The following is a 71665-nucleotide window of genomic DNA, read 5'->3' on the forward strand; positions in this document are numbered from 1 at the left end:
GTTCCCGCGTTGCTCGGGCATTGAACACATTCTTGCAATCAGAAGATTTGTATTCCAAGGCCATGGAAACCAAGAGTCATATTAACTTTTGAGCGTTCCTTGCTCTACAAGACAATGGATGCCTCCATTGAGAGGGCAGGCGCGCATGAGAAAAAGCAAAGTGACTAGCCTTTCGGGCATGATCCTGTTCACAACTCCACGAAGACTGGACTGGGGTCCAGTCTTGCTCACTCTTGATCTCTGGCGCCTGGCCCTCAAAAGTGCTCAGTAGATGGTGGGTTTATGAATGAGGCTAAGGGAACAACTCTAGGTCTCCATGAAGACAAATTCTACAGGCAGTTGGAAGCAGTGATGGGTAGTAAACTTCATAGGCTGGCTTCAGAGTTTGCCCTTGCTGTTTCTTTTAGCCCTTAATTTACCTCCAGGTAGATTATCTCCCAGAATGGATCCTATTTTTACATAAGTCATAATATTGAAATTTTTGGTCAAAATACTAGTGAGCTATGCATCCTCTCTCAGATTGTATTATGAGGAGGAAACTAGCCCTGGGGACCCGCACCACGGTTTCTCCATCTGGGGTATGGGTGTTCATGAGAAACCAGCTTCCTAAGCCCACCTAACCAAATTCGCTGCATTTTTCCAGGCTCTTCAGATGAATCTAGCAGACACTAGCATTTAAGAACCCACCTTGACTTTGTCAAGCAGTGTAGCCATTCCCCCAATGGGGGCTCCCTCTGTGTACCCGGGACACAGCCACCTTTCCCAGGGCCTCCCTGCCACTCCTTTGATCTCTTTTAGTAATAGAAGCCCCCAGCTACCAACAAATCCACTGCCCCCAAAACAAATAAACCAGGAAAAGGGACACAGACAAGACCATGTATGCAATGGATGACGACTTTCCTTGCAATAAAAATCTCCAAAAACACCTCTCATTTATGTCTACAGTGAGCAGAGCTGACCCCACAGTCTCTGTCACAGTGAGTAAGCAGGTTTACAAGCTCTATAAATAAATTTGAGCAATGTTATGATGTAATTATTTTTCCAAAACTACATCGCATAGCCCGGAGGTTGACCTTCATCAAGGCCATCACCATGGCACCACCATCCATCCATGGGCAGTGGGCAGTGGGCTCAGATAATCCCTCGCCAACCTTTGCAACCAGCTCTTTATTCTGTCCTATGTGTCCCTGCGTACCATATTCCTCCAGCTAATTGTGATCGTGTGTCCTTAACCTTGGCAATTAGCCATCATAAAAATAAATGTTTTACCTCCTGAAAGAAGCCTTCTTAAGTTACAAGAGAACCTATCCCTCCAATGTCCCACCATCATTCTACCTTCCCAGCAAACTGGACAAACATTTGCAGATCCCTAAACTTACTGAAGCCACACAGGAAGGATGCAAGACAGTTAAAGAAGAATCTAGAATCAGAGTCCAAAGCCAGTCCCACTGGTTCCTGATGAGCTAAGCGGAACTTCTCTGCAAGTGCGTAGACACAAGGAGACCTGTGTCTCTTCCTGGTAGATTAGATGAGCGGGTCCCAGGGCCAGCTCTGGACATAGCACAGGGGGCTATGTGAGAGCAAGACACGGATGGGAAAGGGTATGCAGGCTTTGTGCAAGAGCACTGAGGGGCACCTCTGCCTGCTGTCCATGTGTCTGGATGACAGAAGGCACCTTGTGCCTGGAGGACACCCTGCTGGATGCATTTGGCCCCATGGGGCTGCTGGAGTGTGAACTGTCTGCCTTGATTTCTTATTTATTTCTTATTTATTTTCACTAGGGCCATCATAAAAAAACAGACCAATGTTCAATGTTCAAGAAATCCCCCAACTGCAAGAAAATGAAGTGGAGGGTCTTATAGCCGGTAGGTCCCCTTTCTTCAATCTTGAACTCAGTGAAGCTCAATCAAGTGGAACGCACCCAAAAATGAGGAGTTTAAGTTCATTTACATCTAGTTTGAGGACACCATGGAAATCTCTGGACATCAGTGGAGAAAGCCCAGTCTACCTCTTGCCTTAGTCGGTGTAGTGGAGGGATGATCAACTCATGTGTTTCTGAGTGAGGAAGTCTGTGCCCTGAGGTTGTGTCTCCGCAATGGCCCAACGGACCCACCGTGCATCCACTCTGACATCTCCCGGAATGCGGTTGAATTTCTGAAATCTCTCTTCCACTTGTCTGCCTCTCATGTGCTTCTTTCTCCACAGTATTTGTTGGGAAAATGTCCAGTTAGCTGAGGATTCTGGTTGTTACGCAATTAATGTAGGTATTATTATTAAATCAAAATAAATATCATTCTAGAGCAGGACTGCCCAAAAAACCTTCTGTGTTGACGGAAAGTTCCCATGACTTTGTTGTCCAATATGGTAGCCACTCACCATCGCTGCAGTGGAGGAACAAGATTCTAAGTTCTACTCAATTTTGATTAGTTTACATTTAAATAGCCACATATCATTGAGCGACTGGTGTCCTGGGTGGCACAGGAAGGCCATGAGGGGCAGCCAATGGACAAGACTGGATTGAAGCTTTCTGGATGGAAGCCTTTACTCCAGCACTGATCTGTGGATTCAAGCAGGTAAATTTAACCTCTCTGCACCTCGATGTGCTCATCTGTGAAATGGGAATCCAATAGCCCTAACTCACTGTGTGGTTGTGAGGACTTAGTGAGACACCAGACAGGGAGCCCCAGCGTGGGGCCTGGCAGGGGGGTGTAGGCACTCCCACCAAGCCCTGCGGGTGCTTCTCCTGCAGCTGGCCTGGGGCGGCTAGATTAGGGGAGCTTTTCCATCTAATGCTTTCCTCTCTCCATCACTCCGAGACTCATCCTGACTCAGTGTTTTCGTGGGTTCAGTTGTGTCCACAAAAGGTACACGAGAGAAAGCCACATGACGATGGAGACAGAGGGTAGGTGAGGCCAAAAGCTAGGGACCACCTGGCTGGAGCTGGAGAGGCAGGAAGGACCCTCCTCGGAGCTTACAGAGGGAGCACAGCCCTGCCAAAACATCAGCCTGGGCCCCTGGAAATGTAGGAAAATCAATTTCTGCTGGTTTAGGTGCTTCCCTATGGCCACCCCAAGACAGGCTTACAGGTGCCATCGGTTGACCTTGATGGAAACCAGGCTTCTTTATTCAGTGTCTTGCTTCTTTGGAAAAACCATGTAGAATGGAGTGGACCCATCATGTGGGCTCAGGCCCTTATACAAGAAACCAGTGCAGCTTGCCTTGCCACCTTGAAGGCGGTTACATTTCTGGCCTCATCATGAGGACGAAGCTCTACGGGGATTGCTTAGGGAAGGTGAGACAGGGCTCAGGAATGGCAGGATGCCAAGGGCCATGGAGCTGCCAGGCCAAGTGTGATGTGCTGGCAGGATGGCTGGGGCAGGGCATCACCAACCTGGGCCTAGAGCCGCCACCCCTGGGGACAGAACATGGGAGGTCCCCCTGGGTTAGAAGCTTGGCAGCCTGTGAACTTGGATGGAAAAGAATTCCATCTTATCTTCGCTGATGTGACAGAACACTAACTAGCACTTCCTTTTATTAGGAGCACGGGTGTTCACCTTACCTGTGACGGTCAAAGTCACAGATGTCTCCGTTTTGCACTGCAGTTTCTGCAAATATCTTAAATATCTCCCGTGCTGATCTCTATTTTGAAATTACGGTAGTTTTTAGACAGGCCGCTCGATCTTATTTTTAATGCATTAGTTACAGAAGCACATGGGTTACCACGTCACAGCTCTGGGTTTTGGTAATATTTTGTTAGCTGTGTTTCAGGATAATGGCTTTCTTTGTAATCCTGTATAATTTATTTCACGCACTTTAAGTCGTTATTTGAAGGGGGGCTCCGCAAGGCCGTCAAAGGGATCGGTGGCACAACTCAGGTTAAGAACTCCTGATTCTTACGTTAGAAACCGACACAGGTCCTGTTACGTCTATTTCAGCACAAGTTTTGGGCAGCTAGAATTTTTTAAAGAGGCACCGTCACATGAAGAAGAGAGGTGACTGTCCTTAGGCACCTCCCAGAAGCAAACAGATTTGTCTCCATCTTTGTAGAATAATGCAATTGACAAAGAGCCAGTAACCTCCACCAAATCGGCATTGGTCCACTGCCCAAAGGGAACAGGCATGTTCATCTTGGTAAATTGTTTTACTATGACGCTCTTGTTTCCAGGAATCAGATGGTAAAAATGATATATTTTTGTGGTTTGGCATTTGGAGCTTTGCTCTGGCTTCACTGGTCACTGCCAACATCTGCAAACTATTATGTACTTTAAAAAAATCAACCACCACCGCAGGCTGCACCCACGGTCCCTGGCTGGGCTCGGCCTCCTGCCGGGCACCAGGCAAGTTGCGGGACCAGGAGGCAACTGGGCCAGGACCCCAAGGATTCCTAGTCAACCCTAAAGACATTTGTGAACGGAGCTGGGTACGCCATCCATGTGTGACCGTCTCTTGGCTCACAGGTCCTCCTTCTCACTGCCCTTTGCTCATCTGTTTGAGGAAAGAAAAAACAAAGCTAGGGCTGCCCCAAATAAAATTTATTCATCAGGTTCATGGCAGTGTCAAGAGACACGCGTTTCTAGACCTATTCAGTTTCTATGGGTTCTATTGATATCTAGACCCATTCAGTTTCTAGACCCGAGGGTCTGCCAATCACAGAAGGCAGTTCGGATAGATGGAGAGGCTCCGGCCCAGGACTCAGATCCTCAGCAGCAGTGAGCGCCTCACCCAGGAATCCGTCCTCTACCAGTCTGGGCCGGCTGGCTCTCGTGACTGACTGGGAACAGCAGCACGGATGTCTGTGTGGGAAGCCAGCCGCACCAGACATCTGTCCTGCGGTGGGAGGCGTGTGTGTTCGAAGATGGTGCTGGGGTTCCCTGGGGGGTGGGGCGGGCAATTAGCGGCCAGCGTCACCAGGAATCTAATTACAGGGGAAATGGGGTAAAGCCCCGTGTGATAAGCAGGGCCGCTGCTCTGGGTGGCTCTGTCATTTTTCCTTCGTTAATTTGCCCCGTAACTCACGTGAATGTCATACAGATTATTTAAAGAGTCCCCGCAGACTCATGTCACGTGGAACTGGACAAAAAGTGTTGCCTGCCTGTCTGTGTGTCTGGAAGGGAAGAGGGAGGAACAGGCCATGAGTGCTGAGGGGCATCAAGGACTCTGGAAGGAAACTACAAAGGGTTTGGGCAAAAATCAGCACATGCTGTAACGGAGTAGATCAGTATGAACCCAATGATCATATACTCAGATGGATTATAGAGACAGTGAGGGTGGAAGGCAAAGGAATGACTCCAGGAAGGCTTCCTGGAGGAGGTGAACTCTTTAAAGAGATGACGTGCATTGCGGGGGGAGAGGGCATGTGTGGAAAAAAAGAAAGGGCACTAAAGCCAAGGAAAAAGTAGGAACAGAATCAAAGGGACAAGAATCCAAACCACATGGCTAGAACTTCAAGACGAGGAAGGCTACTCAAAGGAAAGGTCTCTTTCAGAGATGGCACCTGGTCGAGGAAGGGGGGGAGAGGGTAGAGGATTTCCAATCCCAGCTGATAACAGACACCCAATGCTTGTGTGTAACCCATGTCAAAGCAGCAGAGCGTTCCATTAATGTCACCCGGAGTCCCAGACACCATATGTACAGACACCTGCATGCCTGGTACACCTACGCTTGGTAACACCTACGTTTTGTACACAGTAGGCAATGAATAGACCACGGTTGTCTACCCTAAGAACTTTGGCCTCAAACTTACCACGTCTATTGCTCATGGATGGGCTGGATGAAACAGAGCCCATTGATTAACCACGGTAGAGGTCAGGCATGACTCTAAACAACAGAGAACAAAACTGGAGTTTTTAATTTGTATGCATATTAGATCACGTTACAATTACTCTGTGTTTTCAGAACACACACAACGGATGGAGTTGAAGTGTGAAATGCAACATAGGTCACCCCCGAGCAGGAGGCGTGGATGTGAAAGCCGCATTGTCAAAGAGGGTGGAGAAGTCTTCATACCTAGATATTAGATGGACAATGGCAGCTTGAGTCCCCTGATCTAGTCACCTTGCTGACAACATCTCAAGCAATTATTTTAATCTGAGACTTCACAATAACAATCAAAAGATTACTTGAGCACGAGCCCAGCAGAGAAGCCATTATACAGAGTGCAGTAAATAGATAATGAGGTAACATAGGTTTATCCACACACGCGAATAAGTTAGGAATATCTGACAATGTATTTCTGGTGTTGCCAAGCCTGTGGTGGGCATGAGAAATCGCTTCCCACTAGGTCTGGCCAGGCCATGTCCTTATTTTTTGTATCTGCATTCACTAATCCTGGCAGACTTTCTACCCCCTGAGTGTTGGAAGAGCCTCTTCCTTGAATTCAGAACTTGAGATTAATGCAGAGGATGCTCTGTCTTCTCATCTGCAATCAAGTGAAGATCGCTCTGTAGTTTCCCCCGGGGCTGCTAGAGGAAAGCACCGCCAACTGGGTGGCTTAACCAACAGAAATGTTCTGTCTCATGGTCCTAGAAACCAGAAGTCCAAAACCAAGGCGCAGAAGGGTTGGTTCCCTCCAAGGACTGTGAGGGAGAGTCTGTTCCCTGCCTCTCTGTTAGCATCTGCTGTTGCCAGCAGTGCCTGGCGGTCCTTGGCTTCTAGACACATCAATCCCATCTCTGTCTCCGCCATCATGGCCGTCTCCCTGTGTCTGCCTCTTTTCTTATGAAAGCACCGTCATATTGGATTAGGATCCACCCTAACACAGCATGACCTCGTCTTAACTAATTAGATCCACAAAGACCCCATCTCTAAATAAGGACACCGTTCTGAGGTACCAGAGGTTAAGACGTCAAACATATCAACACATCAGTTTACCGGACAAGATGTCACCCAGAGCAGTCACTTAGATGGACAGTCCTCACCAGCTGCATACACAGACCCACTTTCTGTGGTTCCCAGTGGAGGCACTGTTCTGTCTGAGGCTGAAAACTAAGGAGACTCCCTCTCTGGAAAGGTACCCCACCCACAAGCTACCAGCACAGCTGTGTGTCGCTAGACATTGTCGCCTTTCACAGCATACGGTCCCGTGACAATAGGCTGCCTTTTGCGTTCTCACACATACCCATAGACAGACACTAAGGCTTTGGCAGGACGAGAATGAAGTCGAGGTTGAGTGTGTTCGAAAGAGTCTTCCCGCAGAAGTGTGGCCACACGTAACAGATAAAAATACAGGACTCCCAGTTAAATTTCACTTCCAGATAAACCATGAGCAACGTTTCACTATACGTATGTTCCAAATAATATTCGGAGCATATTCTACATTAAAAATTGTGAAATTTATACGTAATTGGGGGTCTCATATTTTGTGCAGCGACCCTGTGGTGGGAAAACCCTTGATATGAGCTGTGGGATCATCCACGACCTAATCCTCTACTCTAAGTGGCTCTGACAATTCTCCACAGACTCGCCAAGGTAACCCTCCTCCTCCTTCTTACCCAAATCTGATGGCAACGACGTTCTCGGCCTGGGGTCCTTCCTCCTCTTCTGTCCTGTACGGTGAATGCTGCTGGGGATGGCTTCGGGGTGGCCCATGACCCCGAAGTCAGTAGCTGGCAAACGTGTGCCTTTCCCTTGGCCTGTGGAGAACCCACTCGGCTTCTCACCCCCGCCTCCCTCTCCCTCTCCACCTCTGTGGACGCATTTGGAAGCCAGGCATCAACCCACCCGGGTGGCACTTGGGAGGCTTTGAGATCCGCTTGTGACCATGCCAGGCTTTGGAGTGTTCTAATCCTTCACACACATGGCTTCCACCTCACGTTTGCTTGTTTTTTTATTTGAAAGGGGGGGTGGCACACACGTGAGTGAGTAGGAGAGGGGCAGAGGGAGAGAAAGAGAGAATCCCAGGCAGGCTCCGTGCTCCTCGCAGAGCCCGACACGGGGCTCGATCCCACGACACTGGGATCATGACCTGAGCCGAAATCAAGAGTCAGACACTCAACCGACAGAGCCGCCCTGGGGCCCTACTTACGCTCCATCTACAAAATGAGAATAGAAATGTCTCCTTAAAATAGGGCTTTTTTAACTGTGGCAAAGCATGTAATTTTCCAAAACCGAAGATCTAAAATCTGATCGCTAATTTCCAGGGTAGTTTCGCCTCTATTCCTGACTTTCCTGTCCATCTGTCCCTTCTGTAGGCCACGCCCATGCGCCGCTCCAGAGATGTCACTCTCAGCTCAGGAAACCGACCAATGACCGCCCCATCCTGGGAAGGCGCCATCCCGCTCCCTGCTGGATGGCAGTGACCATCTGGTCTACCCCCATCATCCCCGGCAACTTGGAATCTGATGACTTTCCCTTTCCCGCCCTGGTCACAGGTAGCAAGGCATCGGTTCTGACTTCTTGCAGGAATGTCTCAAAGCACAAAGAAGATTGTGGGCGCCCAAGACCACGTGGCAGACAACAGGTACAGTCTAGGAGTCGGAGGTGTGCCCCAGGGGAGGGGGCAGCAAGTAGGGGCCAAGGGGACACTCAGAGGTCAGTAAAATGTGAGACAGGTAGGTGGCAATACCCACTGTCCACCAGGTAAGGGACTTTGTCTTGCCAGCAGTGGGACGGATATCCTTGGAGACGTGAAAACAGCGTCTTCTGGTTGGTCACCTGGAGCCATGCAGAGCTGGAAACAGCGTCCAGGGCTCCAACCCCAGCAGAACGGGGAAGCGATGCAGGTGGGGGGACCCTGTCTGAGCCCCTTACTCTGACCCGTGACACCTTCTCTAGCCATGACTCCCCTCTTGGCATAAATGGTCCCCCTATTAAGAAAGTAGTGTAGGGGCACCTGGGTGGCTCAGTCGGTTAAGCGTCCGACTTCAGCTCAGGTCACGATCTCGCAGTTCGTGAGTTCGAGCCCTGCGTCGGGCTCTGGGCTGATGGCTCGGAGCCTGGAGCCTGCTTCTGATTCTGTGTCTCCCTCTCTCTCTGCCCCTCCCCCGTTCATGCTGTGTCTCTCTCTGTCTCAAAAATAAATAAATGTTAAAAAAAAAATTAAAAAAATAAAATTAAATAAAATAAAAAGAAAGTAAAGTAAATAGGGCACCTGGGCTCAGTCGGTTGGGCGTCCGACTTCGGCTCAGGTCATGATCTCGCAGTTCGTGAGTTCGAGCCCTGTGTGGGGCTCTATGCTGACAGCTCAGAGCCTGGAGCCTGCTTCGGATTCTGTGTCTCCCTCTGTCTGCCCCTCCCCCACTCACACTCTGTCTGTCTCTCTCTCTCTCTCCCAAAAATAAATAAACATTTAAAAATTTTTAATAAAAAAAGAAAAAGTGAATACAGTGATGAGTGTGGGGGAACAGTTTTGCCCTCCACTGGGAAACCTGCCTCAGCGTCTCTCCTGCGAGCCTCCCAGACGAGGCCTGGGGACAGACACCCGAGTGGCTGAGCCCTCCTGACAGAACTGCGTGCTGGTGTGGTGGTCACTGAGGTCCGAACACGGGGCTGGTGTCAGGCTGGTATATTGTCCTGAAAGCAAAAACTCCAAGAAAATGAGATTAGAGCCTGTGGGTGATTTGCTCATTTACATCAGGATCACATGCCCCTTTTCGCATTCCTGCCCCCCAAAATCCCCACACGGTGGCTCAGAGGGAGCGAGGGGTCAGGCAGCGTTCAGGGGGGCCGTTCGTCCAGTCCAGACTGGGGAGGCCGGTCCTTCCTGCGGAGCGTCTCTGCGGAGCAGAAATGCACCCAGAGCAATCACCGGGTCACCTGCCCTCCTCGCATTTTGCAGGGAGTCCCTGCATCTCGCTGCACCGGCCAGGGCTGCTTCTGCTCGGGGTTCTTCTCAGCTTCTTTCCCTTTCCTGATCCACCCAGGAGAGATCCCTGTGGCCAGAGCCCCACAAGTCAAAGACGCGCTGCGATCGAGGAGCGCAATCGAGGCTCCGGACACCTGCTCCAGGCAGGACAGAGCGCTGCCCACACGCCCACAAACCTCCCGGAGCCCCTGCAAACAGAGCACGCTGCTGGCAACACAGCCACACAAAGGCTGGCGGGAACCGCCCTCTGGAATCGGGAGGCGCCCGGCTTGCTCAACACAGCCCAGCTCTGTGTAGGCCAGACGGCCTTTCTGGGGAAGGGGGCTACCGGTCCAAGCCTTCCCTTGGCTGCCAGGCGACCCCACCGCGGCAGCCGAGCGGCCAGAAAACACCCGACCACCTGAAATAGTGCTCAACAGAGAATTCCACACCCAGCCCTGACTCCCCACACAGAAAGCCCTCTGCCGGCCTGAGAGCATGGGCCAACATGAGTCTGCGAGCGGGGGAATGGGGGCACGTGTGGGTGCGTGTGTGTGCACGTGCTTGTGCAACTTGTTAAGAGTTCGTCAAAGATTCTGAGACTCCGGCCTGTCTTTGACTTTCTCCACTGCAGAGTGCTCGTGGGAGTACTCTGGGAGTGCTCGTGGGAGTGCTCGAAGGGAGGCGTCGGCCGGCCACAACGTGGAACCGGGAGCCCGGAATGCCGCCCACCCAAACCCAAACCAGCTCTGACGCGGGGGTCGTGCAGAGCGTTTCATTCCTCTGCTTGTTTTCTCTTCCGTCTACGAAAAAGTAGAAGTGGGAGGAAAAAGAACATGAGACCGAAAAGGCTTACTATTACCTGGACAGCAGGGTCATTGGAATGGACCAAAGTCAACGCCATGCCTGGCAGATTAATGGGCCCATATAAACGTGAATCGATTGTGAGGTTTCTCCCAGGACGTTACACAGAGTTCAGAGGACTTGCCTATAAAATACAGCGAGTTCCTCCACTTTAATTACCGGCTACAAAGGCCTCTTTATCACATTCTGCCGAAGCCGTTGCAGGAGGGGCCGTGAAGCGCTCTCGCTTTTAGACCAAAAAGTGCGACTGTGGGTTGGCATGTTCTTTGGAAACAATCATTGCATGGGAAGAAAAGCAAAATCACAGGGAGGGGAGGGGGTGATGACAGTCCCTGAAAGCGGGGAGCTCCAGTGAGCCCCTCGCCCTGGGGAACTCTCGGGAGTCCCGTGGGCAGACCCAGGTGACAAAACGCCTTGGGTTCACCGTCGTCTGCAACGTGCTCGTTCTTCCCTATCTACTTTCCAGAGGACGGGCCCCAGGTGCTCCGTAACCCCAGCCTTTCGAGCAGACCCTGACTCGGGACCCGAGAGCCAGAAAACCCCACCTTCCCACAAAGACAGGGTGCTTCTTGTGGGAACACACCTCACACCTGTGGACAGCGAAAGAACCCTAGAGTCCCATGTAAAACCACTGTGGGGACCGTGTGGTAACTCCCTGATTCCCTCAGCCAGCCCCAGGAGACCCCAATCCTGGGTCTCTTGTTATGCCCTGTGTCCCCGTGCCCAGCTCCGTGCCTGGCACTGTGTGCACGGGCTTCTTTTATCCAATAGTTATCAACTGACTCCGGCGTGCAGGCCCTGGGGAGAGAGAAACAGCACGCGAGCCTGGGCCTCGCAGAGCGGACGTACCAGGTGAGGAGGTGGCTGAGCCCAGAGGCTGCCCCATGTGGTCCTGCCTGTGCCATCCTGGGGCATTCCGAGATACAGGAGTGCACGGGGTCGGGCCTCTAGCCCATTTATGGTGGTCAAGGGTGACCATACTTGGGAGTATCCCACGGAAGCCGAAACCTGCTGGGGGATTAGGACACAGCCAAGCAGGGCAGGGGAGAGTGTTTTGTCAGAGGGAACAGGACATGTGATGGCCCAGAGGTGAGCAAGAGCAGTTCCAGTAGCTGGAAGAGGCTCACGATGGCTGCGTGGCAGGTCTCGGGGGGGGGGGGGGGGGGACATGGGGCTCGGATGGGGAGGTTACTAAAGCAGAGCACGTAGCACCACTGTCCAGCAAGGTCAGGGCCGTGGCAATCCACCGAGAAAGGAATGGCTGGGGGGCGGGGTGGACAGGGAGATCAGCCCCTGGGGATTTTCTGCTGGTTCCAAGCCCTCGGGCGCCTACCAGCCAGTGGCTTTTAAATACCATGACCCCAACCCATGGCCTTCTGCCCCTAGAGATATGGGTGAAAACCTCTCTACCAAAGGAGGGGGGCCCGAGGCAGGACCATCAGTGCTTATTTGGAGAGCTACAGAGAGCTGGGAGCTCATCCGATCCATGGTCCGATGCCCCTGTCCTCTCCTCTTTGGGGCCTCTTTCTATCCCCCCCCACCACTCCCCCAAAATGAGAGGGGCAGATAGCAACACTCGTCACCTCAGCCGTCAGACACCGGCCCTGCCTCTGAATGAAAGAGGGCGAGACCCCAGCACCTTTGTAAAAGAGAGGCAGTCATTCTGGCCTCTGCTCCTGGAAGCCGCCAGCCTGCAGCCCCCGGGGGAAAAAAGACAAGCTGGCGAGTAAATAGCACAGTCTGGTCCACCGGATTTGGAAAACAGAGGTGCCTTTTTGGAGAGGAGAGAAAATACAGCATCGTCCTTGGGTGCATCGAAGGAAGAGCCCAGTCATGGGGGTGTATTCATTCCAGGAACCAGCAGACCTGGGGAAGTCGACAAAGAAAACATGAAGCTTTCTGAACAAAGGGAGGAAATGGACCAAAACAGAGGAAACGGTCTTGGCCAAACTGCTCTTGAATGTGCGTCTTCCCGGGAGTCGCGAGCCCTCGGGTCTGCTCCTGCTTCCCACGATCCATGCCACCCCATCGGGGCGGGGGGCTCGGGTCACAGACGCTCGTGACCGCGATAGCATCTCCCGGATAGTTACGGCAGCAGCAGAAAATTCTGCACGTATCTTGACATAAATACACAGAGGTTGGCTTCAAGGATTTTTTTTTTTTTTTAAATCAAGCCATGTAAAAGTGTGGGAGTTAAGGACTGAGGATGATGTGGAGTTCTTCAAAGATACAGAAGAGATGAAAAAAAAAAGCCTTTTTAGAATAAAGTTATTCCACAAATGTGTTGAACGTTCCAGCGGAATTAGCACGGCACTGTGTGTGTAGTAAGGAAATGGTGACTGACCCCAGGACTCAATCCGCCATAGGTGCTTGACAAATATTTATTCAAGGATTGCATGAATGAATGAAGGAAGGAAGGCAGGGGCAGGGGCTGGTGTATTCCAAATTCGCACAATAATGAGTCCTCCGAAGAAGCTTCCGACGTTGCACGCTGACACCCTGAGTTCTCAAGAGCGCTGCGCTCTACGTTTTCCTCTCCTAACGCCCTTTCCTGCAGTTTCTAACAAACAGAACAAGACAAATGATACCTGGCAACTTGCCTTTGCACACATTCCTGCTCGTGGTCATGGGTGATTGGCCTCCATCCTCCCCAAATCCTGTGCACACGGCCCGGGGCTCACACCACCCAGAGGAACCCTGCGAGCCGGCCACACAGCCTGCCTTGGATCCGGGCGGATGTGCTAGGAGCCTCTTTATTTTGTTTTACCAGCTGCCTGTGGTAGTTCAGGCATTCTCCCTCTCTCTCTCTCCCTCTCTCTCTCTCTCTCTCTCTCTCTCTTTCTCCCTTGTACCCAAGCACCCCGGCCAATGAAACCACAGCCCTCAGCTCTGTGAGCCAACACGCCCAACCGCTCAAGATGTCCTCCCCAGTCTAGACCCTTCCCCCTTCCCGTGGGGGCAGCAACCGTGCCTCCTGGGGAGATGGGCTCCAAGTCCGTCCTCCCCATTGCCTGCCCCTCGGTCCGTCCCCACCTTCTCCGTGAGGAAGTGTAGACATTTGGAAAACAGTTATCACGAGCACAGGCCCTGTCCTGACACCTGGAGGGCCGCAGCTCAGATGAGCAAAAATCTCCCAAAGGCTTCTGAGGAAAATACATTGTACGTGCACACAGGGACCTCCGACACGCGTTTCTTCCAGAAAAACATCCCACAGAACTTGGTGATCACAAATGCCAGTGTCCTGGTGGCAGACAGGATCGGGTCCCGCTATGTGAAAGGGAGGGACACCTTCTAAACTTCATTCACACGCGTGTGCTCTCTCTCACCCTCTGTCTCTGTCTCTGTGTGTCTTTCTACCTCTGTCTCTGTCACCCCTCGTGTCTGACTCAGCCCCACCGGTTAGACCCTCAGGTCACCAACTCCGATCCCTCTCAGGCCTCCCGCAAGCCTCCCTTGGTATGGCCCCATGTTCAGCGGGCAGCGAGGAAGTGACACAGAGTTAGCGTCCAGAACACCTCACTCCCCCCTCACCTCAGCCCGACTCTGGCCAGAGATCCCCACACGCGGCTGAGTAGAAGTCCAGGCCAGCGCAAAGAGGATTGGATAGGTCAGCGTGTGCGACGTCACACGAGGGACAGGCAGGGGCCGTGTGGCTCTGGAGTCCCTGGCTCCAGACCCCGCCGGGCCTCAGTGTCACCCCTCACAGTGAGGAGCCGTCCGGAGGAGGCGTGGTCTGCAGAGGCCAAGGGCGCCCAGCACGGTCTGGGACACGTGCAGTCAAGAGGTGAGCAGAGGAGAAGAAACCAGCAACGATTACTAAAAAGGAGGGATTTGGAGAACCTCCTTTCATTCAACAAACACTTGCCGGAGCACCTGGGTGGCTCAGGCGGTTAAGCATCCGACTCTTGGTTTTGGCTCAGGTCATGATCTCACCGTGCGTGAGTTTGAGCCCCGCATCAGACTCCACGTGGGGCTGTGCACAGACAGTGTGGAGCCTGCTTGGGATTCTCTCTCTCCCTCTCTCTCTGCCCCTCCCCCCACTTGCTCCCTCCCCCCCCCCAAAAAAAAGAAATAAATACACTTGGAAAAAAAAAAACAAACACTTGCCACCACAGAGCACCGTCTATGTATTCGGTGCTGATCTGGTCACAAGGGGCCTCAGCAGTGAACCAAACAGACAAAAATCTCACACTTACGGAGTTGGCACGGGAGGGAGGGCGCTTTGGGACAGACGAGGGACCAGATAAATAAGACATCGGATCTGCCAGGTGGGAATAGAGACTGAGGAGAAAACCCAAGCAAGGAGGGGAAGACAGCGCTGGGAATGGGCCAGATGAAAGTGTTGTCTTAGCGTGCGGCTGCCATCACAGGCACCCAGACCGTGTGGCTCAAACAACAGACGTTTGTCTCACGGTTCTGGAGGCCGGACGTCCAAGATCGAGGTGTGAATGGGGTTGGTTTCTTCCAAGGCCCCTCTCCTTAGCTCGTGGATGGCAGCCTGCCCCCCGGGTCCTCGCAGGGTCATCTGTCTGTGTACCTCTGTGTCTTAATCTCGTCTCCTTATAAAGACACAAGTCAGATTGAACTAGGGCCCACCCTCGTGATCTCATTTAACCGTAGTTACCCCTTTAAAGACCCTGTGTCCACGTAAGATCACATTCTGAGGTCCTGGGGGTTAGGACTTCACCTCATGGATCTGGCAGGGACGCAATCCAGCCCGTAACGGGTAGGGAGGCGGCCGGATGCCTTCTGTTTGTCCCCGCAGATTCATTCTCCACGATTTTCCACTCTGCTCTTTGCCCCAGGACACCGGCGGGTGAGATGCATAGATGGCCCCCTGCCTGCCGGCCTCCTCTGGGCCGGTGGGGGAGGGGGGACGTCAGGAGATCACACTGAGTGTTGTGGCGTCTGCTCCCGCCTCTCCCTACCGGGTTCCTTTGTGGACATGCTTCCTCTCTCCAGGTTCTGCCCATGGCAGCTTTTCCCTCCCTTTGACCCCTCGGGCCGAGTTGGTGAGAGATTCCCCCCTACTGCTGGTCCTGGGGCGCTGCCCCATCCAAACACTGCCCACAGCTTGGAAAATGGTCCCTTTGCTAAGGGACCCCATTTCAGCAGGTCATCTAACCAATACAGGGGCCAGGGCAGGCCTCCCTGAGAAATGACCAGAGAAATAAGAAGGAGATCAAGAAACAGTGGTGTCCCAGAAGCCAAGAGAGCGTCAGGAAGGCAGCTGTGATCTGCAGCCAGAGGTACAGAGGGTACGAACTGGACAGGCGGCCATGAATACAGAAAGGCCCAGGGACCGAGCAGTGGCGGTCGTTGGCGGGGTGGCGGGGGACGGGACGCTCAGCACGCCCAGAGAAGCTCTTTTCATTAAGGCGAAGAGGAACGAACGTCTCAGAATCAGCAGTGGGACGCTTGGCCAACTGAGCCACCCAGGCATCCGCATGATGTGCACTTTTAAAATAGGTTTAAAAAAAAAAAATAGGTTTTAATCCATTTTTTAGGTTTATTTATTTATTTTGAGATAGCGGGCACAAGTAGGGGAGGAACAGAGAGAGGGAGAGAGAGAATCCCAAGCGGGCTCCGCACTGTCAGCGCAGAGCCCGACGCGGGGCTCGAACTCACGGACCGTGAGATCATGACCTGAGCCGAAGTCGGACGCTCAACCGACTGAGCCCCCCCGGGGCGCCCGGGAGTGATTTCATTGCAAGAAATGACACCAAACACCTTAGCTATGCCGCAGTCCACAGTCAGTGAATGGGTACAGGCTGACTTGAAGCGCTCAGGGCTCCCAGTTCTGCATGCAACACAGGCAGGAGGGCGTGTGTGCGTGCGTACAAACATACACGAGCCAACGAACAAACTGTCATGTGGGGCCTGAACTGCAGAGTTGATTCGGTTAGCAGAGATGGCTATCTCCCACTGAAAGCTGAACAATAATGCTAGTCTAGCTTTGAAGATGAGGCCCTGTCTGTCCACGCTACCTCGCCAAAGATATGTTTTATATTACCCCTTGATTTACGACGCGTTCTCCATATTCTTGTTATTTGGGTGCTGAGGTGGTGGGAGATCTCCTTTTTAAATGGCCCCTCATTTTTAACAGACTTTATTTTTTAGAGCAAAATGGAGTAGAAAGAACAGAGTTCTCATGTGGCTCCTGCCCTCACACATGCACAGCCTCGCCTACTAGCAGGGTCTCATACCTTAATGTGCATTTTTGAGAGAGAGAGAGAGAGAGAGAGAGAGAGAGCGCCATGTGTGAGCAAGGGAGGGGTGGGGCAGGGTGGTGTAGAAAGACAGAGAGAGAGAGAGAAAATCCCAAGCAGGTTCCACACCCAGCATAGAACCCAACATGGGGCTCGATCTCATGACTGTGAGATCATGACCTGAGCCAAAATCAAGAGTTGGGCCCTTAACCAACTGAGCCACCCAGGCATCCTCATAATGTGCACTTTTAAAATATGTTTTAATCCCTTTAAATAACCACAGAATTTTTCCAAAATCTTCCTGACAAGAAATGGCCCTCACGTGTCTCAAAAACAGACAAAGGACTTGAACAGACATTTCTCCAAAGAAGATATATTGATGGCGAACAAGCACACGAAAAGATATTCAACATCGACAATCACTAGGAACACACAAATCAAAAACACAATGCAATACCACTTTACGCCCATCAGGATGGCTATTGTTAAAAAGCCAAACCAAAGAGAAAATCACAAGTATTGGCCAGAATGTGGAGAAATTGGAACTTCCGTGCACTGCTGGTGGGAATATAAGGTGATGCGGCCACCGTAGAAAACAATATGGCAGCTCCTCAGGAAGTAAGAGTTGGAACCAACAGACTGAAGACTTTCTTACAAATGGTTCTCAAAGCCAAGAGTTAGGTCCATGACAAAGCCTCCCTCCTGTGCCTCAGCCATGCCATGCTGATAACCACCACCCTGGCGTTAGCTGCTTGCTTTCCAGGCCTGACATAATCTTCCTTTATGCTCCATTTCCAACAAGGAGATTGGCATAAGCAGACCCCAGTCTCTTGGGTGTCCCTGAGAGGCAATGAACCAGCAATAGGTAAGGGCCCCACCTCCCCGTGGAGACAGAAGAAATACGGTGGATGTCCGTTTACACACAATGCAGAACCATCTTTTTCGAAGCATACGTTGTCCAGCCAGTTACAGGAACATGTTGTTTTTCCTCAAAGGAGATTTTAAAAGAAAATATTTTAAAGGACATTGAGATCGTATAGCCCAGCCAGCCAGCCTTCCAGCTACAGCTAAAATCAGAGTCCAGTTTCAAAAATGGACAAAGGATTTGAACAGACATTTCTCCAAAGAAGATACACAGATGGCCAACAAGCACATGAAAAGACATTCAACATCACCAGTCCGACAAGCTGGAAAACACAAGAAAGCAGCTTCTCTGGAAAGGAATGCACGAAGCTGACACCAGATTTTAAGTCAGTGAGACCTGTTTGGACTTGGGATTTCCAGAATGGTAGAGAATATATTTGTCCTGTTTGAAGCCACGGAAGCCAGGGTCTACTGTTACAGCAGCAACAGAACAGATCCAGTGTTTTATTGTGTATATATGTGTGCACGCGTATCCCTGCTCTACCAAAGGTCTTGGTAGACAGACGATGTCTGATTCACTTTGATAGCTCATGGACCCAGAAGGTTCCATCACACAGTGTGCTTCGTATATACTGGTGTGACTCCACCTGTCCGTTGGTAATTTTTCAATGGCACAGAATAGACACTGGTGGGGGCCAACGTTCATTCCTAGGCCCAGAAAAATGGGACTGGGATGCAAAAAGGAAAGGAGAAGGGTGCCCTCGGGGTTGCCAAAATCTCTCAACCAGGAAGAGGCCTTCTGAGAAGAGACGGGGCCCAAACCAGACCACAAGGAATTGCTTCCCTGGCCTGTAATTACCTCATTTGATAACGACCTGAAACCCAGGCTGCTTGCTCCCAGGGGAGCCTGGGGCTGCTGAGTCATGTTCAAGGGCCTTCGCCTCCTGCTGACCCCACTCACCGGCAGGGCTGAGTACCTGAGTAGCTGCAGGACATCAGAAGACAGAGTCTGTGGTCAGAGCGATGGGGAAGGTCAAGGCAGGTGCTGGGTGCCTGGATGCTGGAGAGGAGGCTGGGTGGGGAGGGGCAGGAGGTGTCCCCAGGAAGGAGACTCCACTGGGGAACCCCTGATCCCGACCCAGTGGTCAGGACACAGGAGTTCCCTGCTGAGCTGGGAACGGTCACAGCATCTGGTGGCCCAGCCCAGACCAGCCAGGCCAGATGTATGATGACACCGAGACCCTAATGATCCTCACAGCTGACCGAAATGGGAGAAACACTAAAACAATAAATCCAGAGAAAAACTCGCCTGCTGATTAAGGCAAGGTGATAAGACCTACGGGTGGTTTCCTTAAAGAATCGCTGAGGGGCCTCTGGGCTCAGTCGGGTAAGCTTCCGACTTCGGCTCAGGTCACGATCTCACGGTTCACGAGTTCGAGCCCCGCACGGGGCTCCGTGCTGACAGCTCAGAGCCTGGAGCCTGCTTCGGATTCCGTGTCTCCCTCTCTCTCTTTCTGCCCCTCCCCCACTCATGCTCTGTCTTGTCTCTCTCTTTCTCTCTCAAAAATAAATAAATAAACATTTAAAAAAAAAAAAAAAAAGGAATCGCTGAAATGTTGTTCAAGACAACCTTCCTCTGAACCAACACGGGTGGCAGAGTCACTGTGGACCGGGCAGCGAGGACACAGAGGTGACATTTCCGGTCTGTAGCGGGGGATGAAAGGACCTTGGGAATAATCTGGCGGGCGCTCCACACAGCACAGTCTTCACAGCAGGAGATGAGCCCCAGAGGGACCAGCACCCACTTTACAGAAGAAACACTGAGTCTTGGGAGGTCGGCAAGTCGCCCAGGGTCGGGGGGCAAGTGTTTTAGCCGGGGTCAGTCAGCGGGTCAGCCGCCAGACCGTTAACAGCAGCCCCCTGCGTTCCTTCCACGTCCTTCTGCCACACAGCCAGGCGGCCCAGCTGCGGGTCCCGAGACAGGAAGGTGTCGTGTTCGGAGCTGGGGCTGCCTCACTGCCTGGCCCTCGGTGAGGTTTCCTCTCTCTGCCTCAGTTTCCTCCTCTGTAAAGTGGGGAGAGCACCTCCATCGCAGGACGTGGTGAGGAGTCATTGGATCCTCCCACGTAGCTGCATCTCACAGTACGCGCTCAGTAAGTGTAGTTCTTTTATTTACATTCTATTATCTCAGATTTTGAGTAGCTCTGTGACCTTGAGTGACTTCCTTTCTTTCTTTTTTAAACTTTGTCTCTTTAAAAAAAAAAAATTTTTTTTTAACGTTTATTTATTTCGGAGAGAGAGACAGAGCCCGTCAGAGCAGGGGAGGGGCAGAGAGAGAGGGAGACACAGAATCGGAAGCAGGCTCCAGGCTCCGAGCCGACGGCACAGAGCCCGACGGGGGGGCTCCAACTCACGGACTGTGAGATCGTGACCTGAGCCGAAGTCGGACGCTCAACCGACTGAGCCCCCCAGGCGCCCCCAAGTGACTTCCTTTCTTTGCAACCCAACGTAGAAGGTCCCTTCCTTCGGGAGTCAATCTTGGGGTCAGTAAGTATCCAACGCCTGAGAAGGAGAATCCCCAGAGGAAGACTTCCGCACGCCGTCCGAGTCTGGCGAGCGGAATCCGAATTTCCAGCTGGACGTTGGTCTTTGGTTCCTCGGATGTTCTAAGGGGCTAATATGGTGAAAATGTTCTCTCACTCTGCTGCATCACTCAGAAGCTTCTTGTCAGGAGATAATATCTTATCAGGCACAGAGTCATTGCCTAAAAGCTCCAAAGAGCCCTCAAAGCCTTGTTAGAAGCATCGGTGAAAGGTCATCATGACTTGTGCAGTTGGGGTGGGTCACCCGCATTTGTCTCCCTATTCACGTCACCGCAGCATGGGGTGTGACGGCGTGATGCGGGGGTGCGTGGGTGGGAATCCCTCCCGCCTGAGGCACGAGTTCGCCCAGCCTGAGAACCACCCCTTCCGGAGAAGAGGACCCTTCCGGCACTGCCCAGCTCGGCACTTGGCCCTGGGAATTTGCAGACAGCAACATCTGTCGGCAAGGAAGCCACGGGGTCACTTAGAAGACACCGATAGCCCCCATGTGAGGGTGCTCGGCAGATGTGACGGCGTTCTCGCCTGCCTGGACTCACGTGTCCCCTGCAGGCTTGGCCGGGATGCACATTCGTGTCATGAGCCCATCTCTCAGCTGAGCAAACAGCGGCTCGGAGCGCATCTGCTTGAGGGGACGTGATGAGAGACACAGCGGTGACAGCACAGGTGTCCGCAGAGGAGACCCAAGGCGCTGGGGCCCATTTCTCGGGGCCCCATTTCGGTCACTTTCCTCTGCGCTGAAGCCAGGCTCCCACTTCCTCCCTCTCCCTTATCTCCTGTGCGCACAGAGGAACGGAAACACCACAACGTGAGATTTATATCCAGCTTGGAGCCTCCTCTTGAGTCCCTGCCTGCTCCGCGGAGGCCCAGCCAGAGAGGAAACCAGCGATCAGGGAGATAAGGGGAGCACGCAGGGACTGGCCGCTTCCGCACCTTATCGGAACGTGGTTCCTTCTCCGCTCTCACTCTCGGACACATGCCCCTGGAAAACGGCCTTCCCCCCTGGATTCCTTTCTAGGGCTGCTGTAACAAAGCACCACCAGCAGGGAGGCCGGGAGGCCAGAATCAGGATAACACAGCCCTTGATCCCTTCCCAAGCCTCCAGGAAGGACCCTGCCCGCCCCTCCCAGTGCTGACAGCTTCTGGCGGTGGCCGGCCATCCTTGCGTTCCTTGCCTGTGTCTGCCTCTGTCCTCACCTGCCTTCTTCCCTGCGTGTCCATGCAACCTCTCTTATTCTTCTGAGACACCAGTCATTCAACGTAGGGCCCACCCTAATCAGCATGACCTCATCCTGACTTCACCAACTGTATCTGCAAAGACCCTATTAAGGGTGACCCCAAATAAGGTCTCGATGTGAGGTTCTGGGTGGAAATGAATGGGGGGGCACGATTCAACCTGCTACACCAGCATCTCAGGGCCCCGTACCCATTGGCTCGGCCATGCCTCTCCCCAAAGCAAGCAGCTGGAGAAGACCATCCAGACAGGCATCAAAACAGCATCCCGGCACCTGGCTGAGACAAGTCTTCGGTCATCAGGAAGGCTAGAGAAGGGGGCTTGGGGCCCCCTCCCTCGGCCATTTCTTCCGGGGCAAACATTTCATTCTTCCCAGGATACCGAGGCAAATAGCTGAGAACCTTCCACTTTGGCAACGCCCCATCTCCTTCCACAGCTAAAGAATACTTGGTGTGTGTCGTCTGTGGGTGACTTAAGAGCCTTTTCCACGTATTCGAGTGTAACACCGCACTCCAAAATTTCCGAAGGGGATGGCTTGGGGGACGGTGGAGGTGGGATGTAGGAACACCAAGTTCGACTAAGTCCATGTTTAGGCATCACGGCATTGTTCCCTGAGTCCCTGCAAGCTGGAAAAGACACGTGTCTGTCACACGCCCGTGTGGCCCTCATTCCTCAGGGACCCTGCCTCGTACAGAATGCCAACCACCTGGTTCTCCGGCTCTGGGTTTCCAAGGAGATTGCCCCCCAAGTTACAAGACTCTCCCCATGGGAAAGGCCTGCAGTTGTGGTCGGAAGTCCTGGCTGGGGCTTCTGGGCTTTATGACCCTGGGCAAGTCAGTCGGTCCTTGGCCGGAGCTTTTGCACCAGTCATACAGAGAGAGCCCAGGGCGGAAAGGACACTAGTCTCATTGCCTGTCAGAAAGGATCACATGGCGGCTGAGATGCGCACATTGGGTCAGAAAGGAAAGGGCGCGCGGCGGACGGCAGCCCCCCACTGCAGGGGCCCTTCATTAAGGAGAGTCCAGCAGAAGGGAGAAGGCAGCCGCTTGAAACGCTCCAAGATTTGGACCCGAAGACCTGCTTAAAGCGTGCAGGCTGCTCCCGCTTCTGCACTCGGTTTATTCTAACACGGGGATTCTCTCCCCAGCCCCCTGGAGAGGCGTCACGGGCCTCTTGCTCTGTTTCCTCCCCAGCCAGCCCCCAGGTTTTAGGGAATCATTCCACCCATCACCCAGATGACACCTGATGAAAATAAAGAACACTGAGCCCGTCCGAGAGAGAGAGACTCACGATTCACTTTGGGCTGGAAACATTTCCCTTTTTTTTTCTAGATGTTTATTTATCTCTAGGAGAGAGAGAGAGAGAGCACAAGAGGGGGAGGATAGAGAGGGGGGATGGACAGAGAATCCAAAGCGGGCCCTGTGTCGACAGCAGCGAGCCCAATGTGGGGATAGAACTTGCGAACTGTGAGATCATGATCTGAGCTGAAGGCGGGCGTCCAACCAACTGAGCCACCCAGTGCCCCGAAAAGAAATTTTTTAACCTGAACCAGGGGGCACCTGGGTGGCTCAGCTGGTGAAGCGTCCAACTTCGGCTCAGGTCATGATCACACGGTTCGTGGGTTCGAGCCCCGCGTCCGGCTCTGCGCTGACAGCTCAAAGCCTGGAGCCTGCTTCGGACTCTGTGTCTCCCTCTCTCTGCCCCTCCCTACTCACACACTCTCTCTCTCCCCCTCTCAAAAATAAATAAACATTAAAAAAAAAATTTTTTTTAAAAAGATAGTCTCACAGAAAAAGACTAACTCAGTGTTTCACAAATGAAAGAGGATCCATGATTTTTTTCTTCTCCCTTTAAGTGGGGTCTAAGCATTACTCGTGTCTGGAGGGGAAAAACCAGGGTTAGCGTAGGTCTATGATCCAGTGGTTCTCCAGATGCTTCTCTGATCAGGAGCACCAGCAGCACCTGAGAGCTGGCTGGAAATGTAAGCCCTTGAACTTCACCCAGACCTCGGAATCAGAAACCCAAATCCGTGTTTCGACAATCCCTCCAGGGGATTCTGACGCTAGCAAATCGTTATGCCAGAAGCTGGACTTCCTGCCTTCTGTGATTGAACCTGTGACATTTCTGCACACAGTTTCCCTGCTACCTATTTTGCTTTGGAACGGGTCCCTTTGGACCAATCGTATAACGCCACGGAAGGAGCTTGGGAGGAAGTCCTGGTGCTCGTCCTCCCTGGACTCACCCTTCCGAGGACTGCATCATTCACTGAGCACTGAGCCCTCCCAACAATCTATGAGAGTAAAAAAAAAAAAAAGATTATTAACTTCATTTCACAGATGAGAAAAATGAGGTCCAGAGAGGTTAAGCAATTTGCCCAAGGTCACACGGCTGACTGGGACACAGATGGGGCTGGGCCCACAATGCCCGATCCCCACACCCACGAGCTGTCAGCATCGTTCAGAGATGCATTCTAGAACAGAATAGACGCACAAATGGCAAACGATTTCAGAGGCTATCGAGTCTGGTGGGGGTTGCGGGGAACGGGGGGCAAGGCGCAGGGTCCCCAGGCAAAGCCAGGACAAACCCGAGGCCCACGGTTTCCTGGCGGGTGTCTCCCCTGCGCTACTGTGTGCTTTGCACTTTGAAAACGCCAGAGCCCTGGATGGCGGTGGAGGGGGCTCTGAGGCCGGCGGGCCCTTTGCGCGCCACTAAATTTCCAAAGCTTTCACGGTTCCCAAGATACAAGAACTCAAGACCCGACCTCATGTGAACAAAAGAATTATTTCATTCCGATTCATAATGAACCAAATAATTCTCCCCTTTGGAAAGGGGTATTTTAAGCCAAATAACTCTGGTTGTAATCGTTCAGCCTTTTCCAAGGAAGTCATTACTCTTCCTGACACATGACATCAAAGAGGATTTTTTACGTCAAGTCGTTCGAACCTGTTTCTGGCTTCTGTCAGGCCTGGATGTGGAACTGTCCTGATAAAAACACCCTCTCCAGTCTTTTCTCTTCTTCTTTTTTGTTTTTCTTCCTTCCTCTGTCACTGTCACTTTTATTTTCGGGTGCCATCTGCCCCCATGCCTCTCCAGTCTCTGCTTACCAAGGCGAGTCTCCGCTTTTCTTGTTCTGGAATGTTCTGCCACAATTAGTTCTTACCTCTATCCCTGTGTTCCGGAACCAGACTTTGAGCCCTAACCATTTTCGGGGCGCTGCCTATTTTTCCTCCATGAAATATACCTTTGGATGGCCTTATTTTTGCCCCACGTCCGCCTCTTGAATCACTGTTTCTCCTTGTGTGACCACAACGTAGGTTTTCATCACAGACGTGTTTTTCCCAGAACACCTGGCCTCCAGAATCTGGCCCTTCTGGCTCTGCTGCTGTGTCATCTTTTTTTTATTTTTTATTATTTTTTTTAATGTTTATTTATTTTTGAGAGATGGAGAGAGACAGAGAATGAGCAGGGGAGGGGCAGAGAGAGAGGGAGACACGGAATCCGAAGCAGGTTCCAGGCTCCGAGCTGTCAGCACAGAGCCCGATGCGGGGCTGGAACCCACGAGCCACGAGATCGAGACCTGAGCTGAAGTCAGACGCTCCACCAACTGGGTCACCCAGACGCTCCTGCTGCCGTGTCATCTTAACAGTATGCCTACCTTTCCCACACTTCCTCAACAGGGCACCTGCCACCATGCAGCATCCCTGTGCCCCGGCAGACCTTACCGACTCCCCGGGAAGACAAAACCTGTACGTACCCAATGTCCAATTTACGAGCATAGTGTGCTCACCGGGAAGCTTCCGTAATCCACGTCCTTGGTGAGCCACACGGTTGTGACAAGGGGGTTACGGATCCCGATGCCGATCAAGTATTAGCTAAAAGTTGAACACGCGTGGCTGTCCTTCAATAATAGGTAGGTGCTTTTAGGATTGACAAAACCCAAATTCCTTAAAAGAGTTAGGAATTTCTAACACCTCTTTGACAATCTTTGCTTAATCGACAAATGCCAAAATCCTATGGATCTTTAAGATGTGTTGCCATCACACGGGACCTTCATTTTCCAAAGACTCTGGGAGCCCCTGGTCTGGGCAGTAGATGTCCTGGAGGCTAAGGTGTGGGAGAGGTGTGGACGGGCTCTGAGCAAAATGTTGTCACCTGGGTGGTGAGTGTGAAAAAACACCTCGCTCCTGGCAGGGGAAGAGCCTGAGGAGAGGTGTGGACACAAAGAAGCAGATCTGACCTTGGCCTCTGTCCCCCATTCTGCCCCGCCCCCACCTCCTATGTACTTGCTCGTTGGCATCCGGAGATCAGAAAACACTTCTTGCTCGGGACCGCCACTCGCTTGGGCAGGTTTGAGCTCTCGGAACACAGGTGCCCCCCCGCCCCGTTCTCCCGCACCTCCGCTCCTTGCCCAGCCCCACCTGGCCGGGCCAGATGACTCCATTGAAAACGCCAGCCCCTAGACCAGAAGCCTCACCCAGGGCGGCAGGCAGAGCTGGAGGGATGTCCGACGTCTGACGTCACAGTGCCGGGTGCCTGGTCTGTCCCCTGTGAAGCCCACTGGCCCGCTGAGGAGAACAGATTCACTTCCATCGTGTGTTTGGGGTGAAAGGCAGAGACTGTTGAATCACCTGGACTTAATCTGCACGAATAATAACACGCTGGGAGTATTCAAGTGCTGTCGCCGTGAGAGCACTTTAACGATGCCAATGAAATAGCACAGCCTGGATTGCCACCTTCCAAGCTGAGGGGGTAACCCACACGCCCCCCCCCCAAATGAAAATACCCTTTTTGAGTATCCAGACCCAGCAGCTCACCCTCGGGGGGCACGAGGCCGACGCTAGGATGGGAAGCCAGCACGTGCAAGCTGCTTACTCCTGGCGCCCCACCAGGCGCTGACCTTTGTCCCCGTCCACGGCCCCGAAGCCAGGACCGCCCTGCTAAGTTCAAGGCCCACATTGTATGAGCACCCTCACCCCTGCGTGGCCTCCTGTGCGGCACCCCACCGCCCAGTCCTCTCCTCGTTCCGAGCCCTTATCCCCTCGCTTCCAGGATGGATCCAGCCTCTGGAGAGCACATTCCGCACGAGGCCTGCCAGCTTTGCCCCCCCACTCAGCCTCCGTCACCACTCCAGCACCTCCCTCCACGCCCCTGCCACAGTCCAGCTCTCACTGTCCCCCCGACGGGCCGAGGCCACTCCGTTTGCAGTCCTTCCTGTCCAGAGAATGGCCTTACCCCTCGAGCTCCAGAGATTTCTACAGTCTCTCTAGAACCCTTATGGTGGGTGTCCCCTGGGTGGCTCAGTCGGTTGAGCGTCCAGCTCTTGGTTTGGGCTCAGGTCATGATCCCAGGGTGGTGGGACCAAGCCCCACATCAGGCTCCACGCTGAGCGGAGCTCAAAATTCTCTCTCTCCGTCTGCCCTTCCCCCACTCACGTACGTGCATGTGTGCACTCTCTTTTCTCTCTCTAAAACAAAATTTTAAAAAATTGAAATAGTCATATTAGAGTGGTAGATTTGGAGTTTCAACTTTACTTCTCTAATGTTATCATGTCACACTTTTATTTTTTTTAATGCTTATTTATTCTGAGAGAGAGAGAGAAAGAGAGAGAGAGAGAGCATGTGCGCAAGCAGGGGAGGGCCAGATAGAGAAGGAGAGAGAGGATCCCAAGCAGGTTCTGCACTGTCAGCATAGAGCTGTGAGATCTCACGAAGCCTGAGATCATGCCCCGAGCCGAAGTCAAGAGTCGGACACTTAACTGCATGAGCCACCCAGGCGCCCTCATTTCATACTTCTAAATACTTTAGCAAAAGGAGAAATATTCAGCCCCTTTTGCTACCTTGTCAAAGGGTCACGATGTCATGCTCTGTCTCCGCAGCTGGGAGCTGGGGCTCTCAATTCCATGCATCTGCTGTACACAATCACGTAAGCATCCCGAGACGCCCCGCTCCAAGGCACAGCCGTATCTGGCCCACGTGTCACCCCGCCAGGTCACCACGACTGTTTTGTAAGACAACCAAAACTTCCGACTTCATTACTAAACATCCAGAGACGTGTGTTTCTTGGATCCCGGTAGAAAGGCGGCACCGGCTTCAACGGAAACCTCGCGAGCAGAAACCCACATGCAGACAAAGGAGAAGTGAGCACCCTGCCCACTGTTGTGGTTTTTGCTTTTCTGGAAAGTTTAGTTTGTACGTCCTTGGGCTTAAGTCACTCTGTAATATTAGCAGGCCAAATTTCCTCAGAGTTACATGGGGTTTCTGAGCTCGTAGAGGTCCGTGAATGTCACCACGTACATTCCTCCTCCTGGGATAAAACTTTCCATCCTTTCTGAGTTAGGGTTGCCCAGTCAGAGCCGTTTCCTTTCTCACACAGTAGTCGGAGGCTTTCAATGCACTCTCTGAAGGGAGGGTCAGACTCAGAATCTAGCTGCCACTTTCGTTTCCTTCCAGCATTTGGAGTAAGCTGGGTATCAGAAGAAAATCTGTCACCCCAAAATGTGTCTCTTTGGCATGTGGATTACTTTAGGCTGCTTACTTTTAAGGAATAGAAGACTCACGAAGTTTTCCTTTTTTGCCTCCCCCCCTCCCCCACCCCAACCTCCTAAAAGAATTTAGATAGAGGGCCTGTTCCAGGAAGGGAGCCATCGCCATAGACAGCTGTCGTATGATGTGAACTAGGTATGGTAGACAGAGCAAGGCTTGTTCGATCAAAGTCCTCTCTAGGTCCCGTTGTTTCTGGGTGGTCCAGCAAAGATTCATTTACCAAACATTCACTCCTTCCATTCTTCCTGTGGTTTGCCTTCCTTCCCTTTGAAGCTCCAGCTCTCCACCCCTTCTCCTCAGTCCAAAATGACACATGTACCTCATTTTGCCGCTGTCTTTGGAATCCCTCAGGCTTATGTGGGTTCCCCATATGTGTGTGATTAAATTTGATTTTCTCTTGTTAATCTATCTCATGTCAATGCAATTCTTAGATCAGCCAGAAGAATCTTGAAGGGTAGAGAAAAAAATTTTCCTCCCCAATAGCTGCTTCCTTCCCCAGGGCCTTTGGTCTCTCTCCGGATGCCTGGATCCCATTTTTGTAGACTAACCAATTTTCTAAACCCATTTGCACTCTCTGTCCTGGGTTCCTTAGAGCTCTTTTCCAGGCATCCACAGATAGATAGATAGATGATAGATAGATAGATAGATAGATAGATAGATAGATAGATAGATCCTGTTAAGATGAACTTTTTGCCCTGTGGTAGAAAGGGCAACTGATCAAACAAGCAAAGCTTCATTTTGGGATCAGGTGCGGTGCAGCGACCAGACCCGATCATTCGCCTTCGTCCCTTGACTTGAAAAAGGCCTGCAAACAACCACGTGGGCTTTGCTGAAAGGTGCTTTCATATTGACGAGGTTTTTCTGTTTTTCTTTCGTGTGCCCAAAGGGAAGTGACCTGATCACAAGAAATCTCATCCAATGGAAACGCCCCCAGGAATGTTATGGGGAGAAATAAACACACACGAAGGGCTGTGGGCTCCAAGGGGCAGTTGGGTAAGTATAGCATATGCAGCGTGATTACTAATGTGATGAGGGTGAGGACTCCCTAACTACTGGGTGACTCCAGCGTCAACATCCAAACAAAGATAATGACAAGTTGAAGGGGACAAGGATGGCTTGCCCTTGAACACGTTGCTATGCCATCAAGTCATCAATCTGTGTAGCTTCTTGACTTCTCAAATCTGACTTCACCACTTTCTTGAAAAGCTTTCTCAGCTTTTCCCTGCCCCTTCCTCTACCTCCCACCTGACTCAGGCAAAATTCCCTGAGAGGTCCTCCAAAACAAATGTTGCAAGTTATTTAAGGAATTAAAGTTATTCAGCTTCAAAACACTCTCTTTCCACAAAGGTAAGTCCCTATAAAAATATTATCCCGGGAACTGAAGCCAATGTTCTGAGAGCGAGGGCCGGCAAACTATTTTACATAAGGACCAGATAGCAAGTCGTTTCGGCTTTGTGGGCCATTCGTTCTCCTTGAAGCCACTCAGCTCTGACACTGGGGTATGCAAAAGCAGCCACAGATAATATGTAAGTGAACGGGCATAAATATGTTCCAACAAAACTTTATTTATGGATTTAAATTTCATATAATTTTCACGTGTCACAAAATAGTGTTCTCTGGGTTTTTTCCCCCATTTTTCCCGTTAAAAAAACTTCGTCAGCTTGTGGGTCATACAAAAGCAGGGGTAGGTTGGTTTTGATTTGTTGGTTTTGAAGTGTGCAGACCCCTGATCTATGACATTTTATCAGTAACAGAATCATTGTGCTTACCTCCAATAAAGCCCATGTACGTTGTATTGTGTATGTGATAAAACATACTCAAAAGAATCTATGAGGAGATTGATGTTCTAGAATTCTCTTCCCGAACTCCTCCAGCAGGTTACCTTATAATGTCTAGGTGCACCCACTTTGGAGACGTCTGATCTAGCAAATGAGGAGAGTAAACTCCTATGAGATTCGCGTGTTCTATTAGGCCCCTGTTTCAAGAGATAAAGGAACCACAGGGCACGCAACATCTCAGTTTGAGCTATTTTGATAAATGCAGACGTGCTGGCTCGTATTCACAAAGCCTAAACATGAGACAAAAAAAAGAATTCAGTATTTCAGGATCTGAGGAGGACCACACTAAACTCATTCAGCTCCAATTCTGCAGAAGCACTTTGGGTGGCTCAGAACCAGTGAAACCTGTACTGTGGGGACAATAGGTCTATTATCTTATCTCAGTTGGAAAAGGATTGCTGGGCCCTCCATCCACCTCCTTCCTTGTCTTCTGTAGGGCATGAAACCATCCCAATTTCTTTTTCAAACTCTGACAATAAATCTAAGGTGTCACCCTAGCCTTGGAATGAGCCATTACCGAATGCCCATAGAAACTGTCTATGTGGGGTATATCCTTATTTATCTTCTGTAGTAGTGGGTCTCAGCCTAAATCTGGATCAGTCAACAGTATGATCACCCCAATCACCTCATGTTTAAATCTGTCCCCCAGACAGCTCAGAACTAGAGGTTGACTCAAGAGTGGTCTCAACAGCCCCTCCCCACTACCCTACTGTGTCTCTCTCAGTCTCTCTCTCTCTGTCTGTCTCTGTCTCTGTCTCTCTCTCTCTCTCTCTCTCTCTCTCGTGCGTGCACATACACACACATACACACACCCCTAAGGTAAAGCCACTGAAGCCAGACCCAAAGGGAAAACAGTGTTAGGGATAGCATGTCAAATGATCGTTAGTGCTCCGAAGGTCCTTTGGTAGTTCTGAAACTGCCATCAGGCAATGTGCAGGAGACAGAACATTCCAGAAAGCTGGCTAAGGCACTGAGAATTTCCACAAAGGACTACAGAGATTGCCCCCATGTGCAAGGTGACCAGATGGCCCGGATTTTCCAGGTGAGTGTCCACTGCAAACATTCTGTCTTCTTGTCTTTTGTGCATAATTGTACTCATAGATCAGGAAAGCGTGTCCTCGGTCAGACCGCGTGTCCTGATTTGAGAGTCGGAAACATATGGTCATAATCCCTCTGCAGATGAATTTTAAACATCTCTACAAACTGTGGCAAATGTACGCTCACTTCACTGGTCACCACATGCTCCATTCTACGTCTCTCTCCCGCTTTGTGGGGTAAAGATGTCTGAGAACTTCTGCAGGGTCCAAAGACTGTGACACAGCTCCGGGGCCATTAGGAAATTTGTGGAAACTCTACACGAGCCATCCTTTGGCCTCTGAACGGCTTGAGATGAAAATCCTGGTGAACTATCTGTATACTGGAGGAGATTAAAATCAGGAAAGTAAAGAGAAATGGAGAGCTGGCACTTTGCACGGATGAAAGGCTCCCCGCACCTCCTGCCCGCGTGGCAGTCTGCCCTCAGTGCACCCCGCACATCAGCAATTGCCACGGCCCATTAGTACAGACGTCTTCTGCCTGATCCTGTCTCTCCAGTCGGGAAGAAAATCACGGGCCCCTGAACCTCCGTCGTCAGCTCACGCAAGACACAGCGGCAGATTGCCTTCCGAATTAATTCCTCTCTGTTGTCCTACAACGCGCTAATTGCCCATAATGAGCAAATTATAATAATTACGGACGATTACACAAAACCTTTGACTTAAGTGGCAATGCTTCACCCGTGAATTGCAGGGCCTTTCCTAAATATTAATTAAAGGCCACACCAGTCACCGGAACTAAGACCGTGTTGCCCACTTTAGAGGTGGGGAACACAGAGGCACAGGACAGCACACTTCTTAGTCTATTCCAAAAGACACACTGGCACATTTTCATTAAATCAAACTGTATAAATTATCTGTAAGGAGTTAATTAAATGGCTTAGCTTCCTAAAGAATGGTAGATAGCTGTTAAAAATTCCTATTTTCCAAAACAGATGAACATAGATAAAGAGAAGGAAAAATAAGATAAAAACAGAGAGGGAGGCAAACCATAAGAGACTCTTAAATACAGAGAACAACTTGAGGGTTGCTGGATAGGAGGAGGGTGGGGGATGGGCTAAATGGGGGATGGGCATCGAGGAGGGCACCTGTTGGGATGAGCACTGGGTGTCGTATCTAAGTGACGAATCACTGGGCTCTACTCCTGAAACCAATACTACATTGTATGTTAACTAAATAGAATTTAAAATTTAAAAAAAAAAATCCTGTTTTCAAAGGCACAGGTAAGAATGCTGGTGTTGGGGTTTTATTATTATTATTTTATTTTAGAGAGATCGTGCACACGCAAGAGCTGGGGAGGGCAGAGAAAGGGAGAGAGAGAGAATCCTAAGCAGGCCCCACGTTCAGTGCAGAACCTGACACGAGCTCGAACCCGTGACCCTGGGATCATGACCTGAGCTGAGATCAAGAGTCAGACGCTCAACGGACGGAGCCACACAGGTGATGGAATTTTAAATGAAAATGAAGGATGGTCGCAATCGTCTGTGAAGGTGTAAGTGTCTGTCTGGGTGTCTGGGTGTTTATGTGTGAAAACTACGCCATAAAGTTGGGCAAAGGTTTAGTCGCCAGTTTCTGCTGGGATGATTTTTAGCTCTGCCCTGAAACTTTTCTGTCACTTCTAGATTTTCTGCCATAAACACCTAATGTCCCATAATAAGTATATAATAAGATTAAGAATAAGAATACAGTAAGAATCTCCTATAATAAGAAGTGCTATTTTAAAGACGTTTTTCGTTTTTAAAAAATTAAGGTATTTTCAAAGACTTTTCTAGTCCCTGTTTTTTTTTCTATTTCTTTAATATATTTTTTAATGTTTTATTTATTTTTGAGAGAGAGACAGAGACAGAGCACATGTGGGGGAGGGGCAGAGAGAGAGGGAGACACAGAATCTTCAGAAGGCTCTCGGCTCTGAGCTGTCAGCACAGAACCCGACGCGGGACTCAAACACATGAACCGTGAGATCATGACCTGAGCCGAAGTTGGATGCCCGAGCAACTGAGCACCACCCCCCAGGCACCTCTCCTGGTCCCTGTTTTAAATCAGTTTCCTTAATTCTTCAAATGCATCTGGGCCATCGCCTTTTCCACTCTCTCCTCACAGAAACACAGTCCCCAGTTGCTCCACTCTTGCTTATGGTGACTTAATAAGCATGGCCCAGGGTGGGACTCTGGCTTACGTTGCCCCGTGGCTGGAATTCACCTGGAGAGGCTTGAAACGTCCACCAAAGTCTGGAGATGAGGCATCGGACCAAATCGCAGGTCTCCGAGCAAGTGTCCCTCTGAAGGGGGTCAGGATCCCCCCCCTCCCCCCCCGGTCCCCGTTCAGATTCCGTGGAGTGACTTTTGCCGGCCGCTGTTTCCCTGGAAATGGATGCGTGCCCGCACCTCCCTCTAAGCCACCCCGGCTGTCCGGCTGTCCGGCTGTCAGGAAGAGAGGAGGGGGCAGCCGACATCAAAGACATAGCAACTGCCTGCGAAATCCTCCCCCGCCAGCCGGGAGGTGTGGCTTCTGCTGGAGGGCGTCTGCTCTCTCTTGTTGTCCTTCAGCCAAAGGGTATCAGGTTCACACTCCCCTGTAAATACCACCCTGACCCTTTCACATCCTTGCCCTAAACAAAACAGCAACCAGACGTCAGGGGCCAAATCTGACACGTCCCCCCCCAACCCCAGGACGGGCCGTGTGGAAGGGCTCCCGTCCACCTGCCACACTCCAAAAGGAAAAGAGTCAGCCCCCCTTAATGTCCTTCAGATCTGCCCCTCGGGCCACTTGGCTGCTGCTAGGGGCTCAGGGGACACGGAGCGCTGGGGGATCCTGGCCTCGCTGGGGGCCGCGGAGCACCGGCTGCCCCTCTCTGCGGCCGTCAGGAATCTGGCTGCACGTGGAGAGCAGGGGACACGGAGCACCGCGGGCAGAGCCGCAGCCTGAAGTCGTCTCTGGCTTGTGGCTCTGCAGGGCGATTCAGCGCAGTTTGACTGGTCTCTGTGGACACAGGGATCTCAGAGCAGGGCCTGCCCTGTGCCCCCCATTCTGCGAGGCTGGACTGCTTTTGCACCGAAACTTGCACAAGAGGCTTGTCTTCAGTAAACCCTGCGCGAAAGCTTCCTGTAGGAAGGACAGTCCTCCTGAGACCTGCCAGGGAGCTCGGGCCTGAGGGAAGGTGGAAGGGGCACCCCCCGCCTTCTAGGGGGGCAAAGCTGGCCGTTTGAATCACTGGCCTTTTCATCCCACTAAACGGGCCTGGGTGCCAAGAGGAGGTTTGGGGTCAGCGGTTCTGCGGGGAAGTACTGAACACAAGCCACGGTGGGGAGGTGAGGAAAGACGGTGCCTGGGGCCTCCCTGCAGAGGCCGAGCAGGCAGAAGCCTTTGTGGGCGCTCAGGAACTTTCTTTTACCTGCCAGCTCATGAGTCAGAGCCTACTTACTGTCCTTTGTGCGAAGCTGCAAACAGGAGCAAACACAATCTTTGTGCCAAGAAAGTCACAGCCCGGTTGGTTAGAACCTGTCCGTTTGGGGGCACCTGGGTGGCTCAGTCCGCTGAGCGTCCAACTTCGGCTCAGGTCATGATCTCGAGGTTCGTGAATTCAAGCCCTGCATCAGGCTGACTGCTGTCAGAAAGGAGCTCACTTCTGACCCTCTGTCTCCCTCCCTCTCTGTCTCTCCCTGGCTCACAATCTCTCTTTCTCAAAGAAAAGAAAAGAAGAGAGGAGAGAAGAGGAGAGGAGAGGAGAGGAGAGGAGAGGAGAGGAGAGGAGAGGAGAGGAGAGAAAAAAGAAAAAGGAATCTGTCCATTTTGAGAACAAGGATGGGAAGATGATGCTCAGCCTTCCTTTCCCTGGACTGATGGCCCAGCGTGTGGGACCCAACCCCTTCTCCAAAAGCCCCTGGAAGGCTCCCTAAGTCCCTCACTTCCTCCAAGTCCACCCTGCCCCATGTCTCAGGTTCCAGCTCTTTCCAGCTTGCAAGCTAGCCCTCTCCCGACAGAGCACCTGACCACAAATACCTTTCCCCAGGGGCCACCCACACCCACCTCCCCCACCCCTGTGGAGGCAGTGGCTTGGGGAAGGCTCCTGCTGCCACCTCAGGAAACCACACCAGTGGCCCCGTGGACAGTCACCGTCCACATGAATGACCCCCAGGGAAAAGCGCTGTCGGGCCACTCCAGCTGGCCTGGGACACTCAGTGACTGGGGACGGTGTCGATGGTAACATCTATTGTCACCTATCCCATAGACACGTGTTTTCTGTCCCAAATATGGGACAGGGACAAAGCACAGAGTTGAGAATTTGGGAGACTTGGATTCCCACCCCCCCTTCTGGCTCTCACCCTTGTGTAATGTAACATACAACTCTGCCTCAGTTTCCTCATTTGTAAAGCTGCTGACGAGACACCTCGGAAATTCATTTCATCTGTGAAAGCAGCATTGACCGTAGGGTGCCGGCTCGCCCTCAGGAACTGCATCCTGGTGCCCATGCTCTCCTGCTGTCACCAGCTTCTCCCCTCCCTCACCCCAGAGCCAAGGCCCATCCCCACCAAGGATGGCTGTCCTACATCCCCGTCGGTCAGTCATGCTCATGACAGCTAAGTCCCTAAGTGCCATTTCCCGGGTGGTTGAGAGGAGACTGTAATCCCGGACCAAGGGCACAGGAATGTCTTTTCTGGGGAGAGGCAGGGCTGAGGTTCCTGGAGGACCTTAACACCCAGCCTCCTTCCTCCTGCCTCTGCGGTAACCAGTACTATTAGGGGATTTCGTCTCTCTAAAGGCCCCGCTGGTACCTTCAGCTTTGCTCAAAATTTAGTGCAGGGAGGGGCCCCTGGGTGGCTCAGTCAGTTAACAGTCCGACTTGAACTCAGATCATGATCTCGTGGCTCGTGGGTTCGAGCCCCACATCGGGCTGTGTGCTGTCAGTCCAGAGCGTGCTTTGGATCCTCTGTTCCCCCTCTCTGTCCATCCCTTGCTTGTGCTCTCCCCAAAATAAACAAATGTTTTTTAAAAAATAAGTGCAGGGAGGGGCACCTGGGTGGCTCAGTCAGTTGAGCGTCCAACTTCCGCTCAGGTCACGATCTCACAGCTTGTGAGTTCGAGCCCCACGTCGGGCTCTGTGCTGACAGCTCAGAGCCTGGAGCCTGCTTCTGCTTCTGTGTCTCCCTCTCTCTCTGCCCCTAACCCACTCACATTCTGTCTCTGTCTCTCTCAAAAATAAATAAACAGGGGCACCTGGGTGGTTCAGTCGGTTAAGCGTCCGACTTCAGCTCAGGTCACGATCTCGCGGTCTGTGGGTTTGAGCCCCGCAACGGGCTCTGTGCTGATGGCTCAGAGCCTGGAGCCTGCTTCTGATTCTGTGTCTCCCTCTCTCTCTGCCCCTGCCCCGTTCATGCTCTGTCTCTCTCTGTCTCAAAAATAAACATTAAAAAAAAAAAAAACCTGAAATAAATAAATAAATAAATAAATAAATAAATAAACAAACAAACAAACATTAAAAAAAATTAAAAAAAAAAAAGTGCAGGGAGAAAAACTGACCACTTTGGGCAGGGGGGAGGCGGGGGCTGAAGGCAGTCATCTTTTCGTGCCTCCAGATTACACTTGGGAACGTAGCAAAGCCACAAACCAGTGGGTGAAGATACGCTGTCATCGCTGACGTTAATTCAGGCCCAGCATTATCAGCCGACACTGAAACGATCGTGCGAATACCGCTGGGTCAGAGCCCGCGGGTCAAGGCCAAGCCTGCCCTCGCACCTTGCTCCCGGGGCTGTGATGTCAGGGACAAAGAGGGCAGTGACACCAGCATTAGTAAGTGCAGGCAAGTTCTCAGGCCCAGCTGGGGGTAAAGGGAGGCCTCCTTGAGCCCGTTTCCGTAGCCGAGGACACGTGGCCATACTGCTGGCCTCGGCAGGGGGCGAAGTCTGCAGGTCCCGCCCTCCCACAGGGGACTGCGGGTGGGGGGGAGGCAGGGGTGAGGAAGGCCAGCGTAACCCGCTACCCAAGCTGGCTGGACCCGTACCGGCTCGTGTGCCTGCCGACCGTCACGTAGGCTCAGCAGGACCTATTAGCGAGACGTGAGCCTATGTGGGACAGGATGCTGGAGAGAATTCCCAAACCGGGGTCTGTGTGCGTTCCCTGCTGCTGCTGCTGCTGCAACCAAGCACCGCCAGCCAGGGCTGAAACAAGAGCTGATGGGCTCCAGGGAGGACCCTTCCTGGCCTCTCCCACTTTGCGACAGCGGGGGGCAGTCCCTGGCGGTCCGGGCGGTCCGTGCCTGCAGACGGCACCCCAGCTCTGTGCTCTCCTCCTCTCCCGTGGACACCAGTCCTGGTGGCCTGGCACCCATCTAATGACCTCAGCTTGATTCCACCTGCAAAGACCCTATTCCAAATACGGTCGCATCCAGAGGTACCGACAGTTAGGACTTCAGCTTGTATTTGGGACGACACATCAGCCCCCAACCCAGTTCACATACCTGGCCTCAAAAGAAAGGAAACACTATCACTCAGAATTTTTCACTGCGACAGTATAGCTAAAAAATATATTAGGAAGTTTTGTTTGTGCCGTCATTTAAAATGGTTATTGGGAGGGGCGCCTGGGCGGCTCAGTCGGTTGAGCATCCAACTCTTGATTTCGGCTCAGGTCGCGATCCCAGGGTCGTGAGATCGAACCCTTCGTCAGGCTCCGCACTGGGTGTTGAGCCTGCTTAGGACTCTCTCTCTCCCTCTGCCCCTCTCCCTTGTTCCCGCTCTCTTTTTCTCTCTCCGTCTCTCTCTCTAAAAAAAAAAACAAATTTACTATTGAGAGACTATGTGGCAATATGACAAGACGTTTGTAGCAATGCTGAGTCATACCTCTGACTACAATTCTGTGCAAACAAGGCCTGGTGGTGAAATGAAAGGAGCGATTACAGACAATTTTTCTTTCGGTGCCGTTATCTTAAATTTCTCTTTAAGTCATATATTTTCAAAATTAAAAAATGAGGAAGAAACGATGGTTTGCGTCATCTCTAACGCTCAACAGCGATGAGATTAGGGAAGGCAGGTCTGCAAACTTCGGGTTACTAACTGCTAACTGTGTCCCTTCAACTTCCAGGAACAGTTGGCGGGGCCACTGGGGCCACGTGACCGGGGAAGAGGGAGCCACCTTGATGGCCAGGGTCATGGAGCTAAACATTTCATTGTTTCTGTGGCTGGAGAGACAGTGTGGCTTCCTCACTGTCTGAAGAGGAAGAGGAGGAACTGGCCCATCTGAGGAGCCCAGAATCAAAGTGAGCTCATCGAGCTGACATGGGAGGCATGGGCAGAAGCTTCTGGAAGTTTCACTGTCACGTGATTTCCTTTCCACCTTGGAGCTGCCCTGACAACTTGCTGTGTGTTTCACCGGCACAGTTCACTCACTTCTGGAGCCCCCCGTCCGGCCAGCCTCCCACCGTCTCCACCGGCGTGTGTGTCTGCCTCAGTATCTACCTGCTGAGCGTTCGGAGTGTGAACTCATTCCTCTGCGACTGGGACAGGGCAGTGGGCAAACAGAGTCCCCGAGGGAGACAATCAGTGGACAGAATGCACTTTGTGGGTCCGTGGGCCATGAATGCCAAGAGGGACAAATAAGGCAAGGAAGAGTCGTGTTGGGCGAGGGGCTGTTTTGGCAAAGATGTCATGAAGAGAGGGAATGGGCATCTGTCCGGGAGCCCGGGAGAAAGAACACCTCCTCCAGGAGGACCAGCAAGGGCAAAGCCAGACAGGGGGGTGGGCTGGGGGGAGGGGAGGCACCAGCAAGGAGACCAGTGTGTCTGAAACAGAGCCGGCAGGAGGGGCAGGAAAGAGGCTGGGAGCCGTGGGGGCCAGACCACCTGGAAACAAAGGTCTGGACTTGTGGATTTTAACCTGCGTGAAAAGGGAAAACAAGACAGGGTTTTGAGCGAAGGAGTGACATCTTTCAAAAGATCGCCAGGACTGCTGTGTAGGGGACGGCAAGGTGCAGACTGGGGACCAGCACGGGAGAGACGATGCTGCCCCCCGAGGGCAGAACTGCCTAGATTCTGCACGGTTGTCAAGGGATTTCTGGATGGACCGGATGTGGGAGGCAGGGAAGAGTCTAGAACTCCAGCGTCTGGGTCTAAAGACCTGGAATAATGGAGTTCCCATGTGCTAGGATTGAAAAACCCCAACCGGGGCAAATTAGGAAAAGCGACGGGATGGAGAGGTCACAGTGGGTTGAGACTACGGTGAGTGAAACCCTACTGAGCGAATGTGACCAATACTGAGGCTTCAAGCTGCGTGTGAACTGAGGGAAACCCACCCTGCTTCCAGAAGTGCTGCTGCCTCCTCGCCAGCCCCGTGATGTGCCAGGACTGTGAGCACTCCTTCCCCCTAGGGATGTGTGCAGCTACGAGAAAACGCTGCCCCAAGTGGGGGAAGGTCCCCAGTGAACGATCTCCAACAGGGGGGCTCTTCGTGCTGAGAGGAGTGAAGGCTGTTCTCGATGCTTCTCCTAACTAAACCTGGGACAGATGGTGGGGTTTTTTTCACCCAGGAAAGGGGTTCTGACAGTGGGGAGAATAGGGACAAGTGGCTTAATAGCCACACAGATGCCACAAACCTGCCACAGTCAGGGCCTTGGGTTTGTGGGGGGCCCGGTAGGGCTCAGAACCAACGGCGGTAGGGTGGGAATGTGGGGTTATGGTCAGAACCTTTGCCCACTGCAGGAGGGACTGGGGAAGGCCGGGTGGGCCGGGTCCCCCAAGCGTGGGTACAGACAGGCCACGTGCACCCAGCAGCCAAGGCGGGACTGCCAAGGGGAGCTCAGGGCGAGATGGGTGGGAAGCCGTCAGCAGGGCCAGCGGTGGGGGGACAGGGGGACAGGGCAGAGGAGAGAGCAAGCTGGGAAACACCGGACACCCCTGCTCTGTCCCCCACTGCTTTGGACCACAGTGACCTTCTGAGCCTGCAGGATTGTCATATAAGATGCAGGATGTCCGTTAAATGTGGGTTTTTGGATGCACGCTGGATCATTTTTTAGCATAAGTATGTTTCAGGCAACATTTGAGACACTTACACCGAGAAACTATTTGCTACTAATCTGAAGTTCAAATTGAGCTGGGAGTCCTGTTCTTTCACTTGCTTAACCTTTAGCCAGCCTCTACCAGAACTGTCCGAGGACGGGGTCCAGGGCAGGGGTCTGGCCCCCAGGGGTCGCTAGCACCTGCCACCATGATGGAGTGCTTGTGGCACCCAGACCAGCCCACACATCGAGCCCTCACGGGCTTCCTGACCACTGCGTTGCAGGTGGGAGAACTGAGTTTCCGAATTAACAATTCCCCAAAAAACGTGTAGGTGCGAATACTACTTACAGGTGGACACTTAGCCAGCACCTGTAAGGTCAGGCCCAGCTCTCCGAACTCTGAGCACGTAAGGTCTCGTGTCATCCTTGTAACAACTCTCTGGACGACTCCTGCTGGACCCATTTTACAGATCAGGAAATCAAGTCACGCTAAGAGTAAGCGGCTCAGCCAGGACTTGAGCCCGGGGAGTCTGTGATTACCGTCTGTGCTCTCCCCCATCATCTTAAACCACCACTGCACAAACGCCACCTGCACCCCCTTCCGCTCTGGACAGGGCAGTGTCCACGCACAGGAGACCCACAGAGGCCGCGAGCTCGCGGGGAGGCGGGGAGGCGCAGGACGCCGACAAGGCGAGGAGTAGAAATCATTGGGGTTCGGGGAGACCGGGGGAAGGTTCGTGGAGGCAGCTACGTGGGTGACACGTGGAAGATGTGGCAAAGGGGAGGTCACACCCACACCGGGAACTGTAAACACGGGAGGTAAATGTCACCGATGACAGCACTTCCCAGGAACCAGGTGCTGTGCTACACCCGGACGCCGCCCCCAGCCCTCCTGCTCACCCCCTCTCCACAAGCTAGAAAATGGGGCTCAGGGAAGCCAAGCAGCTTGCCCGAGGTCACCCCACCAGGAGGAGGCAGACGCAGGACCCCGAAGCCGGCACGCCTTCCGTGGCCCCTTCCTCCCTCGCCTGCTTATGAGCATCTGTAGCCCCGAAGTCAAGACTGAGACGCACAGGCTGGAGCCAGTGAAATGTCCGTCACCACTGCCTCCGTGACAGCGACAGAGCCGGGGGTCTGTCCTGAGAAATTCCGCCTCCGTCTCAGAACCCTGCGAAGGCTCTCGCCTGCCAGGGAGGCAGAGGAAAGGCGAGCTTGCTGACTCTCCCTCTGGGAGAGAGCTCACCCGGCAGAGGCTTCCGTCCGGGGAGAATGGAGGGGGAACAACGGGAACGGCCGCCTCCTCCCTGAAGCCCGCCTGGAAACCGTCCCTGCCGTGCACGACTTCATCCGCGACTTTTCTGGACCTACTCCGCAAGGCCACCCAGACACTCCCGGCACGGAGCCACCTGGTCAGCGGAGTGCAATCAGGACAGGGCTGGCACTAGACTGTGCCACAGAGGGGGGGCCCGTGACGGCATCGCGCGTGGCAGACACAGACGCGCTGTCTCAGACCCGCCTGGGCCCCGCCGCACAGCGGCAACTCTCTGCCCCTTTGCCTCTATCGCCCTGGGCTCGAGGTGACGGGAGAGGTCGCTCTGAGTTCACACTAGTCGGCGCGCTGTTCCGTCTGGCATCTTCTAGAAGCCTGTTGCCCTGTCTCAGCCTTTCTCTGTACTCTTCCTTCCTCCCTCCCTCCCTTCCTTCATTTCTTCCTTCCTATCTTTTCTTTCTTTTCTTTCTTTCTTTCTTTCTTTCCTTTCTTCCTTCCTTCCTTCATTTCTTTCTTTCTCTCTTCTTTCTTTCTTCCTTCCTTCCTTCTTTCTCTTTCTTTCTTTCTTCTTCCTTCATTTCTTTCTTCTTCCTTCATTTCTTTCTTTCTTCCTTCCTGTCTTTTTTTTCTTTTTCTTTCTTTCTTCTTCCTTCCTTCATTTCTTTCTTTCTTTCTTCCTTCGTTTCTTTCTTCTTCCTTCCTTCATTTCTTTCTTTCTTTCTTCTTTCCTTTATTTCTTTCTTTCTTCCTTCCTATCTTTCTTTCTTTCTTTCTTTTCTTTCTTCTTCCTTCCTTCATATCTTTCTTTTCTTTTTCTTTCTTCTTCCTTCATTTCTTTCTTTCTTTCTTCTTCCTTCCTTCATTTCTTTCTTTCTTCCTTCCTGTCTTTTCTTTCTTTCTTTCTTTCTTTCTTTCTTTCTTCTTCCTTCCTTCATATCTTTCTTTTCTTTTTCTTTCTTCTTCCTTCATTTCTTTCTTTCTTTCTTCTTCCTTCCTTCATTTCTTTCTTTCTTCCTTCCTGTCTTTTCTTTCTTTCTTTCTTTCTTTCTTTCTTTCTTTCTTCTTCCTTCCTTCATATCTTTCTTTTCTTTTTCTTTCTTCTTCCTTCATTTCTTTCTTTCTTTCTTCTTCCTTCCTTCATTTCTTTCTTTCTTCCTTCCTGTCTTTTCTTTCTTTCTTTCTTTCTTTCTTTCTTTCTTCTTCCTTCCTTCATATCTTTCTTTTCTTTTTCTTTCTTCTTCCTTCATTTCTTTCTTTCTTTCTTCTTCCTTCCTTCATTTCTTTCTTTCTTCCTTCCTGTCTTTTCTTTCTTTCTTTCTTTCTTTCTTTCTTTCTTCTTCCTTCCTTCATATCTTTCTTTTCTTTTTCTTTCTTCTTCCTTCATTTCTTTCTTTCTTTCTTCTTCCTTCCTTCATTTCTTTCTTTCTTCCTTCCTGTCTTTTCTTTCTTTCTTTCTTTCTTTCTTTCTTTCTTCTTTCCTTCATATCTTTCTTTTCTTTTTCTTTCTTCTTCCTTCATTTCTTTCTTTCTTTCTTCTTCCTTCCTTCATTTCTTTCTTTCTTCCTTCCTGTCTTTTTTTCTTTCTTTCTTTCTTTCTTTCTTTCTTCTTCCTTCCTTCATATCTTTTTCTTTTCTTTTTCTTTCTTCTTCCTTCATTTCTTTCTTTCTTTCTTTCTTTCTTCTTCCTTCATTTCTTTCTTTCTTCTTCCTTCATTTCTTTCTTTCTTTCTTTCTTTCTTTCTTTCTTTCTTCTTCCTTCCTTCATTTCTTTCTTTCTTTCTTTCTTTCTTTCTTTCTTTCTTCCTTTCTCCTCCCTTCCTTCCTTCCTTTCTCTCTTTTAAAGTTCATTTATTTATTTTTTTTAGAGAGAGAGAGACAACACATGGGCAGGGGAGGGGCACAGAGAGAGGAAGACTAAGAGGCCCAAGCAGACTCTGAACTGTCAGCTCAGAGCCCAACGTGGGGTTCAATCCCACGAACTGTGAGATTATGACCTGAGCTTAAATCAAGAGTTCCAACACTTAACCGACTGGGCCGCCCAGGCACCCCTCTCTGCACTGTGTCCAGGCTGTGAGTCCTACTGGCCGCGAGCCCAGAGCAGAAAGTCAGAGTGAGCTGCGCTCAGACTCAGCGGCTCTCGGTCCCAGAGGAGCTGACAGAAGGAGCACACGCTACCCAGGACGCTCGTGTACGTGGGAGGGCAGCCCTGGGCCCCCCGTGTCGGGCCTCTGCCTGATTTTTACCTTTTGCTTGTGGAATTCGGTTAATTTTTGAAGTTTATGTAAGCTTATGTTGCATTTAAAATAAGAAAATAATAATTTCAAAATGTTTAAGAAGACATAAAAAGTAAAACTTGAAAGAAAGGGATGTTGAGGGTAGCAAGTGCCAAGCCTCACCCCCCGGGCTACAGACCTCACCCGCACTTCACCTACAGAATGCATCACGGTTCGGTTTTACGAATGTACGATGCCCTTAGTAACGAAATACAGGAGGATGTTGCAGGTGCAGCACTGACCTGAAGTACTTTCTGAATCCCGGAGGCATGGAAGAGAATCCATTTCTCTGTTGGAGGCTTTCCTCCTTTGCTGGTTTAAAATAACTCAGTGGGTGGGGGCACCTGGGTGGCTCAGTCAGTTAAGCGTCCGATGGTGGCTCAGGTCATGATCTCACGGTTTTGGGGGTTCGAGCCCCGCGTCGGGCTCTGTGCTGACAGCTCGGAACCTGGAGCCTGCTTCGGATTCTGGGCCTCCCTCTCTCTCTGCTCCGCCCCCTGCTCGTGCTGTGTGCCTCTCTGTCTCTCAGAAATAAATAAACGTTTAAAAAAAATAACTCATCGGGTGGCACTTAATTTCAGAAATTGTGCTCTGCACATACTTTCCCAGCACGTCACAGAAAGCAGGCCTGCAGAGGCGGGCACTCCACTGTGTAGCAGCCTGTGTCCTCCTCTGACACAGGGGAGGGGGGGAGGGGGGAAGGGGGAGGGGGAAGGGAGGGGGGGCGGGAACAGTCAGCTCAGCGGATAGCAGGTTTCTTCTGGTGGTGAGGAAATGCGAACAAACTAGATAGAGAGGGCTGGCGGCCGCCCAACAGGTGAGGATATGAAAAACCTCTGAATTGTACTCTTCAAAATGATTCCGATGATGAATCTCATGTGACTTTGAGCTCCATTTGAAACACCGGTAAGTCACACCATGACATCCCTTAGCTTCAAATCCTTCGGTCCAGAGGCTTCCCGCCCCCCTGAGCACCGCACAAAGCCTCCCCAGGACCTCCGAGGCTCTCTCTGTGTGTCCCCGCCCCTGGCCACCTCCCTGCCCGAATCTCCTACCACTTCTTTGTCCCCACAGCTCTCCAGCCGCACTGGCCTCCCTCCCGGACTAGAACGGCCCAGGTATGCCCCTGCCTCAGGACCCTGGCACGCGCTGTTCCCTTTGCTGGAACGCTCTTCCCCAGGTTTTTCTATGACCTTCTCCCTCTCTCCCTTCGGGTCTCATCTTAGATGCCACTTTGTCTCACACCCCCAACTATGGCCCGTTACTCTCTTGCCTTGCTATTTTCTCTTGGCATCACCCCTACTGAAACCCTACATTTATTCTTTTATGTATTCGGTTGTTCAGCATCTGTCTCCCACACCAGCAGCAACCCCAGTAGCCAGAGCAGTGGCTGGTGTGGACCGTGGACACACACATGTTCGGGATCGGGCTATGTGGGACAGCAGCTCCTGTATATCACACGTGCACTCTCTGCAGACACCGGGCTGCCCGGCCCCCACCCACCCCATCCCCCCCCCCCCCCAGCCTGACCTGGGGAACAAACACCCTGGGACCTACAGAGCCGAGAGAAAATGACCTCCCTGGTCCTGCCTCCTAGGCCGCCTACTTGAAGGAAATGCTTCAATGTTTATGGAACACTGGATTACTTAATAACTATTAGATGATTCTATTCCACACACATACACACACACACACACACACACACGATAAAACCCAGAGGGAGACAGGCAATTCAGGAAAACAGGAATAAAAGAAATTATTGTCCAAAGGTAACAGGATATGAAGAAAAGTGCCGGCAGGCTGATCCGCTGAAACGCTGTAACGCAGCAGAACAGGATGCGGTCCTCTTTCTAATCTCCTAGCCTGACATTCACCCTCGTTTTCTCCCACCTTCATACATAAACAACACAGGGAAATGAGGAAACCTATGGAAGTCACTCCCTCAGCCTGGCTGTCCCAGGACCCATGGTAGAAAATGACCCTGCTGGAAGGGAAAAAATCCTCCTCTACCCTTCTAGGTTCTTTGGCTGGTTAATTGATATAAGGCAGATTAACAAGAGAAAAACAAATTTAATTATGTGTGTTCGGGGGCCCCACAAAGACACTGCGACCCAAGGACATGTCAGGCAATGAAGGCTTATACGCCATCTTGAGCGGAGGAATGGGATGAGGTCTGGGTCCTCAAAGGAAAGTGGGGGCGGGGAGGGGGAGGGCGGTGATTCACAGGAGATAAGAAAAGCCAAAGTTTGATAATCAGATGTTCATCCTGCCGTCCAGATCGGTCATTCAGATAAGAGATATGTCCTGGTAATAGTTCTCCTTCTGGGCCAGGCCCCCTGTCTGAATTCCTTTAGTTAGTTTAAGAGGAAGTTCATTTTTCTGGAGTCTGTTGGGTCTTAATTGCCTTCAGCTCAAAACAGTCCACATGCCAGAGCGGCACCCTTTGGGGAGACTGGTTCTAAATGCCTTCAACCCCTTTACTTATAATTCCCCATACTCCCTATTATACCCCCTTGATTTTGCACACGGATACTTTTTTGTATTGGGTAGGTGCCAAGGACACACACAGAGAAGTTGTGCGGGTGAAGCGTGTAGGCGCCGGGAGCAGATGGCCTGCGCGAAGCCAGCACTGCCTCTCACCATCCGTGCGACCCTGGGCAAGATACACAACCTCTCTGTGCCTCAGGTGGTTCGGCTCCCAAGTAAAAAGAATAATCGAGCTACCTCATCCCTTTCGTGAGGTTAAGTGAATCGACACATACAAAGTGCTCGGAGTAAGAGCCATGAAGCGTTAGCTACTGTTACTGTCGTGTTAGTGTCCCGCCCAGCTGTTCATTCACCATAGTCCTCGATGGCTGGAAGATGGTTAGCATCGCCCCATTTCACAGCAGTGGAAACCGAGGCTCAGGTCTGTCTGACTCCAGAGCCCTTCTGTTCTCCTCACACCACGAATACGCAAGCAGCGTCCCTGCGTGAAACTGTCTAACTCCAGCTACCTGTCGTCATCTCCTCTCTCCCTTTCCTTTCTCTGTCCTCTCCCTTCCCTCTTTTCCGTCTAATACTAACAGCGAAGCCAAAATACTAACATCTGAGAAAAGCTGGTAGTGAACAGAGTCACTCGCTCCCCAGTTTATGTCCCCAGTTCTGATCTCTCTCCCAGATTCCCAACCTGTGTATTCAACAGCCAGCTCAGGACAACCCCAGCATCTCACGCTCAGTGGGCCCGACACTGAGCTCCTGCTGTCTACACCCAAATCGCTGACCCCCACATAACCGTGGACCCCATCTTCTGATCGCTCCACTTTTTTTCTCACTTTCTCCAACCACCCCTCCCCCCCCAACACACACACACACACACACCTCTGACTAGCCAGGAAATCCTGTTGGCCCTTCCTTCACATCACGTCCAGGCCCCAGCCCCTGCTCGGCACCGACATCCTTGGGCTCGGCCCCAGGCCGTGCTCAGCTCACTCCTGGTTCCCACCCCAGCCCCCCGCCAGTCTCTCTGCTCCTGTCCTCACCACCTAAAGCTAGACGGTGTCACTCTTCTGCTCGGCACCTGCACGGCCCCCAGTTCACTCAAAGCTAAATGCAGAATCCTTCCAACGGTCTACAACACCCTCGGTGGTGCCTCTCCTCCTGCGGCAATCTGCCCCTCCCCCCCCCCCCGCCCCCACACCAGCCGCTTTGCTCTTCAACCATAACAGACCAGTCCTGGCCCAGCTGCTCTCTTGTCCCCCTTGTCCCAGCTGCTCTCCTCCCAGAACACACTTAACCCGGGAAGACTTCTGGCTCACTCCCTCAGCATCTTTCAGCTTCTTTCCCATCTTACTTTCTCGCTGAGGTCTGCATTGACCTACTCTGTACTGGGTGTGATAGCGGCCCCCGAAGTTTGGGGGGTGCAACCTGTACCTGCGAGTAACTGTCCTCATTTGAAACGGGGTCTTAGCAAATGTGATTAGTTAAGAATCTTGAGTTGACATCATCCTGGACTTAGGGTGGGCCCTAAATCCAATGACTGGTGTCTGTATGAGAAGAGGAAAGGTGGGGGGCACCTGGGTGGCCCAGTCAGTCAAGCGACTGGCTCTTGATTTTGGCTCAGCTCGTGATCTCACGGTTCGTGAGTTCAAGCCCTGCATCTGTGCCATCAATGCAGAACCTGCTTGGGATTCTCTCTCTCCCTCTCTCTCTGCTCCTCCCCTACTCATGTGCTCGCTCTCTCTCTTTCTCTCTCTCAAAATACATAAACGTGAACAATTTTTTTTAATTAAAAAAAGAAGAGGAAAGAGAAAGTTGATGCACAGAGAGACATAGAGGGGAAGAAAGCCACCTAAAGACAGAGGCAGAGGTGGAGGGATGCAGCCACAAGTCAAGGAATCGAGGCACCAGAAGCTGGAAAAGGCAAGAAGGATTCTCCCCCGGAGCCCTCAGAGGGAGCATGGGCCTGTGAACACCTTGATTTTGGGGGGCCTTCTCACCTCCAGACTGTGAGGTGTTATAAGACTCCCAGTCCGTGGCCCTTTGTCACAGCCGCCCTAGGAAACGAATCTACCCCCCCACTCCCGTTGGCTACCGTCACCTGCCCATCCCTTCCCATCCTCAATGGCCCCACTTCCTATGACACTGCTCTGCCCTTTCTTTGCTTTTTGCATACATACATACATGTACACATCCACAAACACTTGAGAGTCAGTTCTACACATCATAGCCCCTTACGCCCCAATACTACCATAGTAATTTCCTAGGCACCTAGATGTCCCCTTACAGAGCCGAAGGAAAGCTATCGAGTTCAGAAAATGTAGCTTGATGCAATACTTTGATCTGACCTATAGTCCAGACTCCACCTCCATCAATTACTCCAACGTTGTTCTCTGTGGCCCCTCCCCCTTCATATAGCATCCAGATTACACTGAGCCGACCTGTCTCCTTCGGCTCCTTCAATTTCCTTCAACAGCTCTTAACTTTTCCTGTCTTTCCCGATATTTGTGCAACGTGGGCCAGTTATTTTACGGGATGTCCCTCTCTTTGGTTTGGTCGGATGTTTCCTCTTGGTTCGTGTCAATCTCTGCACCCCAGCTAGCTACGTCATAAGGAAGGTTGTGTCCTTCACAGGGTGACCCGTCTGGAGCACCCAGTGTCACCTGTCCACACTGATGACGTTGACTCTGGTCGTCCAGTAAAGAGCGTGGTCTGGTGTGGGCACAGTACTCTCTGTTTGCTCGCTTGCAGATAATGAGTAATCTATGAGATGTGCAGGGAGATGCTTTGCGATCATGTAAATATCTTGTCTCTGTCTCTGTCTCTGTCTCTGTCTCTGTCTCTCTCTCTCACACACACACACACACACACACACACACACATGCATGATAATGTTCTGGCTTAAAGCAATGATTACAAAATGCAACACTTACACTGCATTTATCAGTCAGCACCTCCTGCAAGGAAAAGTCTTCCCTTTCCTTCATTAATCAGTGTACAACAAGAAAGCCTCACTTTCGAGATCATTGTTTCCACCATGCACTTGAAAACAGTTCAATATTTACTGCGGAGGCTGAACGGTAACTTCCTCGTTCAGTTCCACCTGCATCCACAAAAAATTACTGGGAATACAACCTCCATCAGGCAACCTTTTAAAAACATTATTCCACGATGGGTATATTCCAACCCAGAGAGCGTAAGTTTGTAAGCAACGTGAGGCTGAAGTTTTAATAGACATAACTAAATATTACACAGTCCTCAACCTGGACGGATATCGTTGATGGTCAGAGTAGCAATGAAAGAGTGTGTTCTGTGCTCACAGAAACTAACAGGAGAAAAAGGCCCAAACACCGTATGTCCCAGAGTACGGGTGGACATGTACGGGGTCTTTAGAGTATTTCACCAAAGACAACATCAAAGGTGACCCGGGATGTGAGGTTGTTTTCAGAATATAGGACAGGCCACCCAGCCAGGTGGAAGACGGTAATATGAAATACAGATCCAAAGTCGAGCCTGAAGCCCAGGTACCACAGTGATGGTGGCTATCGACAAACCAGAGGTTGGCAGGAGGCCTGATTCAAGTACATCATGTGAGTAATTCCTGGCATGCCTCCTTAGAAATGTCATCTCTTACAACTTTGATCAGCCCCAATCACTAGGCGGTCCTAACAGCCAGTCGCCCATGGGGTGTCTTTAGACTGGAAGAGTTCATATGGCGACCAATGGCGACCTAGCGTGTGATCCTGACCATGACCTCTCATGACTCACAGGGATGGGGTGGGGGGAGGAGAACGTCACCTTGGGATCTGTATACTCACCGCTGCCCCTCCTCGATGCTTAGACCGCGAGATTCCACAGGCGCTAAATTCACTTTTAACTTGCGTTCCTCACACACAGCTTAGTTGGCGTGCAATCCAGGAACCATGTTTTAAAACCATCTTTTTCTCTTTCGTGCATACAGCTGTAATTTACAAATAAATATATATGTACCCAAATGAGTTGAAAACCTACATCCACACACAAACCTGCACACAGATGGATACAGCTGCTCTATTCATCATTGCCCAAACTTGGAAACAACTAAGATGTCCTCCAATAGGTGAATGAGTAAATAAACTGTGGCACCTGCACGTGATAGAATGCTATTCAGCAATTAAAAAGCAGGGTGGGAGGGGAGCGCCTGGGTGGGGTCAGTCAGTTGAGCGTCTGATTTCAGCTCAAGTCAGGATCTCACGGTTCATGAGTTTGAGCCCCACATCGGGCTCTGTGCTGACAGCTCGGAGCCTGGAGCCTGCTTCGGATTCTGTGTCTCCCTCTCTCCCTGCCCCTCCCCTGCTCACGCTCTGGCTCTCTCTCTCAAAAATAAATAAACATTAAAAAGAATTTAACATAAAAAAAAAAAAGAACTATCGAGCCACAAGAAGACACGGAGGAACCTTAAACGCATACCACCAAGGGAAAGAAGACAATCCACGAAGCTCACACGCGATATGATTCCAATTCCGTGACATTCTGAAAAGACAAAACCATAGTTTTGGTTGCCAGGGCTTGTTGGGGAAGGAGGGTGCAGATCAGAGCACAGAGGATTTTTAGGGGGTGAAACTATTCTCTACGATGTCGTAGCGGCACATTACAAGCATGTCAAAACCCAGAATGTGGGGCGCCTGGGTGGCGCAGTCGGTTAAGCGTCCGACTTCAGCCAGGTCACGATCTCACGGTCCGGGAGTTCGAGCCCCGCGTCGGGCTCTGGGCTGATGATGGCTCAGAGCCTGGAGCCTGTTTCCGATTCTGTGTCTCCCTCTCTCTCTGCTCCTCCCCTGTTCATGCTCTGTCTCTCTCTGTCCCAAGAATAAATAAACGTTGAAAAAAAAAAAGTTAAAAAAAAAAAAAAACCCAGAATGCACAACGAGAAGAGCGAACCCTAATGTAAATGAGGGTCTTGACTGAATAAAAACGATCCATATTGGCTCACCCGTTGCGGCAAATGTGGCGGCTCTGATATAGGCTGTTTACACCCGGGGAATCTGGGAGCGGGGAGGGCAGGGAGGGAAACGGTCCCTGCGACTCTCTGTACTTTCCACTCAATTTTTCCGTAAACCTAAAACTGCTAGGAAAAAAATGGTGTAATATGTATAAAACCCACTCTCAATTATACAGGCTTCATATGATATTGTCGTACGTGTTAAGATTAACGGGCCAAATATGTCAACACCATCTACTGGATTTGGATCCCATAATAGGTGTGACCATACACTGAAAATGAATACTTTGAAAATTTAGACAGAAGTGGTCCAGCTGTGATTTCTGGCACAGATCAAAGATTATTCATCTCCAAACATGCGCAGATAGGTCAAGGGAAAATATCTAGTAGAATTTTTTTTAAGTTAAGTTGTAAAAGGAAAAAAGTTCAGTTGGATGTTTCAGCCTTTCTTAAACGATGGAGTTCACAACCAACCCCTGTGTGTGCACAGTCCTGACGCTTCCTGATGAAGGTCAAAGTCGGAAACACAAGGATACCCCCCGGCCACGTCCTACATTCCTTTGGTGTATTCCTGCTTACGTAGAATGCTTGGTTTTTCACGCAGCCTCAGGTAAAGTGAGAGCTAATCCTTCAGCAGAGCACAGCATCCCATTTCAAAACCACATACGACTTTCGGGCAAAAGAGTTATGTGTTTGCCCAACACGCCCTTTGAAATTAAAACTCCTCACAGGTTCCAGGAAAAGCAGGAAGGTATTTTCCCTGGTAGCTCTATAGATCACACTAAAGGTTCTACTTCAGTACAGACCTAGACACATATCCACCCACGGTGACTAAAGCTGTTTAAACACTCAGTGCGTAGAGTCAAATAATTCACCGGTGCCAAGTTTCATTTACCTTAGGTGGGGGCTCTGTTTCTCTGGCGTCTCATCCCCTCCTATGCTAAACAAACATCTCATTCCAAGAAAGAGTACGAGCCAATTATCAGGGGTTATTTTGGGAAATGACTCTTCAGTAGACAGATTGCCTTTATAGAAAACCGATCTGTAAAATAAAACAAAATTTAAGAATAGCAGACTTCTGTTTCAAAGTAGGTTCAACCCGATACATTTAGTTAATAATATATATCTGCACTAACAGCACGGAGCCTGCTTGGGATTCTCTCTCCCCCTTTCTCTCTCTCTCTCTGCTCCTCCCGCCCCCTCTCAAAATAAATAAGCTTTAAAAAAAATGTTTTTAAAAAGAAGCTATAATGGAACTCTGGCTCCAGCTGCAATCAGTTAAGGGTAGGATGGCCACATTGTTTGCGCACCCAGTGCATAGTGAAAACATGGGTCCCCTTGTTCAAACACTAAGAAATTCAAGATGGCAACAGCACTAAGCCATGCCCAGCGGCCTTGTGCTTGCGGGTCCACAGGTGGGACACCGCACGGGTGCCAACCTGGAAGCCAGCATGGGCTGAGTTGCCTTGGACGTATCCTTATGTTTTAGTTTGCCTTTTGCAGAGACACCAGACGGCCACCGGTGCACAGCCGGGATATTTGAGCAAAGGAAAGTGAATGAGGGAAAGTTTTCACCCTTTGTCTCCTCATTAATTAAAAAAAAAAAATTGACATTTATTTATTTTTGAGAGACAGGGTGAGAGAGGGGGAGGGGCAGAGAGAGGGAGACACATAATCCAAAGCAGGCTCCAGACTCTGAGCCATCAGCACAGAGCCCGATGCAGGGCTCAAACTCGCAAACCACAGGATCATGCCCTGCACTGAAGTCGGACGCTCAACCGACTGAGCCACCCAGGCGCCTGCCTCATTAACTTAACTAAAACTTTGACCCAGGTTCACTATGCAATAGTAGTAGGAGAACCATGTGCTTTTGAAAACATTTTCAAAACGATACTTTTTTCAAGACTCAACCCTTTCCTTTCCTGCTTCGTTCGAGGCGTCTCCAGAGCCTGCACCCACCCCACACCTGCATCAAAACCTCCATCACCTCCTTCTTCAAAGAGCTTTTGTTAATTGAAAGCCACTCCTTCCTGCCCAGGGGTTCAGGGAGGGGTGTCCTGGGGTCCAAGCTGACGATTTGCACTCAGGCGCCTTCTCGAAGGAAGCTTGGCTGCCCCTGAGCCCCTCCCAAAGAACGCGGCTCAATCCAGCCTTTCTGTGCGTTCCCTTCCTAAAATGAAGCTGGTGAGGGGTGACAAGGTGGCTGAGCTGAGCCAGAGAATGGTGACCCGGACCTGAGCCTTTCTCTATGCACCTCAGTTGCAAACCAGCAAGTCTGCTGTCTTAAGGTCGTTCCCCTCAGCCCCGCACTGTCAGTTTATAGCGATCCAGTGCTTGTCTAGAAAACCAAGGGGCTTCGGTGAAAAAGTTTGGGGCTGCTTTTGATCTGGGTTTTATCTTATTTACTTTAGTATTTTTAGACATAGTTAATGTGGGTAATGCAGCACTGCAGGGTCTCAGAAGGTGTAAGAAGGCGGACATAGGAGAATTTTTCCTCCTGCCCAGAGGTCCCCACTCCCAGTAGATAATTTTATATATTCTTCAAAGTCTATGATGCAAACACAAGCAAATATATATCCCCCCCTTCACACAAAGGGTAGCATGCTGTAACCCTACTCCGCCCTTTCTTTTTTAAGTGAACACTCTTTCTCAGAGCCGTCCCCTTCCAAACCTAGAAAACAGCCCCCTCATTGCAATTTCCTGTATGGATGTCCCATAATATACAACCAGTCTTCTCTTAGGGGACAATTATGTGGTTGCCGATGTTGGGCTGTTACAAAATTACTCAAATCTATTTTCCAAACGTGACCTGTTCGCTCACACTGAGCACAGCGCCCGAGTCTGTCACTGGCCATCCCACGGGACCCTCATGGCTCAGTGTCGCGGTCCTGAAAAGCAGGTTTCCGAAAGGTAGCACTCATTTTTACCATCAGAAATTCGGACCTAAAGACTTTTCCCTCTCCACCTAAATTCTTCCAGAGATTTTTCCCAGCTTTTGCCTTCGATCTCAGAATGTGTAACCCCCTTGTTCCCAATATACCAAAGAATCCAGGGGTCCTACAGATGAAAACAAGCTCAAAGCTATCAGACAATTAAAGAGCCCAGGAGCACCTTTGAATTGCCATTAACATTTGAGTCTTTTGACTCAAACCCTTTGCTATGCTAAAAGACACACGGATTTTAGCTAGAGAAAGAGCTCAGCAAAATGAGTATCCCTCGGGAAGTGCTCAGTAAATCATAGTGAAAAACATACCCACTCCCTACGGTCAAAAAAATTAGCCCTAATGAAACACTCCAAAGATGCGAAGAAACACTGAAAAGAAAATGTACTACCTGAAGCACCTCAGCTTTTCCCCACCCCCATTCCTAGGTTAATATGTGATGATGTCAGCCAGACTTCATCCCTGGATCTCCGCCCCATACTTGATGTGGGGCTCCTACAGTCAAGGATCGCTGCACACACACCTTCAGAAAAGGTCAATGCTGTGGTCCTCGGTGTGACCTACCGGGGACTCCTGGGAGCCCCAGGCCCTTCAGGGACTCCATAAAGTCAAAGCCACTTCTGTAACAACCCTAAGATGTTATTTGTCTTTTTCAGTCTTGTTCTTTTGGTGTAGAGTGGGGTTTTCCAGAAGTTTTGTAACATGCACTGTTACAGTGTGCTAAATTCAGAGGCGGATATGAGAATCCAGATGTCCTCCATTAAGCCAGCCCAAAAGGACCTGAAAAAATGCAAAATAATGCCGCTCTTCCTATTCGACTATTTTTGTTTGGGAAAATACTGTGTTTTTTAAAAAATAAAATGATATTGTTTATGCCAGAAGGTAATGGGTTTATTACTTTTTTATCAGTTAATACATACTTTCGAAATTTCTGTTTTACTTTCTAATGCCATAAAAGTGCTCTGCTTAGCATAATCCACAAGAACGAAAGCTTTTCAAGGTCTTCGGTAATTTCTAAGAGCGTAAAGAAATCGAAAGGTTTGAGAACTGCTGGCCTTTACGACAAAGAAAGATACTGAGATTATCAGTTCACGAACTTGATGTTCGGGAAGGTCAGCCAGCCTGTGGACTTGGTTCCCTGTCACATTCCTGGCTCGGGCAGGGTCCCCGCACACCGTGGGCCTCCTGCGTGTGAATGAAGAAGGGAGAGAAGGACCAAGGAAGGCAGCGGGACCTTTCCACTGATTGTTAGTAAATAAAGCAACTAAGTCAAATGTAGGAAAAGTCTCCAACAGTAAAAGGCAAGTCATTCGGGGTGAATTGCCTAACCGGCGGAGAACAGGCAAATGGTAAAACACGCGGGATCTACGTTGAAAGAGAAGAAGGGGAAGATGTCAATAGAACATTCGTGTCCCAGCAAGGACTGTCCAGGACATCTGGTTCCTCACCTCTGCCAGTGCTCCGCGAAGAGTTCCTTCCATGTTACCCACCCATGGGCCCCAGCAGTGGGAGGCCAGGTGTGCCCAGCTTAAGGTGGCCACTCACATCCCCTATGGTCCCGATGACAACGCATTTTGAGACCTTCGCCCAGAAGTACTACTGCTCAGGGTTCCTGTCCTGGGTGTTCATCACTGAGCGTGCCTGTACCAACTTAGATTAAGTGTACATTTTGCTCTCCAGAGTACTGTACCTGTCTACACCTGCCAGGGAAGCCTGAGGGTTCCTCTCTCCACTTATCCACCAACACTTAGCATAAGAAGGCTTCCTAGTTTGCCTAATAGACTTAAAGTGATATCTTATTCTCTTGCTTTGTATTTCTCCTGCTCCTAATGAGGGTCTCCTCCTAAGCTTGAGTATGGGGTCACCTCGCCTGTAAATCGCCTGCTTATACCCTTCATCCTTTTTCCCATTAGAATTCCTTCTTTCTTGTATTGGTTTGTAGGTGTTTCTGGATATTCTCCATCGGTTTTAGTTATGGACATATCTTTCTGCAACCCAATGCCTTCCCTAAATCTGTCACCCCCTGACTTTGTTCATGGGGTCCTCACGGGCAACAACATCTTACCTGCTATTTTTGCTTGGGATATGAGCTTTCAGAAATTTGCTTACTAACCCTTTCCCATCTCTAGGGCCGCAGAAATCCTCCTACATCGTATTCTATTGAATCTCTGGCTTTATCTTTCACTTTAGTTGAAGTCGAAAGAGATAATGACGTATGTTTACGTTGCAAAATAAATAGGAGAGCGGACACTGTGGAAAGCCAAGAATTCCCTTGCACTGGCCAGAAGACGGTCATCTGGAGCCTGCACCTCCGGGGACTGCACCGTGCATTCTCGTGGCTGAAGGCATCACAGAAGATGCTTCTCATGGAGCCACTCCATTCAGAATCCCTGGGAGGAACACCTTCCCCTTCGTCACCATGAGAAAGCCCTCTGGGAACCGGTGTATTGGACCATCTCGGGGCCAATAGGAGCAGGTATCATCAGAGGAGTGCCTGAAATACATTCATGTTCTTTTCATTTTTTTTAATTTTTTTTCTTTAATGTTTATTTTTGACAGAGAGAGAAACAGAGCGTGAGTGGGGCAGGGGCAGAGAGAGAGGGAGCACAGAATCCGAAGCAGGGTCCAGGCTCTCAGCTAGCCACACAGAGCCCGATGCAGGGTTCGAACTCACGAACCGTGAGATCGTGACCTGAGCCGACATCAAGAGTCGGACACTCAACTGACTGAGCCGCCCAGGCACCCCCCGTTCATGTTCTACCATCTGCCAGGAGCTGTTGTAGGCACTTCACACAGTTGATCCCAGGATCCTGCCTGTTGTGTAAGTTCTCCCTAAAGCCTCAATGGAGACACTCCAGGAAGTGTTGAGGCACGGCTGGTGAGGACTCATCGGGCTGGCTTCTGCTGTGGGACACGGAGTGACACACGACACCCCGCAGACAAATGTCCTCAGCCAACCTACTAGCATCGGCTTCAGAAGACACTAACAGCCTGTGTATCTTTTGAGGCCAGCCCTCTGCTGGAGAGTGATGGTGACAGTGTGACCTTTACACCCAAGTGGGGCAAATGGACAGCCACGGTGAGAAATTCTCCCTGTTAAAGTTGTAATCCAATGTGGGATCGAGAAGAAAAACAAAGTCAAATTCATAGAAAGGGAGAGTAGAACACTGTGGCCAGGAGCTGGGGATGAGGGAAGGGGGGAGGTCGACGGGAGGGTACAGACTTTCAGTTGTAAGATAAATAAGGTCTGGGGTGCCCCGGTGGCTCAGGCAGTTAGGATCCAACTTGGGCTCAGGTCGTGATCTTGACGTTCATGAGTTCGAGCCCCGCATCAGACTCCATGCTGACGGCTCGGAGCCCGGAGCCTGCTTCGGATTCTGTGTCTCCCTCTCTCTCTGCCCCTCCCCCAGTTGCACTCTGTCTCTGTCTCTCTCAAAACTAAATAAACAGTAAAAAAATTTTTTAAGGTACATAAGGTCTGAAGATCTAATGTATAACACAGTGATTACAGCTGCTAACATTGTCTTGTGTGAGATTCGCTAAGAGAGTAGAAGCTAAGTTTCCTCACACACACAGAAAGGTAAATATGTGAGATGGTAATTAACTCAGTGGTGGGAATCTCTCACAGTGTGAACATATATCAGATCATCACGTTGCACACTTTAAATATATCTCATAATTTTATTTGTCGACTCTACCTCAATAAAGCAGAAAAATAGATAAATTTGAAACCCAGGCGTTACGTGGGGTTCTCCCCACTCCCTAGACCTAGATGCAGTGAGTGTGAGTCCCCCAATTCCATGCGGGCTGCCATTTGCCATTGCCTGTGAGGCCTCTGCCACTAATTCTAAGGGTCCCTGAGGCTACGTTCTCCATAGACGCAGGTGGTCTACATGGGCTGTCTCTGTCCCTCATGGTGGTAGCCAGAAGGAAGCACACCTCGCCTCACCCGTCTTACACAGAGACACGTGTATGCACAGGAACACAGGTGCCTAGCTGGACACGTGCATGCATGTGAACACGCGTGCACACGCGAAGAGCTTAGCACAGTGAACACTGCATACGCAGACACGAGCACGTACGAATACTTGTGCGTGAAAGTGCGCACGCACGAACACACGTGAACAGGTATATGCACGTGGAGACACACGTGTGCGTGAACAGGTGGGCACACGCTCTCACAAAACGGACTCACACAGAGCGTCTGTTAGGGTGGCTGGCATTACTGAAGATTAGGACCAGAGAAATATGGAAGAGGGGTTCACACTGAAGGCTTGAAAACAATCTCCAGTTGCCAATGAGGCTCTTAGGTCGAGAGTCCTCTCAGCTCCTGTCCCGCCCACCCCAACCCACCCGACACCATCGCTAACGTTTCCTGATATCTCCCTACCCCTCCCTCTTCTTCTGCCCCTTCTTGTCTCTGACAAAACAGTTCACCTTGTTGGGTTTCATGAGCCCCCATACTACACCCCTTCTTGGGGGTCTTTCTCCTACCCCACACCTTCAAGGAGTTTTCCGAGCATCACGATGATTTCCTCCTTGAGAAGAACTCTACTGCCAGTGGTTACATAATTAATTTTTAAAATCTCTGTATAAAAAGAGGAATCTACAATTGCAAGAAATTCCTCTCCTGGGCTAGCCTTCCAGCCTTCAAGAGTAGACTCTTGAATGAGGCTCTTTGTCACCTGCCACGGAAGGTTGGGTGCCACTGAGGTGTCTCACCGGGTCAGCATGCCGGGATTCCAGAGTTAGGCACGTTGTCTGCACTCTGCCCAAGAGATTTTAAAAGAACAACGCACTGAGGCATTCTCAAAGAACAGGAAGGCAATTCACACTGGTGGCTCCTAAACATTTTTAATCCCTTGGGACATTTTCCTACTGACCACCTTCTCCACACCTAGTTTAATTGCTCGTGAAGTTCATCAGCCTGGAACAGCAGCTGGAAAAGCCCGTGGAGATGACACAGTACATTTGGAACCCTCAAAGGCAAATGGTTCAAGACATCTGCATCCATTGATGGGGCCTTTCAGGAAGGTGGATGAGGTAAGTGCTGAATGAAAGGTTCCATGACTAATGAGGAGGAGTAAATCAAGGGTACAGAGTCACTCTCCCCAGAAAGAAAAGGAATAAAGCTTATTTTTAATTTAAAGTGGGTTCATCGTAGGCCATCCAAACTTTTTGATGGATTAAATATCAGTATTATTTACTCCGAAATAATGGTTTAAAATAAATAATTTTCCAACTTCACATTTTGTCCCCTTTGGATTCCAATCATGAAGGAAATTCTGGATTCTTTCCACACGTGCCTCCTCTGTAAGGTGATGATTAGGACACTAGAATATGGTACTGTGCTTGGACTCCTAGAAAGCAGTGATTCTACCATGTACACAAAATTTCAAGTTCAATAGAAACTCTAAATCCAAAGATTTGGTGGATGTTGAGTGACAGTTGTTTAGACATTTGCAGATGCAACTTTAAGACTTGTCATTTAGGGGGCGCCTGGGTGGCGCAGTCGGTTAAGCGTCCGACTTCAGCCAGGTCACAATCTCGAGGTCCGGGAGTTCGAGCCCCGCGTCAGGCTCTGGGCTGATGCCTCGGAGCCTGGAGCCTGTTTCCGATTCTGTGTCTCCCTCTCTCTCTGCCCCTCCCCCGTTCATGCTCTGTCTCTCTCTGTCCCAAAAATAAAAATAAACGTTGAAAAGAAAAAAAAAAAATTTTAAAAAGACTTGTCATTTAAGATCAACTTTGGCAAAGACGTCTCCACACACCCCTCCCCCAATGCACACAGAAGTTGCAGCAACTAAATATTGGTGCATTGTGGGTGTCTCAACATTCGTGATGCCTCCGTATGCAACTTAGAATTAGTATTTGGTGTCTAGTGAGCATTTTTCCTTGGAGCAAAGATGCATTTCTCTTGACTGGGTCCAAGAGAAGGGGTTGGATTCCATTTGTAAGCTTTCAGTTCCTCAGAGCCTCGCTGGGGAGCTTGGACCAGTAACCACCTGCACACCTCCATTAATAGTGGTGTGAACTGGTTTCTTCCCAAGAGGATTCTGTGCCCACGTCTTACAATGAAAGGAATCGACCTAGAAATACATACTGAATTTGCAAAAGGGTCCCCTTTGCCCTGTCAATTCCAACGACACGCATCCTCTGAGTGAGCAACTCATCTTGTGAAACAACTCATTGCTTCACAAAAACGCAAGGGCTGGACAAGGCTGGCTTTTGGGAAAGAAGTCCATTATAGGGCATCCTCTACAACTGCAGGAGACCCTGCTGAGTGCCCACCCAGTGCCAAATGTTGTCCTTAACCTGCAGGACAAAACTACCAGCACGGCGTATTAATCCTTTGTTGCTTATCAAGCTCAGAAGATTAAATAACTTGTCTGAGTTATTCAGTCAACAAGTGGGAGACCCAGAATTTACCCTGATTTCATCAGATCCAAAACTATTAATCCGTATTAGTCTGCTCAGGCTGCTAAAACAAACTACCGCCAGCTGAGAGGTTTATACCGCAGAAATTTATTTTCTCACCATTTTGGAGGCTGGGAAGAAGTCCATGATCAAGGTACCAACATGCATGGCCAGTGTCTGATGAGAGCTCCTGCCCTGGTTTGCAGGCACCCAGGCTCCCTGGTGGCTCTTCTGATAAGGACTCTAATCCTATCAGAGCAGGACCCTACCCTTCTGACCTTGTTTAGCCTTAGTTGCTGCCTTAGAGACCCCGTTTCAGTCACACTGGAGTCAGGGCTTCAACAAAAAAATCTGGGGGGACACAAACAGCCCATAACATGGTCTTTCTACTCTACCTTATCATGCTGCCTTTATGTATCAATATATCTCCTAGTGATAGATATCTACTTAAATATTTTCTACCATTAAAATTTTTTCTTCCTTATTTATACAGAACAGACACTACAAACAATCAAGAGGCAAGAACGCAAGTTAGCAAGATGGCCGATCTTTTTCCTGATGACCTCCAAGAATGTTTTCTCTTTCATTAAGCCTCCCCTTTAATCCTCTATCTGTGTGAGATATTACGAGTATCTTCTCGGGCATGACACCTGTATGTCTGCTTTATCTGAGGTCATTTTTATTGAGCAGCAAATCTTCATTTTAATGCAGTCAATACAACAGCATCAGCACACACACATTTGGAAGAACAGAGAACAACTTGGAATTTTGCTTTGCTGGGCTCAGAGGCATGTTTCCTCGGGTTCAGTAATCAACAGGGGCTCGCCTAACCCCTCCATGCCAGCCTTGCCAAATAAATCTGTTCCTCACGCAGAATGCTGTAGAATTAAGATACTCCCCTGGAGAATATTGAGCCACAAATCAATGAATGACAGGCACCAGAGAAAAATCAGATTTGTTCCCAGCTGTGAAAGACATAATCCTCCTTTAATATTTTGATCCCTTAGCAGAACAGAAGTCATTTTTCTCAGAGCATCACACTCAGAGGGGTCCTCGCCGCGGGAGGGAGCTTGAAATACATGCGACATCGTGCTTTCACGTCTAAGGCTCCAGGGAGTCACGGAGAGGCGGGCCTGGTGGCTGTGTATGGGACGGAGGAGGCAGGAGGCGGGGGCTCAGGTCGTCATTTATGTTCCAGGCACTGATTTACATACAAAGATGTGCACGACACGGACTGCCTTTGACGGCCTCTTGGTCTCACGGGGGAGGCAGGTGGGCAGACGAGTACATGAAATACAACAGGCTTTGTCCTTCAGAAGCACCAGGTGTCATGAAGACACACAAAAGGAAGCAGCTCCCAGCTCAGAAAGTGCGAGAGGCTTTCGGCGAAAGGGGAATCTGAGCTGGGTTTTGAAAACCTGAATGGTCATAAAGAACAGTCAAGACCGTGGGCCTTAGAAGAGATGGACGAGGGTCCAGTTTCAGTTTCTAGCACTTTCTAGCTGTACGACTTGGGAGTAATGGAGCTGACGCAGGACAGGCACAGGACTTGGAAGACAAGCAGTGACTAAACAGGCTTGCGTCAGCGCCCACACCTGGCGAGGCCCCGAGCAACTGTCTGCAGCTGGGAGAGAAGATGAAGTGTCTTGACCTTGGGACAGAGGGCTTTGCTCCTGCTCCTGGGCTCAGCGGGGAGGGCAGAGCACCCAGGCTCAGAAGCCCGTGTCATGGTGCCCAACCCTTTGGAAAGGTGATCTCGTGTCTCTCCCGATGGGGGCAGGGAGCTTGCTCCTCACAATGGCTTTTCATTTTTTACCGTTTTTTTTTTTAATTGTGGCAAGATATTCATAACATATAATTGATCATATTAACCATTTTTAATTGTCTAGGTCAGTGTCACAAAGCATATTAACACTACTGTGCAACCATCCCCACCGTCTCCAGAAACTTTTCATCCTCCCAAATGGAAACTCTGTCCCCATGAAACACCCCCCAGATCCCCCCCCCCCCGCCAGCCCCTGAAGACCCCCCCATCCCACCCTTCATCTCTATGAATTCAACTCCTCTAGGGACCTCACATAAGTGGAATCATGCAGAATCTGCCTTGTTGTGACTGGCTCATTTCCTTGGCACCGTGTCTTCAAGGTTCATCGCTGCATAGCAGGTGTCAGGATTTTCTTCCTTTTGAAGACTGAATAATATTCCATTGTATGGATTGACCACATTTTGCTTATCCCTTTATCCATCTATGGACACTTGGTTTGCTTACACCTGTTGATGACTGTGAATGATGCTGCCGTGGACAGTGGTTGATAAGAACCTGTCCACAAAGCTGCCGAGGACAATGGTGGACAGGAACCTGTCCACATCCCTGCCACTCCTCAGCACCCTCCCCCACTGGTCCCGGCCCTGGAGACCTTCCTCATATTCACATGCACTTCTTTGATGTTGCTGATGCCTGGACATGTCACCCCCAGGCCTCAGTAATAGCAATGCTGATGTCATGCCTTCTCTCCAGCCCTCTGTACTCATCTGATCATGTGACTATTCTAGGAAAAGTTCCAGAACAAATCTCTGGAGAATGTCATGGGACCCTGGCAGGGAAAGGAATCTAAGTCACCTCTTTCTGAGCAAGTGCAGATGACACAATATCCACCCACCACTTGAATGTTCCAGAGAAGCCACTGCTCGTCTTTTTTTGTCAAACAATATTTGGGGGATCCGCCTTAGTCCCAAGTAGAGAGAATGACCTAGAATTTCCTGGATCCAAAATCAGACAACCTCCAAGCGGGGAGGCTCCATGCAAGCCTGGTTCACCAGAACACAAGGACAACCCTAGAGAGACTGTGGGTCTCAAGCTGGAACCCAGGACTCCTCTGACTGGGCGATTCACCCCCACCCCTGAGTGTGAGCAAGGATGGCTTATGTATGTGTTCCTGGAGCAGGGATTTCACCTGAAGATCTGAGGGAAGGGGTAGAAATGTGGAAGAGGGGACCAGAAAGTCAAGTGTTCAACGGGTGATTGATACATACATTTCAGAATCAAGCAGGCTGCCGTATAATGAGGTAGAATCCAAAAATGTCCACAAACTTGTGCAGAACATGAGAAAGAGTCTGTGTAAACACCCTCCAAGGCCAGCTCCATATTGGGACCACCGAGGTAGGTCTGTCCTGTCCCTTATTCCTTCCCCTGCCCTGGCCCTGGCTCCCCTGGAGAGGTGGGAGACACCGTTGGGGAGGGGCTTAAGGAAGGAGAAGTGGAGTAAAGACAGAAGCAGCCCCCTCCCCCAGTCCTCCTTTCCCAAGTCTGGGGACTCTGAGCAAAGTGGGGGGCTGAGCACACAGGCTGGACGTGTCGTAGCTAAGCTGAGACTCTTGAGGGGGATAGGAGCCCAGAGAATGTCTAATGATATGAAAAAGCAGCCAGGACAGCCATGGGGCCTGCCCTGACTTCAAACAAGGTGGTGGGAAAGACGGGCTGGCACCACAGGGCGGTATGCGGAGAGGAACCAGGTTGTTTCCCACATAACCTGTGTGCCCTGCTCACATTAGCAGCTCCAACAGCTTCCAGGATTACCCTCCCTGGCTGGCGGGACAGATGACAGGTTGTTTGGCCGAGGGATCAGGAGCCTCCGGGCTGATTGGTGTCTGATTCTAGGTAGCCGAGGGGGCTAAAAATCAGCCAACGCCAGCTTCAGTGACTGTCAAAGTTATCCTCACGTGACTGAAGTGCCCTGAGAGACGGGGTCTGGGGCACCCAGTTAAATCCCAATTTCAGATAAACAGTAATTGATTTTTTTAGTATGTCCTAAATATTGTAAAAGACATACTTATCCGAAAAACTTGGCTGTTATTTATCTGAAATTCAAACTTAACTTGGCATGATGTATTTTTTAACAGCAATACGTTTATTGAGATGTAATGTGTATGCCATACAATTCACCCACTTAATGTGTATGATTCAATGGCTTTTAGTATGTTCACAGAGTTGTGCAACCGGCACCATTGTCAATTTCAGAATGTTTCCATCAGCCCAGAAAGGAACCCCGGTCGGAAGTTTAGCAACAGGAACAAAGTGTGGGTTCCTTTAATCCTTGGTGGCTCACGGATGATCTTTTCTAGGAAGGTGCTCATTCTCTTCTTTGTTCTCAGATGGATTCACATCCCTTGACCTAAAGCACTTGGTGGGGGCTGCAGAGGTGAGGCCACCGAGCCCAGCCTCTGGTAGCACGTCCTGACTTCCCAAAGTTGGCATGGCCCAGGCCGGATCCAGCTTCCTGGCCAGGGTTCGATGAGTTGACCTACCTTCCTGTTCTGCTGCAAATTCACAGCTCTAAATCCTGAAACAGCCCCTGAAACTCGCAAATGTCCCTTCCTCCCAGAAGCAAGCCCCCGACCCTGCGTCTCTGATAGTTTCTCCATTTTAACACAGGCACTTTTCCAAGCAGGCGGACACCAGAAGGCCCCCCTGTCTGTCCTTTGCTCTCTCTGACCTCTCAAGTTAGTCATTCCCCCTGTCCAGTACTAGCCGGTTCCCAGAAATCCCCTTTTGGTGTGCAGGCCATTGGCCAAACCACACGAGAATTTCGTGAGCACTGAGAGATGCTGGTCGGACTGTCTCTGCAAGGGGGACAGAGGCTGCTCAGCCCGGCCGCTGTCTGTGAGAAGACCCCTGCCCAGGAGCCCGTGCCCTCTCCCTGCCTGGCACTTTGCCTGAAAGTCAACCTGCTAACTTACTTTAAAGGTCAGACTCAACATGGCTCCTAACTTTCTCCTGAGCCCCTGAAGTCACTTCCCCAGGCTGGCTATGCCATCTCCCCACATGACTTACTCATTAGCGAGGGTGAATAATGCCTAAATACAGTTCTGGACTTCCCCACAAAGCCATGCTAGGGGACACATGACCGGAGTAATCTCACCTGCGGAGCTGAAATTAGGCAAGCGCCCACAATGCCTTCAAGTGTCGTGATTCATACCTGGGAGTCATGACTGAACATCTCCACCAAGGCCTGGCTAGACAACCTGGGCGGGGGCGGGGGGGGGGGTCATCCACACACTTTCAAAGGATTTGGGTTAACAGAAGCCTCAGTGTCTCTTAAATACCCCAAGGAGGAAGGCAGAAGAATAAAAAATGTCTCCACCTTCTCCATTCAAGACAGATTTTTTTTTCTACCTTCACAATGGAAAACGTACCATTAAACTCATTTTATTAACAATATTGATTATCCCAGTTAGACCTCAGCTTTGCCCTTACCAAATGCGTCAGGGTCCTTGCAGAAAACAGAACCAATAGTGTGTGTGTGTGTGTGTGCGCGCGCGCGCGTGTGTGCATGCATGTAGACAGAGATTGGTTGATGTCCAGGAAGTGGTTGTATGATTGTGGGTTCTGGCTGGACAACTCTGAAGTCTGTAGGGCAGGCTGGAAATGCTCGGGCAGAGTTCACACTTCAGTCCACAGGTGAAATTTCTTCTTACTCGGGAAAGGCTCAGATATGCTCTATGGCCTTTTCACTGACTGGTGAGGCCCAACCAGATTATGGAGGATAATCTCCTTTACTGGAAGTCAGCTGGTTGTGGATGTTTAATCAACATCACATCTCCAAAATACCTCCACAGCCACACCTAGATTAGTGTTTAATTAAATAACCGTGTGCCAGAACCAGACTAGGCTGACACGTAAAAATCACCACTGAACCATAAAATGCCTTTCCGTCTTTGGGTGAGGTAACTGGTGAATAATCTGAGACACACACACACACACACACACACACACACACACACATGCACAGGGTGAGGAATCTGCTAGCTGACCCAAGGTCACATAGACACAAGCGGCTGAACTTGGGGGGCTCTCAGGAATTACAAGCCCAGGCTTTGGACTGAACTTACAGAAGACTCAGAACACATCCAAGGGTCCTCAGGGCAAGGCCAAGCCTCAGCATCCGTATGGCAAGGGTTCGACGGACCAGGGATCCAACCCACTTCTGATGCCCCTTCTCACCATCTTGCAAATTCTGATTAGGTCTGCTACCTGCTTAAACATCCTCAGTGCTCTGCAGGACCCAGATTCCTTGGCATGAGGCAGGACACCATGAATGGCTTGGTCCTGGCCTGCCTTGCCAGCCTTTACTGCCACTGAAGTTGGCCCCCTTGCTTTAGGTGGTGATGTGCCAGAGCGCGTGCGGGACCCTCACATTTCGGCTCTGCCGAGTCTCAGTGCCTTTGCACGTGCCACTGGTTTTCCCTGAATCCCCTTCTGGCTTGACGTCCTGAAGCTCCTACTTTCTCCTCAAAACCCATCTCATGCACCACGACACCTGAGAAGCTCCCAGACCCTCTCCTCCCTCCAAGCCTTTTCACCCAACGGGAGTCCCAAATGTGGATTAGGTGTCCCTCCTCCATGGCCTACCAGCACGTTCTGTATTCCTCCATCCGTTCTGTTCTTCTCAGAGTGATGTAACTACGCTGGCGGAGTCAACAAGCTGAGGTACTGACAAATGAAACTAGTGCCCTGCCTTTCGGTTTTTGAGGGCAGAAGCGGCCAAACCAGCCAACTGGGCAAATCTGGCTGACTACCTGTCTGTGCAAATAAAGGTTTATTGGAACACAGCTGTGTTCATTCATCCAAGTATTGTCCATGACGGCTTTCGTGCTATAATGGCAGAGCTGAGTAACTGTCCAGATGACCCACAAATCTTAAAATACCTGCTACTTGGCCCTTACAGGAGAAGTGTGCTGATCGCTGCCATAGACTCACCAGCAAGAAGGCACTTTTCCTCCCGCCCTCCTCCACCTCCAGGAAGGCAGACATGCTCCGCAGCTCCAGAACTCCTTGAACCTAGGGGGTTAGCAATAGCTGTAGGGTTTTCAAGACTGCCAGAGAAGACGTCCCCCAACCCTGGCCTCTGTTAGGAGGAGGCTGCCGGAGAAGAAGAAATGCCGCGGGAAGAGTGTCAGATTGGGGAGCAAGCCCAAAGGCTCTCGACGTCTCTGTAAACAGGGCTTAAGTGCTTGCTCAGTTCTCATCGACTTGTTGCCCACAATAAAATTCCAAGGGAAAGACTCCACAGAATTACAGGATCTCTCTGAAGGACTTTGAGATTCTCAGAAATCTGATGCATGAACCAGAACATGTGACTATTTTGTGAAGCTTGAGGCTCTGGAAACGACATCAGGGACCCACTCTTCAAGGAAGAGATCGGTCCGTGAAAGGTCGGGGGAGAAAGGGACAAATTCCTTCTTCCCCTCCCATCTTCAGATACCCACATCTGTGGAGTGGGGGCCCCAGGCCCTGAAATTGACTGTATCTTTCTAGCTAGAGGCTTCACGAGCAGGTTGGTCACAAATCCAGCAACAGTAGCCAGGATCCGAAGAGCCATTCAGATGCCATTTCCCCCACTGTCAGGTGCTCTAAAGAACTTTAGTGATTTCAAGTCAGAGCAAGCACCTTAGGGGAAACTTTCATTTGGATGCTCCCTTGATATAATGTCACCTGTTTGCCAATTTTCTGAGGTCCTGGTTGTGGGGCGGAGCCACGATCATGGCGGGCAGGTCTTAGAAAGAGAGGTCAGCCACCCCACGGGCTTGGAGATTCGTCAACCAATATTTCCATTAAGAGACGGTCAGCGTCCATTTTGGTCTGCCCTTTTGGCGACTGGCAAGAAATATTTGTGTGCTCTGGTAGGGATCTTACTCATCTCCAATATCCACTTCCCTGGGAGGGGGCACAGCCCCTGTCTTCCAGCCAACCCAGGAGAATTTCCCCAGGATTTCAAATTCTTTGCAGAGCCGTGTGGCCATTTATCATGTTGCCACCAACGACTCTGAAGTTCCACACCAGGGAACCCGGCAGAATCACACGCTGCTCAGGAAAAGGAAAAAAAAAAAATATTCCACCTTCCCCCTCCCCAAAGGAAACCAGAAACTTCACTTGTTTTCCCAAGACACTCCTACCGGTGGTTTACAAGGGACCCGGAGAGATTTCTCATCAAAGGATTTGGGCGATGACAATTTCCAACATGATCGGAATTGTGACTACAGAAATGACTGCTCGGCGGTTCAGAAGCGTTTTAATTGCCTTGGCTGATCCCTGCCCGTGCTTCCAGTAATATTAGTATTATTATTGGGGATTTTTCTCTTTTTTTTTTTTTAGAAAATATCTTAGTGTGTTTTCAACGTTGTCATGGAGAGTTGGCACCACGGAGGCTCATGTCCTCAAGACAAACACACCAAAAAAAAAAAAAAAAAAAAAGAAAACTTTGCAGGAGAAAAATAAAGGAAGACAAAAATATTATGATACGATCCATAAATCCATTTCTCTCTCTGGCACCCATTTGTATCCTCACCATCTGCCATCACCTACAAATTATTGGCTTTTATTACAATGTTATGATTATATATGAGAGCAAATACGAAACTTTAACAAATTAACAACGCATAATTACCACAACTGATACATGATTGAAAACCAGCTGCAAATAAAAGCTCTAGTGAGAAGCAAAAGGCATGGGAGAGCAGGTCCACACACAAGAGTTTGGAAACATCTCCACATTGAGACCCTTCCTCAGCTCAAAGGCACCGGTGATTCCCAATATCAAGAGACATTCCAAAATTTCCAAGCAGTTCTACAGCAAGTGGGTACTGAGTAACCCACAGATTCACCGGGCAAATACGTCGAGGTTCAGTAAGTGTTGGGTGCGAGGACAGAGCCTCTGCCTGTTCCACAAACATATATACACACAAGACCCTTGACACTGTGTCTTTCAGCCATAAGGAATGTCTTTGGAGTCAGGTGAAAATCAGTGCACGATACAAAGGCACCGTGAGCCAAACTGTGCCACAAGGCCATGCCACTGGAAGAAAATGTGATCTGTGTGTTGAGACTCGGCCATGGAAGTCGCTGGAATTACCATTGAGGAGGCATGAGAGAGCAAGGGCATCATTCCACAAACTATCTGTTCTTTCTAATGCAATGAAGCTTCAAGAGAAGACATCTAACAGAAGACAAAAGATCAGAATAGAAAAATCAGAGATTGGGGCGCCTGGGTGGCGCAGTCGGTTAGGCGTCCGACTTCAGCCAGGTCACGATCTCGCGGTCCGTGAGTTCGAGCCCCGCGTCAGGCTCTGGGCTGATGGCTCAGAGCCTGGAGCCTGTTTCCGATTCTGTGTCTCCCTCTCTCTCTGCCCCTCCCCCGTTCATGCTCTGTCTCTCTCTGTCCCAAAAATAAATAAACGTTGAAAAAAAAAAATTTTTTTTTAAATAAAAAAATAAAAAAAAAGAAAAATCAGAGATTGGTTTTACTGAGCCCAGGGCACCTGAGCACTAATTTTGGGCTCTCCCTTCCCTACCTTTCCCCACAAGCTTCAGTACATATTCGAGGCTCTCAATACCATGGATGGGAGGCCAGCATGCTCCTTCTGGCTCCTTCCCGCCTAGTCTGGAAACCTCTTTTGAGATTCTCTAATCTCTTCCCGCGATCGCCCACTAGCTACTCCCTGCTCCTCTGTGCTCATGCTACAAAGGATACTTCAGGAGTGCAGCCTACCTCAGGGCCTTGGCCAGTCCCCACCAGGAGGGGATGCGCTCCTATCTCTTTGCCAAGTGTATCAGCTGCCCACTGCTGCTGTAACAAACAACCACACACATAGTGGCTTAAGACAACAAAAACGTATTAGCTTGTATTTCTGAAGTTCAGAAATCTAAAATCTAAACGGGGCCCAAATCAGTTGCCAGCAGGGCCGAATCTTTCTGGAAGCTGGAGAGCACAACTTGTTTCCTTGCCTTCCCCAGTTTCTAGAGGTGGCCTGCATCCCATGGCTCCCTCCTCCATCTCAAAGCCAGAAACGGAAGAATCAGGTCAACATTGCACGCCTAAGAACCATTTCTGGGTGGTCGGTGTTTTCATACGTGTGATGGTTTCCATTACAGTAGGGAGGGTTGAGAGTGGCTCTTGGTTTCTCGTTTGGGCAACTGAGAGGTATCTTTCCCTGAGACGGGGGGCAAAGCGGGAGAGGGGGGCTTCATGAGAGTAGGTCAAAGTAGGTACTTATTCATCTGTTGGGCAAGTATTCATTTACATAAGTAAATATCCATATGTTGGGAATCATAATGGAGTGATAATAAATGAATATTCACTTATTCATTCCTTCCTTCCTACATACTACTTGAGGCTCCTCTGTGCCACGCAGTGTGCTCTAGGCACTGGGCTCTAGGCACTGGGTCAACAGCAGTGAACAAGATCAGTAGCATCTCTGCCCCGGGGCATCTCGGGTCTCCTGCCAGCACCCATGAAACCGGCAGCCTCAACTGTTACCTTGCACAGAGGGTAAAACCTAGGCCCCTTCACAGTTCTTGACAGCGTTTTTAACCGTGTTATTTAAGGGGCGCCTGGGTGGCTCAGTCAGTTGAGTGTCCAGCTTCAGCTCAGGTCACGATCTCACTGTTCCCGAGTTCAAGCCCCACGTCGGGCTCTGGGCTGACGGCTCGGAGCCTGGAGCCTGCTTCCGATTCTGTGTCTCCCTCTCTCTCTGCCCCTCTCTCTTGCACTCTGTGCCTGTCTCTCAAAAATAAAATAAATAAACACATTAAAACATTTTTCAACTTTTTAAAAACAGTGTTATTTAAGACCTTTGTATAGAAAATTTTAATTTGGCCTATGGAACCTGACCAAACACCGAAGGAAACTTCATTAACAAGATAACTAATTTTTCAAAAAACTTCTCACTGAGTCAGAAAGGAACTGAATCCCCAAGAAATATGGTAGATACTAATTTACTGACCTCTGATTCATAAAAATACTATCTTCCCATTCCTGGGATGGTTTGATTTACCAATTTACAGGTTGGCCAAGGGGACAGAGACTGCCTTGGGTCCACAAGGGGTTCTCTGCCTCCTCAGCACGTAGCTGCACCACCTCTCCAGTCTCCCTTGCAGACAGGTGGACGTGTGATAGTTCTGGCCCATCGGACGTGGGCAGATCCTTATGTGCTACTTTCCTGGCTGGGCCCATAAGACTTCTGTGCGATGCTACACGCCCTCTCTTCCCACGTCTGCTGGCTGACCGGAAAGGATGTTAAGGCCCTCGAGAGTGGTGCAGCCAGAGGACAGAAAAGGTCTTGTTCCTGGAACAATGCTGTGGAGCAAACTTCCTCCCCCCGCCCCCCACCGCTGCCCCCAGATTTCCAGCACCAATTATACTTTACAAGAGTAAGAAATAAATTCTATTGTATTAAGCCGCTAAAACATTGAGGTTATCTTTTACAGAGCTTAGCCTATGGTGACTGATTCAGACAGCTTCTG

General features: G+C 50.4%; 1 long non-coding RNA gene across 1 annotated transcript; it reads right to left on the minus strand.

Annotated features, from left to right (window-relative positions):
* Nucleotides 1-12378: 12378 nt before the first annotated feature.
* LOC125175592 (uncharacterized) lies at nt 12379-52046 on the minus strand. The gene is made up of 4 exons (XR_007155889.1): nt 51906-52046; nt 50479-50541; nt 49848-49990; nt 12379-12511 (listed from the first exon to the last, which is right to left on the minus strand). It is a non-coding gene; the product is annotated as an uncharacterized LOC125175592 (long non-coding RNA).
* Nucleotides 52047-71665: the final 19619 nt, after the last annotated feature.

Source organism: Prionailurus viverrinus, chromosome C2 (assembly GCF_022837055.1).
Source record: "Prionailurus viverrinus isolate Anna chromosome C2, UM_Priviv_1.0, whole genome shotgun sequence".
In the NCBI taxonomy this organism is placed as follows: domain Eukaryota; kingdom Metazoa; phylum Chordata; class Mammalia; order Carnivora; family Felidae; genus Prionailurus; species Prionailurus viverrinus.